Source organism: Varanus komodoensis, unplaced genomic scaffold (assembly GCF_004798865.1).
Source record: "Varanus komodoensis strain SLA01 unplaced genomic scaffold, ASM479886v1 scaffold4, whole genome shotgun sequence".
NCBI classification, from domain to species: domain Eukaryota; kingdom Metazoa; phylum Chordata; class Lepidosauria; order Squamata; family Varanidae; genus Varanus; species Varanus komodoensis.
In genome coordinates, this window is record NW_025335941.1 from 31,798,391 (window position 1) to 31,870,479 (window position 72,089).

Sequence of the window (72,089 nt, forward strand, 5' to 3'; positions counted from 1 at the left end):
CAATTGGTCCTGATAGTAAGTTGTAGAAAATTAAGAATTCACCCAGAGGGCAAATAAAATCAGGGAAATAATCAGCGGGGGTAAGGGTAAATGGACCATCGCTTAGTTACTTCTGTTTCTCAGTTATTTCTCAAAGTGTTGATAGGCTACTAATACTTGTTTTAGGGTGGCCATTTGATTGCACTGAAAGAGGATGTGCATAACCAAAAAGAAAGACAAAATACTTGCTCAGAAAAAGAGACAAATAAAAGGAGACATTGCAGAGAAGTACAAATCATGTAGAAAGCAGAGAAAGTAGAAAGGAAAAGAATTCTCTCCCTCACTTCTTCTCTTTAAATATTGGAAACCAGGTCATCTCATGCACATGAATTGGACTTCTGCCAAGAAGGAAGATCTTGAATGGTTCCAAGTCTACTGACAGAGATTGACATTTCCTGTTTTGGAAGGGGCTGCACTCCCTTGAAAGGTCAAGTCTGTAATCTGTGGGTACTCCTGGGTCCATTACTGTTGCTGGATGTTCAAATGACCATGGTGCCTTCACCAGCTTCATCTGATTCTCCTGATATGGCCTCTTCTGGACAGGGATAGCTTGGCCACAGAGATGCAGGATTATTGCAGTATGCTCTGTGTTGGGTTGCCCTTGAGGTTGTACAGAAGCTGGAGCTACTATAGAATGAAGCAACTTGACAGTTGTCAGGAGTTGTCGCTTTGCAACACACAACTCCTTTACTGAGGGAACTGCACTGGCTCCCTGCGTACTACTGGGGCAGGCTTAAGATCTTGGTACTAGTGTAAAAGTCCTAAACCACTTGGGACCAGGATACCTGAGAAAGCACCTTCTCCCTTATCAACCTACCTGGAGACTGAGGTCATCAGATGATATGCTCCTAGTGGTCCCGAATAATCCTATAGTCTGATTGTTTTCAGCAGCTCCCTCCAGACGACAAGCAGACACCAACACTGTGCTGCTTGCAATGCCTTCTGAGAACACCATTATTTCAAGATGCCTTCCTTAAATGACCAGCCATGTCTTGTATTGGTATTCTGTTGTTATGTTGCCATTTTTAATTAATATGCTATTCTACTCTTTTTATCTGTTCATTTTTTATTGTTCACCACTCCAAAATGTGTTCAAATGTGGTGAGGTGTATGTATGTGTATACGTATTAATGAATATGATTGGTATGAGATTCAGGACAGATAGAGGGAAGTGCTTTTTCACACAGGACAAAGCTAAAGTGCAGAATTCATTTCCATGAGATGTAGTGATAGCCTCTGATTTGGATGGCTTTAAAATGGGCTTGGACAAATTTATGTAAGAGAAGGCTATGAATGACTCCTAATCCTGGTGGCCATAAGCTACCTCCAGTATCAAAGGCAAAACATCTGGGTATATCAGTTGCAGCTGGTGGGCCACTGTGTGAACAGAATGCTGGATTAGATGGATTTGTAGCCTGAACCAGCATGACTCTTCTTATGTTTTATTTGCATTTAAGCAACACTTACCATACTTTAACAGAACCACAATACACAACACATCACATAGTAGAGAAGACTGTGACCAGGTGACTGCCTGTGCCTCTTCATTCAGTTGTTGTCCAGTCACTAACTGCTGACGGGCAAGTTCAGGACCACCACTGTGCTGCATCCCTTCTTGTGGGTCTTTATCTTTGAAACAGACTTGGACTGGGCATCTTTTCAAGTAAAGAATGTTTTCTGATAGAGGACTGTCCTTCAACAGTCCTTGAAACAGAGCACCATCCCCTGCAAAGTAGGACACATGACCACCCTAAACGTATATGCGATGTGCAGTTTAGGCTTTAGCCACGATTAACTGTAGCTAAATTGGCACCATTAGTCTTAGTGAAATAGTTGTACAGGTTCTTTCAGCATGACACATTCACATAAATGGATGGAACGTTCAGGCAAGGGAGAGATATACATTTTTTACACTTAACACTCACCCCTGTTGCGACCCTAAATACACTGCACCGTGAAATACAACAAATGCTTACATACAACTTTGCCACTAGAATCTGTGGAACCACAAGAGTGCGGGTCAGCCCTATTTACTGGCTATGCTTCTCCTCTGTGACACTTTGGTTTTAGCGCCACTGAGGTCAATCAGAGGACAGCCGAGATGCCTGGAGCAGGAGCAGCAGGTGCCTGGATCCATTAATCCCACAGCCAATCCATAACTATGCAGTTTGAAAATCAGGGCTTCTGCACAACGCATTTTGCAAAACCCAAAGAAGAAATGTTGGTCAGAATGCAAGAGGGCTTGGTGAGACATTTAATCCAAGAGAGTTTAACATCTGAGCAGTTTCCCTTCCCAAGTAGCCTTATTTTTTTGATAGGTACTTTGATATGCCCTGCACACAGTGCTTCCAGATGAAGGAAGGGAAGTTGTTCCCATTCAAACACAGGAAGTCAGACTCTTATATATCTTAGCATCTTCTAAAGAGGACTCTATACAACCCAGATTGTATCCATGATGTAAAAGAAGGACTTAATTCCAAGCATTTTGGACTTTTTGGGAGCATTATCAAAGACTTCAACTTCTCCTGAAATGGGAACTTAAGGATCTACTGCAAACATAATATTTCTGCCTGACCTTGAATAGAAGAACACAGAGTAGAAATAAGCTGTACAGCTGATGCTTTTGGTTGAATTGTGTAGAACTGACTGTAGAGTTTCTTAACAAACCCTTTGGGAGCCATGCAAGGAAAGACTAATCTGTATTTAATCATCAGGGGAAAATATACCCCTGTTGAAGATCAAGCTGGTATTTTAATTCTACGGTCCTTCTCTAGTGAGTTTCTGTAATGGAAACATTGAAAATGTTTCATTGTAGTGACAAATGATTTCCAATCCCAGGAGAAAAACAAAAAACACATCCTTTATTTGGAGGGTTGCCCAGGTTTGGTTGAAAGATGAAGAACCATTGAAAGAGAAAGTCAGCATGTACTTGAAGACACCCATCAGGAGTGGACACCTGGGTAGTAGGCTGAGCAGGTAAATACACAGGTCATAGTATTCTACATTATGCTGAGATATACTATTTTTCTGTTGAACTCCTAGTAATGACGTCTAAATTTGGATCTCTCTCCATTTTTATGCAAGTAATTTTTGGTAATGCATTTGTTGTGTTTTTTGCTATGCATAAGTGGACACCATGTGCATCATTTGCACGCTCGATAGGAGGCACAATGTTTTGTATTGTACTACACCCTTAGTTGGATGAGCAGACCTGAGCGACAGTGACCCATATTCTGATAACCTCCTGATTGGACTATTGTAATGCACTTTACGTGGGGCTGCCCTTGAAGATGGTTCAGATACTTCAGTTGGTGCAGAATATTGCTGCCACGATCTTAACAGGAACTGGTAGATATGCACATATAACGCCAGTCCTTTACCACCTGGGTTGGCTACCAATTAAAATTCGGGCCCAATGTATGGTGTTGATGATGACGTATAATGCCCTAAATGGCTTAGGACCTGGGCATCTGAAGGAGTGTCTCCTTCCATATATACCTGCCTGTCCCCTAAGATCTGGGTCAGAGGTCCTTCTTCAGGAGCCCTCTTTGAAGGAGATCTGGAGAGTGGCTACCCAGCAAAGAGCCTTCTCTGTGGTGACTCCCCAGTTATGGAGCATGCCCCCCAGCGCAGTGTACCTTTATAAATAAAGTGAACACTTTATTTGTTTTGGTGCCAGGCCAAAACCTGTTCATTTTCCCAATATTTTAAGATCTAATACTGCTTTAAAATGGGTTTTATTTGTTGATGCTGATACTGTGCCTTATTATTGCATTACCATCCTGAGACTAGTGAAAGGACAGGATAGAAAAGCATGTAGTAAATAAACAAACAAAAAACTGTTTGAACATATTAATAATATGAGCTTGATCCTTCATACATACTGCATTATGTAAACATAATGATGTTATATGATGAAATGAATCTGGCAGTTAGCTACACAATTCAGTTTAATTCTATATTTCCTTGAAGATGAATTGCTGAACCTTTTGAGTCATGTTATTTCAAATTTCCCAAAGGAAATCAAATAATCCACCTACCATTTATAGGCCTCCTAACTCAGTTTCTTTTTGCTTTTTAATCTGTATGGAAATGTACATGAACATCTGTTAGGGGTAAGAATAAAACCATTCCCATTTTGTATTCTTTTGTAAAAAAAAAATCACTCTAGATTCAACAACATGAGGTTCATCAATCATATTTGGAAAACATTTGACAATAGTTTTATTTGTATTCTAACTTCAGAAAAGGTGTGGATATTGCTCATGTTTGGTCTAAATACATATGAATATTAAAAAAAACCTTTAAAGAGAATAAGCCCAGTTTGGATACTCAACACACATAGTTCTGTTTACATAGATCATTAAAAATGTATATCAGGAATTTAGCAGTTTATCCTCTGGGTTATGGCTATATATAATATATGAAACAATTTCCTAGCAAGAGAATATTTTAAACTAAAGAGCCACCTTCTGGTGGTAACAGGTCACTACACAACTATATTTTTTTCCTTCTAATATTCTGGACCACCTTTCAAATTATACTCAAGGCAGTTTATAAAAAATGAAGTAGAAGTATAAAATAAATACTATTAAAACAGCACAAGACAATAAATTAAAAGTATATGAAAGAGTAATAAAAATTTCCCAACTAAGAAGAACTTAGCTCATCTAAACTTAAGCCATAATAAACTTCTTAGACTTTAAGGCGCAACAAAACTCTGTATTGTTTTTGCTACAATAGCCAAAGATGCATTCCCTCCAGAAAGTTAAAAGTATCATTTTATATTTTTCACACCATGTGGCAAATAGTGGCTTGAGGAAAATAGACATCCATCATTACCTACTTCGTTTTGTTAAAGTATCATTTCAGCATCCCAAGAAAGCTTAGACATAAGGAGATATGCAAACAATTTGGCAATGTATTCTGATTTCAGGGTTTGTCTAGTATATTGTCACTGTATTTCTGAGCCTTTGGATGAAGTCCTCCTCCACCCCTACTTACTGAATGCAGATAAATTAGAATTGATGAGGATAACATGTGTAGGCCTTGTCTCCCTCTACTTTTTGTTGCACACCAGTCACCATTCCAGGAGTCATTTCACTCTGCTCATGTCTTATTGCACCTTTTTTTCTGGCCAGAGAAGGTTGAATCTATGATGAGATTCTGCATGTGAGGTGGAAGAACCAGATCACGGCTGTGAAAAAATGGACCCAACAGCAGCTGGTGAAACAGGGACCACAAGTACACCCATCTTTTCGTAGAGCTTTGCTGGAATAACATTTATCATCAAACACTTTGATTTAGACATCCTTGAAAATAGAGAAATTGGTCATATAGGAATAATGCTAGGGTTAAGGTAGGAAAATATATTCTTAGAGTAACTGCGAACATCATACACCTCATCATACCATCTAAGAGACAAAGGGTTTCATGTTTATGATAGATGAGCACCGTTCATTCCTTACTGATGACACAACTCAGGCTGAGCACTTGTAACTTACAATTATGTCTAATTTCACAATGACAACTAACTGTGGAGGAAAAATTGTCCTAGGGAAGTTGCCCTTAAGAAGTTCATGCTACTAGCTCAATGCAAGGCTAAAAGTGTAAACTACTGCCTTTGACCTCTTGCAATCCCTTGTAAAAGTCATGCAGTTTCTGTATGGAGCAGAGTCACTGAACACTCCAGGCTCATTACAGGCTTTCTAATTCACTGTAGGATGGTAGAATTCTGTCGGAATCTTGCACAGAGATGTACTTAGCTGGAGGTGGAGGTGGCTTGAAAGAGGGTGGTCTGTTCATGCTAAAATAAAAACAGTATTTTTAAAAAAGCAGGAAATAAAATGGACATTATGATACAGTGAAAAAGATAGACCAAATTAAAAAGCAAGTCATCATTCTACACGATAATTCATTTTATAAATAGGTCCAGATTGCCAGTAACTTATATTACAAGAAAGACAATTTATGGCACACCGCACCCTTTGGTAAAAGGGTAGAAAAAAAAAGAGCTGCTTCTGCACCTATTATTTTGCTAATAATAATTTGCACAATCTTTTTCAGATATTACTCAAGATTTCTACCAATTATGCTTTCTTTCTTCAAAAACCATGTACTTGAATGATAAACAAGAGGCAGTTTCCTCAGTTATGTAAGCACGACTCCATTGACTCCAATAGGTCACCAAAGTTTAGTCATGGGTGCATGAAAGCAGCTAATTGTTTAGCATGTTGCTTGGTGATGGGTGCAATTCTTGGCTGTCAGACAGAGAAGAATGGCAACTGAAGAATCTGCAGCCCTAAGTCTGACCTCAGAAACTTGTTCTGATGTTGGTGCTCAGACTGCCTCCCTGGCTGAAAACCCTGGTAAGGTAACGTCCACAATCATGTGAGCAGTCCTATTCACATTCAGGCAAACATGAGACCTTCCGGCTTCAGCATGGCAAGGTTGAACTGGAGAGAGAAAGCCTGGGGATGCAGAGCCAGCATGCAGAGTCCAACCGTCTACATACTTGAAGGCCTCATGGATTTAGGTGAGCACCCGAACACAACTCAAAACACATTAGCTTCCGGTTGTTCTCGTCCCCTGAGTTGTACTCAGAAGCTGCTGTTTCCACTTGGCACAACATGACTGGTGCTACCAGAGTACTCGCTTTGGCAGCCAGCATGTAAAATGCTGTGAGGGACATGTACTTACATTTCCTTTTGATATTGACACCATTTTCTGACTCCCATAATGATTAATAATGTGCAAAAGAAAAGCAGCGCTGCTACAATCGCTGGCCAAGGGAACTGAATATGTTTTGGATTAGTTTCAGTACCTGAGGAAAACACAAAGATCTCCAGTTATCACGATGCATAGAACAATAAAGCATCTTCAAAACAGTTCTCTTCAAATTGATGGAACAACAGGGGCTTCAGGCACTTCAGACAATATTTTGCATATATGCAAAGTGTCCTGGGTAGGCAGACAGGGAGAAGCAAATTGTGAGAAGTAGGTGATTGGAGCAGACAGCAGTTCCTGTTCACAACAGCTGGAAAAACATTGCAATGATGATGGAATTGGGCGCTTGCCAACAAGATCTCTGCTTGATTGAATCACACAGTGCATTTCTCAGAATAAATCTATACCCAAGGAAAGAGCAGCTCTATTTGCGTGGACAATTAGGGTGTGACCTCATCCTAGTTGCATATCGAGCCATATGCCAATCTATGCTGCATTTGAAAGGACATCAGGAAGCACAAATTCTTATGAGCTGCTGCAGAGGTGTCTGGAGCTTCATACTTCAAAAACAGCCTCTTGCAGCGCACCAACTAGGGAATGGAAAGCAATGCTGAGCTCCCGGCAACTAACCATACTCAGGATATGGGTAGCCACATCCTGAGTAGCTTCAGCCTTCAAGGGCAGACAGCATACAGAGCACAGATCTAATCAGTAGAAGCTTTTCTGGAGGCAGTTTTTCAAGCTCACCTTTCCCTGCTGTTCCCTTTGATGGCTCATCTTGCTCACCTCTGCTTTTGGCTGGAGGTTCACTAATTTCCTTGTATTTCCTAATTTCTGCCCATGTAGGAATCTTCAGATTGGTCCCAGAGAAATATATAATATAGGCAGGTCTATGGCACAATCCTAGGCATGAGTCCAGCTCCCAAAATTCCCAGCCAGCCTGGGTGCCTGGCAAGTGGGTGTGGGAGAACTTCTTCCTGGTTAGGTATGGGATTGTGCCCTTAGTTTCCCATGACTACCCAATGGATATAAAAGTCATCATGGAATACACATAGACATATGCAAACTAGTGATGATTACTAGCTGGTAAAATGCATGCACAGGTGGGTGCATATATAGGTTCACATAAGCATAGTTCCTGACTAGGGACCTTGATTGTGTGTTGGGTCAAGAGCTCAGCATGAGCAGCTATACATAAACAGGCTCTGATTTCTAACCCTGAAGACACAGACACTGGGGCTCATTACAGACAGGCCCAGGCACAATCTATTCCTCCCCACTCCACCTACTGGGAGTATGCATAGAAAGTGTTGTTTGATTCAACAGTGTTAACCATGAAGGTTTTCTGGGGGAACCTAATTATGTGAATCCTGTCCCTCACCCTCACCCCCCTAATGTTGGCTAAATCCAGAAGCATCAGCCATCTTTTCAGAAAGTATATGAAAAAGACTTCTAGGTCAGGACCAAAAATAAAGTAGCTAAATGAAGGAAGAGTCGAAGAAAAGCAATGACTTACCAAGTCCAGTATCATTAAACGAACTCATTCCAGTAGGTGAATTATCATGAACAGTCAGTGTGGTCACTTTAGTCACCCCTTTTGTTGACTGATTTGCTTAATGAGGAAACAAACCACATGATCCGTTATACTCATTTGTTCCAAGTATTCTGTTGTTGTTCTTGTTTACTGATAGCACTGTAATACTTGTTACATTTGCACCATACAGAACCACTTTGAAAAGTCCCCAGCATGGCTAACAATCAAACCAAAAACAACCACATCAGCGCCACTACCAATATAGCCCATCGTTCTCCCTTTTGCAAGAACCAAATGCAGCTTAGCAGATTCTCCTGCCCTCTATTTTACCTTAAAACCCAAAAGTCACTCAATACACTTTATGGCTGAGTTGGAACTAGAAGCTAGATTTCCCAAATACCAGTCCAGCACTCTAACTGCTAGGCCACACTAACTTTTGTCATACTGGATTATATTCTAGGTTTTAAAAACATTTGACTTAAGGCACTCAGGTGCACTGGTGCACCGAAAAACATGGAACTTTGAAGTTAAATGCCCTGCCTGATCTTTCATGCATATCCAATTTGCACATTTGAAGTTACAAATTATGCACACTTATAACTTAACCTCCAGGCACACACAGGTTCCTTGGGCTTTCAGTCCCAGACCTGAAGAAGCCATTTGGCTTAGCTAAACAAGTGTAGTCTAATCTGGGAGCCAAAATTCATTACACCTCGAGTAGGCGGATTGGCTCTCCTTTGGCTTTCCTTTTCTGTTGTTTTTTTGTTTGTTCAGCATCAGTCATCTTTTCATAAAGTATATGGAAGAGATTACATTTATATACCACCCAATAGCTGAAGATTTATGGGCAATTACAATTCAAGCATAAAATACAGCATGCGAATTTTAATTTTTAAAACACAGGATAGAATAGTAGCAAAACCTAAGACCTAGCAGCAGTACAAGGATTTAAAATGTGATTTAAAATTACAGTACGTGATTTAAAACAGACTGAAACAAAAATTTCTGGGAAAGTCAGGTCTTCACCTGGGGTTGGAATGAGTACAAAGGAGTTGCTCTGGGAAGTTAATTCCATAGCTGGGGTACCACAACAGAAAAGGCCTTCTTAGTAGCCCCCCACCTGACTTCTTTGTTAGTTATTCTGAATAGTTTGGGCTTTCTGTGGGTGTTCTGTGACCTGGCTTTACTTGCCAGAATCAAGGGAAATTGAACAGGGGGCCTTGGGTTAATGAACTTCTGAGCTGTGGCACACCTTCTATCATGAAAAGACTCTGCTACAGTAGGAGGAAAATTATTCCTTTCATTTTAGAGGAGAAAAAATGAATGTCTTGTAAGCAGCAGGTAAAACATTATATTATTTTTATTCAGCATACAGATTATAATCCTTCTTATTTTATAAATGAAAAATCCAGGACAAACAGGACTTGAGGGTGGCATAGTTCTTTGTACATCTACCATTTTCCAAATCTTCATTAAGTTACAAAAATAATTCCAATTCTAAAAGTGTCGAGCACTTACAATGTGATGGTGTTGTTCTTTCATAGAGGTGGGTGATACGGATAGAGGTTTCTGGGGTGGCTGTAGAAGAAGCTTGCAGTTCTGTGTAAAGACAAACCAACATTCAGGAGTAAATGTACATGGTAGTACTGTTATGGAAAATATTGGCTCATCTTCTTGCAAGAGAAAAGTAAAATCATTTGTTGTTACATGCCATCAAGTTGTCTTTGACATACAGTGACCCTATGAGTGAAAGCCCTCCAGAATGTCCTATCGTTGAAAGCTCTGCTCTGCTCTTATAAACTCAAGGCTGTGGCTTCATTCATGGAACCAAACCATCTCATAGTTGGTCTTCCCCTTTTCCTTTGGCCTTCAAATTTCCCTACCATTATTGCCTTTTCCAGTGAATCTTGCCTTCTCATGATGTACCAAAGTACAAAAGCCTCAGCTTCATTTTTGCATCTAGGGCAAGTTCAGGCTTGATTTGATCATGTTCATCTTTCTGTTGGTCTAAGGCAGTGATGGTGAACCTTTTAGAGACCGAATGCCCAAACTGCAACCCAAAACCTACTTATTTATTGCAAAGTGCCAACACTGCAATAAAACCTGAATACTGAGGTTTTGGTTTAGAAAAAACAACCCACAGCCAGTCCAAGCAAATATATATACTGTATATATCCTTGGCAGCACACTGACCAGCCATGCGAAAGCTCAGATGAGTCGCAGCTAATGAGTTGTGTCTCGTGATGTCATCACATGGCGCCACTACACCTTTCCAAGCATGCGCATGGCCCCTATGTGCACTGTTATCTGATGCTTGGCTGCTGGGGTGATGCTGGGGTGACTTGGCTCAGTCTAGGGCATTCAACTCTCCTCCAGCACCATCTTTTGAATTCATCAATTTTCTTTCTGTTAGTTTTCATCACTGTCCACTTTCATACCCGTGCAAAATGACTGGAAATACAATAGTCTGGATGAGATTGAACTTGGTCTCCAGTAAAATGTTCTTATACTTGGTGAACTTTCCTAGTTCTTTTATTGCTATCTTCCAAGTCTCAATCTTCTAATGTTTTGGCTACAGTCTTCATTTGAACAGACGATTAAGACAAGGTATGCAAAATCTTTCATAGGCATAGATTTTTCTTAAGTTTGATAGATAATATGATTTAAATGAAACCCACTCATCCATGCTCAGCAAAAATGTGGGAAATACTTTAAACTGCATGAAAAATTACTTTCTGTTACAGTGAAGACTAAGCTCTAGTTCACAAATGCATTTATCAGCTGATAACTGCAACATCAAAATTATTGCATATATAAATAGAGTCGAATGGCTATAATGCCATAGAAAATATTTTTAGATTAACTAAACCAATTTTAGTGTAATAGCTTTCAAAGGAGACAGTGTGACCTTTCAGCTACCAGTCATCAAATCTGCACTAAACAAATGCAGAAAAATGGAGTGATAAGCATGCATGTACATATGAACTGTGTTTAAGGAGTGAATCCCTTCTGCTAAACTCCTGGATGGCAGTCCCATTCTGATAGTTAATGACTGTGTAGCAGGTGTCTAGCTTCATGTATCAGCTGGATCTGGAAAATACTTTTAGGGTGGTCTACTGCTGAATTTTCTGCTAATTCCACTACCCTTCTTGGTGCCTGTACTCTCCACACCATCCCTTAGAGATCCTCATACAGATCTCTCTTCTCTCACTTTTGCTAGCAGCAAGGAAAGTCCAATCTGCAACAGAATCACTGGTGTGTGAGCAAGTGCGGATGCATGAGTGTGATTATATGTATATGTGCATGCATGCCTGACTCCCAAGCCAACATGCAGCCCCTGAGATTAAAATGCTTGTGCACCCTTGCTCTAGAAGCAATCTTTGGTTTCTCCAGTCCAGAAACTGCAACACTAGCACAGACAGTGCAGGACTTACTCTAGTAATGGTGTCAGTATAAGACAGTCAGTGTTCTCATTCTGTAACAGCCTATACAATTGGAACATACATTTGTGCTGCCACAGTCATGGTCATAGCATTTGAATATATACATGGGAGCTTTATGACACACACTTGTTGCATGTGAACTGCATTAAGCTTTTCTGTTAAGGCTGCAACAGAAGCTTGTGATGAACTGAATATATCACATTTTATTGTAGTCCCAAATCTGAAATATTCTTTGTTCTCAGAACAATGTCAGACATTATATCAGGGATATATATTTGGGATATATGCATGCTCTTCCAAGATGTCTGCTGGGATTTTGAAAGCAAAAGTTGTACCTCTTCCCCCAGCCAAACTGTGTAGAGAATTGGGTTCTCTATGACTCTCAAGCTCATGCAGTTCATAGAGGGGCAACTTCCTGATGCCCACGTATGGCTGAAGAAGGTGGACAAGCAGAGTTGTCAGAAAACAGAACATCTGTCTTGTGCTTCCTCCAAAACTTTTCTATCCTTCAGTAACTTGTGTCAGAAGCAGTTTGGAAACAAGCAATCAATAATTGTTTGCTTGATCCTAAATGCGTGTAATGTGGGTGAGCCATTGCGAACAGAATGACTTGCCACAGGGAATAGTTTTTCACAGCTTGTAAATTAAACAAGCATCTACAGCTTGAAGGAACAGCAGCCTGCTAAATAAGTTAGACAAAGGAAAAGATTGTATTAAGAGGAGCATAACTGTGAATAACAGAGTTAACCCTTAGGTCACTGGTTAGAATCTTCCAAGAATAATGAGTGAGAGCCTTTCCAGACAGCAGAATAAATACAATCATCTCAGTCCGGCCACTGTGATAGCACTGCAGCTAGCAAAATCCAGTCCTGGTAGCCCCATCCACTGTTCATGGTAAGGAGTGAAGAAGATGTGTATGTATTAAAAAGAAATAGGGAGTTATGTCACTGTAATCTGAGAGCCAATTTGACTCTTAAAAACCAAATAAAGCAGTTTGTGGAAAGCTGGACTGCATAGTCCAGAAACGAAAACTGGAAAATGAACTTTTAGGAACTTGCTTTGCTGCAGCTCATAACCTTTATGGTAAGCTCTCCTGCTAGAGTGGCACATGGAATTCTCTTCTTTAAAAAAAGTAAACAATTAAAGGCAGCTTTTAGAAAGTTGTCAAGTTGTTGAGAACAAGGGACAACTTGAAGATTGAACATTAGCAATGACAGCATTTCCTCAACAATCACCATTTACCATTTGCAGAGCTTGGAAAATATATTTCCTTCACAATAGAAATGCTTACAACAACTTTGAAACCTTGCCATTCCTTCCCCCATCATTTATTTATTTTTTATTTATTTATACTTTCATGTATATGCCGCCTACTACTGTAGTCTCAAGATGGCTTACAATAAAGATAAAAACACATAAAATACACATATAAAGATAAAACATATATAAAATGAAGAATAAAAACTTCATTATTAAAATTGTAAAGCTAACTATAACGACCAGACAAAATAATGGTGCAGGGGAGGGCAGGATCAATTACTAAAAAAGATATTAAAAGAAATGTTTTTGCCTGGCACTGAAACTGTAATAGAGATGGAGCCAGGCAAATGTTCTGAGGGAGGCTATTGCAGAGACAGGAAGCAGCCACTAAGAAGGCCCTTCATCAATTTGGCATTGCCCTCGCCTCTTTGAGGGATGGCACTTGTAGAAGAGCCTCCTGGCCTGATCTTAAGGGATGGGCAGGTTTGTATAGGAGGAGACGGTCCTCCAGGTAGCCGGGCCCTAAGCAGTTTAGAGCTTTATATGTCATAACAAGCATCTTGAATTGGGCTTGGGCAGCAACTGGTAACCAGTGTAAATCTCTGAGCACTTGGACAATGTGTGCCCTGAGGGACGTACCCATTATCAACCTTGCAGCTTGATTCTGTACCAGTTGTAATTGCTGGACTGCCTTAAGGGCAGTCCCATGTAAGGTCAAACTAATATTCACTACATAGAAGTATTGATGGAACTGTAGCAAGGCAACTATCAATTCCTTCATTAAACTGATGGTAAAAACTCTCCACGTTCCTTCTTTGATAGCCTAAACAAAGGATTTATTTCTGTTTTTCTCCTTTTTGGTACATATAAAGCCAAACACCTTGGTTTGGGGAATTAAAAGATCACATACACACAGAGAGCGCATCCACACAATTTTAAACTTATGTATAACTTACTTTGCTGTACCGTGGAGTAATTCGAAAGTCCAGCCATGGTGTTATCTTGTAGGCTTTTAGTAGAAAGCCTGGGTTCTGTCAAAGAAAAAAGGGTCTTTAAGGTGCTTGTTAAAAGTGTCTTAATTCTTTGCAGAGCAGATATCCTTAGGAGAGGTCCCAGTTCCCAGCTTCCTTTTCCTTTGACTTTTCCCCCCTAAATATTTCCTACCTATTGGTGTAGTGCAGCTAAAGCTTGCAGTGATGCAGCACAATGGCCCCTTTGCTTCTGCTTTGCAATGATGTAGACATTGTTTGCAACCACCCTCAAAATTCCCTGTACCCTCTAGCTCAGGGGTCTCAAACTCGCGGCCCGCGGGCCAATTGCCAGGATGGGCGGGGCATGGGGGAGGGGCCCTGCGGCCTTCAAAGCGCCAGCGGCACCCGGGCCAGCCTCCGGGAGCGACGCGGGATGAGCGGCCCACCCCCACCGCGGTGGTGGAATACTTGATGCGGCCCAGCCTCACCCAGACTGCCCCCAGGTAAGTTGAGTTTGAGACCCCTGCTCTAGCTGCAATCCTGAGAGTAACCGGAGGAAAGTGAATTTTCTCAGCAACTTTGACCTGGTTTGCATGTAATGACAAGTCCAAATCGGTAAATTTTCCCAGAGGCATGCCATGGTGTATTATTTGTATGAACTCAACCAAAGTGAGATGTTGGGTTGATAAACAAATGAACCATATCCCATGATCTATTTTAGGATTGTGGGTATTTTGTTAACCACCTCAGCTAACCATCCTGGCTGGGTTCAGATGTAATGACAAACTGCAGCCAGCACACGTACGGGAAATTAATTCACAGTGACTTGGCACCTTCCCTGCTGTAATTGAAAATACTTTTTGGTGGCTTATTCTTGAATGGACAATTAAGAACCATTTGCTTTATGGAAGAGCTGCTCCTGCTGGAGATGAAAACTACATTATATTATCTGATATGTTTCAACACAGATTGCCTGTATTTTTGGCCTCTCTGTGGGGCTGTAGCTGGGAGACCACACATGGACATTTACCAAGACACCACTGCATGGAGCCCAACTTTGCCAAGTCCACATTTTGAAGGAATTGAGACAGCACATTCCCTTCATGCAATCTTTTCCCATTTCTTCAGTTAGTGTACAACTATAAAAACAAATGAAGGAAAATCTGAATATTTCAAAACATTATCAGATGTTCAAGTCCAGGCAAATTATACTGAAAAGCACTTCCTTTATTGTTTCAAATATCTTCCTGGGAACAGGTAAATCATTATTGGCATCTATCTGGGTCAGAAATCAACTCTTTCTCATTAGTTGTAGGTTTTTGAAGAGGAAACATAGGGTAATTAACACTTAGCATCAATTAACACTTAGCATCGAACAGCTGTCTCTTGAATTACCACTCAGCAAAGTTAAATGGAAAACATTTACTGTGAAAGGAAAAAGGCAAAGGGAAATTCTTCCCGCATTTTTGCTTTGGCAGGAATGCAAAGCCATTGACAACCAATATGCCATTTTATGAATCTTGATTGTGATCCAGAGTTTCATTAGTGTGAATACAGAGCACCTGAGAAAGTTGGATGCACTCTACCCCAGAACTGACCATATCCTACAAACACTGCAGACATTCAAATTGAGCTTTGCCAGCCATTGAGGTGACAAGAAAGGAGTTGCACATGTGCATCTAACATTTCTGCTAATCTGCGTGGAGATTGGATGAGAGGGCACACTAAGAGTCCAACTACATATTACACTGATCACATTGCTGAGGCTTCTCTCTCTCTTTTACTCTAGGGTAAGCACACACAACCATGATTTGAATCAAGACTTTCCTCTCCATTTTCTCCTGAAATTGCATTCCTTTATGTGTTTTTTTGAGTGTGCTCCTGCAGGGGGTGTTAAAAATACATATTTTTTTTAAAATTGTCATTGATGAGCATTGAGAAGATATCTTTTTTGCAATGGGTTTGTTTCCAGGTTCATTTTTTTAAATGTACACCCAGAGACCATTTCTGAGATCTCCCTGGTACTAATGGTCACATTCTGAGAGACATTAATGAAGGAGCTTTAGAAAGGCTGCTAAAATTTTAACATGAAAAGGAAAACACACAGAGAGATATAGCTGAACCGGGCACAAAGAAACAAGCTTAGAGTAGCTAAACCTGAACTAAAAGAAGATCAAATCAGTCTTCTTTGTCAGGCATTAAATCCCATCATTATGATATGTTGTCTCTGTCTTACAAGGACATCTGAGCTAGTTTAAGACAAATGTTCAGGAAACAGCTGACTGTGTACTCCATCTGGACCACAGCAGCAACTAATGTAATTTCACTTGTGTGCAATGACTCCCAGAGGGAATGGATTTGAGGAATATTTTAAGAATCTTCTCAAATTGCATTCCATTTCAGCTACAGCACTTCAATCATGAACTCATGTCCTTTCCAGGATGTTTGTGTCTTTTGTCTGTTTATGTTGTGGACTTAAATGTGTATATTAGAGGACTGGTGGCACAGGCAACAGTTGCTGCTAACAGAAGGCAACAAAGCTTTTCCCAAGGGAAACAAAGAGAAAATGAAAGAAGAAAAATGAATTAACCTCTTCTTTTGAAAGCGAGAATCAGAAAGAGAGCCTTAAAATGCAATCAACCATTACTGCAGCCATTCTCATTGCTTATTATCTGACTCAGACAAAAACCTCTAAGATGACGTGAAACCCTTACAGAGTATCATGCATTTGTGTGGGTGGGTGGGATAAGCAAAGGGACTGGAAAAACTCCTATGCTGCTCTTTGTTCCCTCCCTTCTCTCCTTTCTGGAACAGTCGTTTTTCCTAAGTGGTTTTTTCATCCTTGTCTTTGTCTTCATTGTCATCATTTTCTTCCTTGCACTGTTAACTGTATCGGCCACCAGGTTTCCTTTCTGTATCCTCCACCTTGTAGATGTGAAAAGTGCTGTGTCCACGTCCAGCTCCAGGAAAAGAGTGGGACACTATGCCAAAACTGTCGTTTATGTTCCCCAAAGTTCTTTTCCCCCACAGAAAATACCTCCATTCTTCTGCTTCATTCTTGGGGCACTGAATTTAGTTCTGCAGTGTTTTTTAGCACACCCAAGCACTGTGAGAGGGCCGAGGGCTCTGTGCACATGTGTTTCCTTTCAGTTATACATTTCCTCCTTGTTCTGCAGCTTCCCAGTGCTCTCTGATGTGAAGAGCCCTATGGGAAGAATTACCTCATTATATTTCACCACGGACTCGCACTGAAGGGATGGAAGCCAAGAATGCTCTGGAAAGATGATTGCACCATGAAAGATGGGGCATTTGTACACATACCTCAGTCACCTCATTAATAAGGTAACCATAAGGAACCTGACCTTTCCCACGAGAATGTCTTCATTTTTTTCATTAATTTATTTTCAAAGCATTTCCCTTTTTTGAATTGAATGAGAATGGCTGAAAAAAATGAGAAATAATTTTTTGAGACAGCACTAATGTGAAGAAGTGGAAGGTGGAAGAGTGAGGCAGTGTCAGTAGTGATGATGACAGCAGTGGACTGTATCAGCCCTCTTTCCTTATATACACAGGCTTAGTGGACAGAAGCTGTGACAGAGAGACTCCTTATGTACCTACTCCAAGAATGTAACACAGTGTTAAATACCTCTTCAGTGTCTACCAGTGGGAAGAAGATATTCCTCAAACTGTAACACAGAAAGTTGCTTTAGACCAGGATCAAATCTCGCCCCTGAGGATCCCCAAATGCCCTCATCCCCTTGCCCTACCACCTTTCCCACAAGCACAAGATATTTGATGGCTTTCCAGCTTTTGTGTAATTCCTCCACCATCAGTTCTAAAATGCTGAAATGCTTCTCCTACAGGAGAAAATGCCCTAAGCTAAATATTGGTTGAAAAATTCTTAAACTAATATATGCTGGGTTTTTTTATTTTTTATTTTGGTATTTTGACCCCTAGCCCTTTTGTCTTTGGTTCTAACACACCACTAGAATTTGGCCCCAGATAGCTTATCCTAAACTGAATTCGGACTTCAGATTGAAAAAAGGTTCCCACTCCTGGCTTAGACTGAGTCAGACCAATGGTTCATCTAGCTCAGTACTGCTTAACTAACTGGGTTTCATGCTGTGGTCTTTTCCTCCCATCTAGACATGCTGGGGACTGGGCTGGGCTGGGAGCGTCTGATTATAATGCATGTGTTGTAACACTGCATGCTGACCCTTTCCTCCTTAAATGTGAAGAGAGAGCTTGATTCTACTCGGAGTGCATACCAAGAGACAACAAATTGCCCATTTGGAAGCTCTTCCATAAATAGCATGCTTAGTCTGATTCTTACCATTTAAACCATTACATTTGTGCTAATGCTCTAACAGCAAGGTAAGCATATAAGCAATATTTTGGTGGATTTTTTTTTATGATGAGCAGATTACCTTCATGATATAAACAAAGAAAATGTTTCATAGGAATAAACAAAACTTACTTTCTCTGGAGGAATCTGAAACTGAAGGAACTTGACTAATGGAGGCTGAAGTTTCTGAAGTCATAGTCTGCAATCCTGTAGAAATTAAAATAACCATTGCCTTAAATACAGTGGATGAATTATACAGTAATTGCTAAAGTAATAGTAGTAACTAGTAATAATAGTAAATAGACAGACTGATCTGAGTCTGATCTAGTAGCTTAGTGCTGCAAAATATTAGCTTTGTTATTATTCAGACTGATTGGCCTTGGCTCTCCATTTTTCATGATCAGAATGGAATAAACTCAGTGTAGAACTTTAGGTTTCTGTTTTTTATTTAGGGAAGAAAAGTGACATGTGGCCATTGGAGTTGACAAAATGCCTTCTCATCACCACATTCTCTTTCCATGGTGGTACCTATATTATTTATTTGGCAGGTTTTGAGAAAAGCACAGAAAAATTAGAAATTGAAATCGTACAATTAACTAAGTAGAAGCTTAACTTACTTTCTTCAGAGGAATCTGAAATGGCAGTTGCTTGTGTTATGAATTCCGAGAATGCCAAAGATGTTGTCTGATACTCTGTTGAAAATAACCATTGCTTGGTGAACTGTCCTGCAATAATTGTTGGATAGCATCATAGTAGCTGACAGTCAAGCAAAGGCACGATGATGCAGCAAGACAAGGAAGGATATATGGCAAGGGTGAAGGCAAGATGCAGGAGCGGAATCACAGCTCACAGGAAAACCTGTATTGCTCAGGCAATGCAGCAAGGCAGGATGTAACAAGGAAGGACAGGAACCACACCACAGCAGGATCTGTGTTGCTCAGGGGAGACAGTGAGGTGCAATCTGGGTCAGACAAGATGGAGGCACTACAACAAAATTGTATTGTTGTGGCAAGTTCTGGGTGAAGAGCTTGCTCTTATATAGCTCTTGTCCAGCAGGGCCTGGGACTGATCCTGCCAATAATGAGTTGTAAGTTCTGGTTCTGACCACCATGCGGAGCCCCATGCCCAGATCTGACAGTCCAATGAATTATTTGTCCCACTTTTTCAGCACCTGCAAAATTCCATGAGTGAAGTATCACAAGTGCAGACTAAAATCCTCTTGTAGAGAAGCCTACACTGTACTTTGGAAACATCTGCTTTTCTTTCTGGAATGAAGTAGGTTTTTTAAATTCTTTTAAAGACTTCATATTATCAGTGTGTTGAATTAGACCAAGTTGGCAGGCATGATATATCCTTTAGATTTCAGATAACTGACTTACCACCATAAGGGAGAACTATTTCTTCAGATGAAATATTCTGTGTTTCACTTCTAGGGACTGGATAGACAGACATGCATTTGAAAGCCAGATGAATGGTTGCATTCTGCACTGTCAACAGTGATCTCATCTCATAAAAACCTCCTGAAAGTTTTGCATCTTCATTAACAATGAATATTCCTTTGGGGAGAAAAGTGAAAGGACATCTGTCTTTTTGCCATATCCTGTCCTATATACATAACCATGCAAACAAGCTTTCCTGAAAATGAGAGCCATATAAAACGTCCTACGCTCTTGGTACAATAATAAAATAATCAAATGCATTATTTATAAAGTAGTTGCATTAAACAGCTACAGTAGTTGCATTAAAAGGACATGAGTGCTTTATATCTATTTTGCAAATAAATAAATAAATTTAAAACCCAAAAAAAGTTGCCTGCAGGTTTATTATGTGAAAGAAACAAGACAGTGGCATAAGGACCAAAAAAGGGGGGATGGTCGATGGAACATGGCTTTATTCTAAAAGAATTGTGCTGTTGGATGCTGTTGGACTACAAATCCTGCCATTGTGACCATTGGCCATTCTGGGTGGGGACAATGGGAGTTCTGCATCTGTGTCAAACCCCCCTTTTCTGATTTAGATCCACTGGGACCCATAGTGCATCTGGTTAAAGCACACAACTGGGCTGAGCAACCTGAATGGTTTAATTTAGCCTTCTCTCATTTCTTTTCTCCAAAATGCAGAGAAAACCTTCATCTGTTTTCTGAACCCCAGGCCTGCCCTCCCCTTCTGCCCAGCCTGTGGATGCCCTGCACCCTTCCTGCTGTTGAGAATCTACCCGGCAGGACAAGCCGTGAACCCCATTCTCCCTTCTCTTTCTCTGCTAGGCAGGAAGTTCTTTATCACTTTAGAAATACAAAATAAGATTGGGATGCAACAGATATACGCGTATGTGCTACCCTGGACAGCGTTGGGTTAAAAGCTTGTTACTGGTTTATATTTTCTTGATGAATAAACTTTTCTTTCTAAATGTTGTATGTGTGCGTGAATGCAAAGCTAGGCTTCTTCTCTCTGGCCATGCACATTAAACCCCAGCAAAAGATCCCAAGTCTTTCAAGGTAATCTGGTGGGCATGCACCTCCTTTTGAGGTGTATCACTCCCCAAGATTACCCGGTATAACATGCTGCACTGTTAAATAATCAAACAAATATATATTAAAGGTGCATATTTGAAATGCTATTTTGTATGACATTTATAATACCTTCAGAGCTGTCCTTCAGGATCTCTCCATTTATGAACCATAAAAGGTTTGGCTTGGGAAATGCCTTCCTTACCATGCAGGTAAAATTACCCTATTAGAAAATAAGAGGAAATTGGCTCAGTAGTTGTTTGATTTATTTTTAATATTTAATTGTGCTTTAACTCTAAGGCTGTAATCTTTGAATTCTGTAAAACATCTGGATGCAAATATATTTAGGACTGGGCTTGTGGAAGAAATTTTCTGAATCAAGTTAAATCTTTTATTGCTTGTGTTTTATCATTAGGTTGGGTACTGCTTGTGGGGTCAATAAAACTTAGAAAGGAGGTCAGTTGCTCGAAAAAGTGATAATGTTTACTGTTAGAATTTAGAAGTCTCTCAGCATAGGGTACAATAAAAAGCCACCTGTGTGATACCTGTTTCTTTTATTCCTGCTTCTTTTTTTGTTCCAGAAGAAACAAGAGGCAACCTATAAAAAGCTGTGGTTGTGATAGGAGGGTGAGTTGCTCCTTGCTCACCAGGTTGGCTAAGGACCTTTCTCTGCAATATTGTAATTTTAATAAATATCTGTTTGGATTGCAGTCTTTTAATTGGACTGGAATTTACATTTACATTTTGTCTTTCCACACACTGTAACCTTGAGAATAATAATAATAAAAAAAAACTAATTACACAGAATTAGCACAAAACTGATCACAAGATTTAGGGTGGTTGTGTGTCCTTTCTACAGAAGATGGTCTTCTCTTTGTCCAGTTCATGTACAGTTTAAAGATAAATCATCTTGATAAGGAAAAATCAGGGACTGGCATTTCCCCATTAGCACCTGGATGCACAGGTCACCTGGTGATAACTTTTCTCCCTGTGATAAAGTATACTTTATGATGTAGATTTTAGTAATTATTTTAAAATGCCTATCTATGCATTACTATTAGAAAGTGCCAATCTGTTCTCTTCTTGGGAAGGCTACCCTGTTTAGAATACTTACTTTATCAATGATAATGATATCCGTGCATGAAATTCTAGGTTTATGCTTGATTCATTCAGTCCTTTAGGCCCTTAGGTAGAAACTGTTTCAAAAAGTAGATTGTTGAGGCCCCAACCCCACATTCCTTTAAATTCTGCTTCCTTTCATATAAGTGCTCATGTTCCTATCTGGAATTGGGATCATGGCCCTTGTAGGGAGAGGGTTCAAGCATTTTTCCTACTTGTTTCATCCCAAAATTCCACACCCCACCCTGAAAGAAGATACAAACAGAAGAAGGAAATCTCCACTGGAATCAGTGGAGGCATTTTTTCTTTTATTTTTTTAAAACTGTGTCTGGATTCAGGTAAAATGTGGGCAATGCACAAGAAAGTCTGCAGTAAAAAGTGATGATGTCCATGCCCTGGCTGGTCTTGTATTGTTGATGCCCAAACAAGAGCATTTTCCATGCTGGCTGGTGAATATTGAACGATGTAGGATATATTTCAGTTTAAATCTGCATAGGATTGCACCCTAAATGAGCCAAATGTTTAATTAATTTACATTAAACATGTTATAGGTATAACTAGAAGCCCTCTCTTCCGGTACTTATACCTTTATTTAAAGTCGGGTTTCCTATTTTTATTATTGCCCTTACATGGGGAAAAGCAGTTTAATTCTATTCCCAACTGCGATTATTTTCCTGATATTGCCTCTCTCACACATATGCAATTATGAAATATAGGGACTCCTCCCACACCACAGAAACCAAGCTCAATAGTTCCAAGTAAAAGGAAGGAAATATTCATACAATTGTGGTTGAGGAGGTAAGGATTAAAATTTCCCTCTTCCTATACTTGGGTAGGTGTCTCAACAAAGCCAGGAACCATCCAACTCTGAAGGAAATATCATGCAGCTGCGCCCTACAAGTTTAATGCAACCCCTTCCCACCACTCATAATTATTAATATATTTATTATCCAAACTTCTGCCTATTTCTGTTGTTTCTCTGTGTCAACTTTTACACTGAAGGCTTCTTAGGACAAATTTTTCTGTCATACTGGTAAATGTCAGAAATACTGATGGTGCATGCATAAATTCATGCATGCATACAAAAAAGACATTTCAATGCTTCAGAGTGAGTATTTTTCCCAGAAATGTTAAGGTTTTTACCTTCCCTATAATTATCTTAAATTATTTCTATATGTGTGATGAAGGCACACAAATATCAGCACTGAAATATTGCATGGAATGGAGGAAATTATGTGTGTCTGTCTGTCATATGGTTTGTCTAGCAGCACAGAGGATGTGGTCGGGTTCCCTGCTGACGTTATTAAAGGTGAGAACTCAGTAGCTCTACTATTGTTGCACGCAGGGCAAAATGCTAGACCAATCCGACAGCTTTTTAAGCCTGTGGAATATTTGGTTAATTTGGTGTCTGGGGTACAAAAACACGCTGTGGACTGGCAGCTGAATGGCTGGCAGCTTGGGTCAGCTCAGACAAACAATGCTATTTGTGGCTTCCTGTTGACCATATACATCATTATTTCCTTTTTCTTTATGAGTCAAAAAACTCAGGAAGAGAAGGGAAGAAAAAAAGAGAAAGAAGAGAGATAAATTCCCTTTTCCTTAAGCTATCAAGGTAGGCATTTAAAATACTGGCTCCCTTTTCCAAGGGCAACTACTTAGAAGAAAGCTTCCATCAGATACTCTGATGAGAATTTGGTCAATAATTTGTGTGAAGATTTTGTTTTAGTATAGAGAAATATTCACTTTAGAGGCCTAATTACAGCTCCTGAGAATAGCACATTTCTATCAGGAACAGAGCACAAATTCATACAATTCTTGCAGGAATGCTTCTGATTTTTTTTTGTCGCATCCCAAGGTTTCCCTGGTCAGAAACAATACCATCCTCTAAACATTTTTTTAATTGCACTGCTGTATCTCAAAGTGATGGGATATTGTGTTGCATATTCTACCTACATGTTCAGGGTATGCCTGGCTCCTGACTGCCCCCCTTTACACTAAAGCAACACAAAGACAATGATATCTGTGATCAGAGAATTTTCAGGGTAAATGCTCTGTGCCTATGAACTAAGTGTAGTTGTGAGTTAACAGTGACGAATGGTAAAATGTATAATTTAATTTTCTGTTTCTAATTTTCTACTATTCTGTTATTTGTTCTTGTATAACTTCATTCATTCAGTTTATGAGTCAGCCCACAGCTGAAGCTCTCAGGGCAACATGCAAGGAAATAGTGTTTTAAAAAATAATAAGGGTTTGTCATTTTGGATCTTCTCCTACAAAAAAATGTCTGTTGAATGCCATATATTGATCAAGAGAAAATTCTGGTTGGGCAATTTGAAACTTGTAAAAAGGAAAACAAAACAGATGTCAAATTCAGTTGTTATAGTGTATCCCTGAATAAACAACATTTTTCCTTTTTGATTGGCTGATTGGATAGAGATAACTGCACATAACCATAAATTTATATATGTAAATTCACTTACTTCTCCTTGGACACTGGTGATGAGAGCAATTGAAATTTCTGGTTTTGCTTGAATACCAAAAGAAAACATACATGTCAATTAATTGGCTTGCGCTACAAGTTTTTGCACTGTAAGTTATTGCACAATGATCATTAGCCTGTTTTACAAAATACATGTAACTATACGGCTGTAGTTCTAATGGCAGTGCATGGATAATGTTCATTTCTCAAAAGAAATCTTGGTGTTAACAGGATTCGTTCAGTAGCTCAGCATTCTCTGCCTACCATAAGCCACCCAGCAATCTTTGGCTATTGGGCCGTATAGAAGCTAAATAAATAAAGAAGGAACTTTAATGGCAAACTCTTAGCACATTTTGTACCTCTCAGTCATGACAATATTTTTAAATTCCTACAGAGTACAACTGCCTTGGAAGGCTAGATGAACTTTCCCCAACTAGGTGTCCTTGAAAGTCTTAGGACTACATTCCCAGAATTCCTGATCACTGGACATGTTAGCCAGGGTTGCTGTATGTTGGAGTCCAAAATAACTGGAGGGCACCAGGTTGGGAAAAACTGGGATAGGTACTATTTCACTAGTGCCAAATGTGGGGTCTAGGTCAAAAAGGGTGTGTGGTTTTCTCTCTGTTTTGACTTTCTGTGTCATTCGATATGAAGTTCTTGAAGCTCTCAGAGTACCCTATGTAAGCTGCAAATGCTGATAAAGCAAGATAATTCCCAAGCATTCATGGGATATACTGAAACTATTAAAACAATCTGGATATCATAAAGCAATGTTCATGTCACTGAGGACAATCAGAAAAATCCCTGCTACATGCAAAGGTCATCAGATTCTTCACAGGATTTTGGTTTATGTCCAATATGGCCAGGATTATGATGTGACAAAGCTGAGTGAAGGGAGAGCAGAATTTTTAAGAGCTTTAAAAAGCAGGCAATGCTTCACTCATAACATTGGTCTGACTTTGTTCACTCTTCTTTCCCTTCTCCCCTGCAGAAAATCTATTTATACAATTAAGACACAGCAGATTACAGTGCAGCCGCTCTGTCAGTTGATTGACAGCAATGGTAAAGTGAACCCTTTGCTCACATATAAGCTCAAAAACCATTTCCATGTTAGTTATAGAAATAAATAAATTGCTACTTCATGTTGCATCACCCATTTCTTTTTTAAATTTCTGACTGCATGACAAATATCTGCTTCCTCCATTGAAAAAAACTCTCACTGCATTTTATGGACAGGGATCACAAGTAAGTCATTGGCTGCTTAAGTTGAAAGCCGTTTAATAGGAATTCTCTGCTTGACTTCCATTCATTTTAACAGCATTAAAATGGCAGCTTTAAAGATAGTTTTTCCAGCAGTCTCAGGCCTCTAGAAATGCTGTTGTCCCCATCCCCAGGGAATTATATCCAGAAAGGTTTGTCATTGTACTTTTTACATGCTCTCAAGGAAGATCCTCTCCTGTGTTTTTGGATAAAACACTATTCTGGAGATGGTTTACTGGAAAGATAGTAATACAGAGCAGTAACTTATGTAGAGCTAAAATGGGCAACATCATTGAAGATAAGTTATCTGCTGGCTTTGAAAAAGGGGACTTGATACATTTAGGGGGGGGAAAGTGGCACTTTCACAAGTATCATAAGCTCAGTGGTTTGGATCCAGACTTACTCACGCCTGGTTGGACCTGCTATGAGTTTGATGATACCAGGATGCAATCAACATCTGCAGCATCAGTCAGAATGGTTCTTTGCCAATATTTTATGTACATTTGAGTGTCAGACACCCTTGCTACCTTGTCATAATTTTTCAGTCAAAGCAGCTGACCTGTTCCAACCAGGAATGCTGAAAGCAATACGGTTAATTCTAAGGAGTCAGTACAAGGCCATTGTGTTTCAATTCATATGCATCATAAATTATTAAGTTTAGACAGGAAAAAAGGCTTACAACTACCAGCAGGCTACTAGTAATGTAAAATGTCAACATGGTCTGGAATACTAAAGATGTGCTCATTGGAGATTAACAGTGCAGCCTGAGACATGCCTATTCAGAAGGAGACCTGCTGCATTTAGTGGAACCAGCTTCTAGACAAATGTGTATAGGCTGCAGACTAAAATGGTAAGTTTCTCTTGCTAGAGCTTATGTTTGTGTCAGTAATGCAAGCCCAAAATCGACTGAAGTTTGGAGGAATCAGTTCACTGTTCTCAGTGTTTAAACCACTAATGAAGACCGTAGGGGGCAGACATACCTGCCAATTTAAATTCATAGTGTTTACCATACAGTCAGATATGTAAAGTTCCTGATTAGCAACAGGTTTAGAAAAGGGTTTAAAACCTTGGCTCTTTGATAGACAGATTAAAAAGAGCAACTCACAATTAGTCTTATTGTCTTGTTTATACTAATCTTGTAGCATCCATTGATTTAAACATATCTTTTGCATATTTAAACATATCTTCTTCCTCAGCCTGCTTCCAATGTCCACACTTTGAGCATGGACATCTCCTTATGGGAATCCCACATATAAATGTCTTAAGAGCACTTAAAACACTCAAGTTGATCTTAAAACCGTTTTTAAGTCTACTAATCCAAAACTTATTCCCTGTTTACTAATAATATAAAGATTAGTCCTTCTCACCAAATACTTTGATTTCAGTGGTGTTCTTCAGGATTCTTCCAGTGTGATGGGCAGCAGAGCAGACAAACATCTTGCCATCATCAAGAACTGATACAGGTGAAATAATTAAGGAATTTTCTGAATTCAGATGAATTCTTTCCCTGTCTATTGTGACACTGGGTGTAGACCCACGATGGTGGTAGGGCTGTTCATTTTTGAGCATCTCTTCATTTCCATTTTGTTTCTGCCAAAAATGAGAGTTATGGTGGTGAAAAGTTTAGATTAACAGCCAAAAGATTTTTCATGCTTTTGCTCTTTTTGAATCAACATAGCAGAAGATAGTAGTGTCGTAACACTGCCAGCATAAAAGCAGCTATATTTATGGGTCAATATCAACCACTGAACTTTTCAACTGCCCCCTGTCCACAGCTGGCCTTCTGCCATGAGAATGGGGATACAGCAAGTCAATTGTGAAGCAGGTCCTCCATTTTTTATATTTAATTGGTTGTAGGGGATTACGGTTTAGTATTGTGTGCATGTGTATAGTCACATGTGTGTCCTGTATTCAGATTCAGCCAAAAGGCTAATAGTTTAGAAGTAAAAAAATAGTTTAGATTATAGAAATTAGGAAATTAGCTTAAACATTGGGAAGTACAACTGGAGATCAAAGGAACAAAAAAGTTTTAACTTGAGAAACGGGAATTCAGTGTGCTGAAATGAACAAGGACCTCTCATCTTGACTGCTTGGAGATAGTGGAGAAAAAAAGAAGATAAAATCCAGAGCAGACAGATGGAGAAAAAAGTCTAGAGCCCTTGGAAAAAAGAAATAGTTGGAACTCTACTTGATACTGGAGAATTGATTGAGAAAAGTGGGCCAATGGCAGCAAGTCATTGCTTGGACAAGGAATCAGGATAATATATGGATGTAGCTTAGTTAGGTCACCTGTATGTTTATCCCTGATTGCTTTATTACTTCATTGATCATGTGGTGTGTGTATGTTCCAGATTTTCAAACTTCTATCTATCGTCATTTTCTTTGGTAAAAATCTATATTTTCTTATTTGAGACTTTATGATATCTTTTGTGAGCTGCATTACCTCTTGCCTAATAGACAACCCCCATGCTATGCAAAGAAGATACCTGAAACCCTCAGGTATTAATGCTGATTTGGTGGAGACAACCGGGGGAGTATTTCCATCTGCTGGCAGTAGAAAAGGATACCAGAAGGGAAGAACAAAAGGAGTTTGGATACATTATTTGGACTATTTTCCTATTCACTCATCGAATAAGACATTGCTGGTCTGTGACTCCAAATTTTCTCCACTTCCTTGGAGCCAAGCAACACACTTGTCTCTTTTACATTCTGTTTTAAGATCTGTGTCCTGTAGCTGTGGCAGTCATAGAACCAAACGGTGCACTGCGCTGAATGTGATCACCTTTTCTTTAAGAGGTGTGTCTTAGCCTTTAAACAAAAAATAACTTCCTTTGCGTTATATGATTCTAGTGAAAATCTGATGAATCTAAAGGAGTTATTTATGCCATTATGCCAATAAAGCTATTTATTTAGCTTTTCTCCTGCAGAAAGAGCAACTTAGGAGATTTCTGTTCATACTATCACATATAGGGACAGAGTTAATTCCTCTCTACACTTTCCTGATACCTCCTGCAGCAACTATTTAAGAAAAATGCGAGATATATTAACTGTACCATCCTATGCATGTCCATTCAGGAGCGAGCCTCATATATTTTGCTCCCTGGCAAGTGAGTATAGCATGCCAGTCTCATTAGAATCTTATAAGAAGTCCAAAAGCCAACAGAAACAATAAAATCTGAGGTTTAACAAAATAGGTGGGAAATAATGAATTCATTTGCAATGATCTAATAACCCCAAGGATGTGCTCACTGAGTATCTTCACGTAGCATGTAAGGCTAAGAAAAACAAAACACACTGATTGCCGGAACACTAAACATCGTTGTCATGGGTATGGCTGTCCATGTAATCCCATGTCCCAAAAAGCCATCTGTTTTCCAAGATGCTAATGTAGCTGCTTCTATAGTTTGCTTTTCTTCTCCTGCAGACTAACTCCATGCACAGAGTCCAGGCAGGTCTGTGATAAGAATGCAGAGTTCTCCTAGTCAAGTGAACATATATGCTGAAGCACACATAACCTTGGTAGTACTCAGTTATCTTTATTTGAATGTACTCCTCTCCAATGATCTGGCATGTGTAGTGTTCCTTTGTTACTGCAGTGTCTTTACTATAAACTCTGGAAGAAATTTGCGTCCTGAAACTGAAATTAGAGACATTCTCTTTCATAAGGTTATGAGTCTGGATCTTAAGACTCACAGTTCAATCCGAATGTTTCTGTTTGTGTGAAAAAAATAGAACATCACTTTTTCTTAAAAGTGACTGACAAATTGTTACTCACCAGTAGCCATTTCAAAGTGCCATTTACAAAAGGCATATCTTTAAAGCATGGAATTTCCAGTGTCTGGTTTAGTAATGCTTCAACCACAAAACTCTTGCTATCTTCCACTTTGTAGCAAAAGGAAGAAAGGGGAGGGAGGGAGGGAGGGGGGGAGAGAGAGAGAGAGAGAGAGAGAGAGAGAGAGAGAGAGAGAGAGAGAGAGAGTTTAAAATCACAGCATATAGTTCTTTCCAAACAGGATTTCTCTGCATTGCTGGCTTAGACTTGCTGACTATATTCTACAAGTATATTAAGTCTAGAAATTCATTCTAACTCTGAATATAGACAGTGGAATATGTGAGAAATGAGAATTCAGAAGGAACAGAATAGAAAGAAATGACCATGTTTCTCTTCTTTTGTTAACATATCAATATCTGAAAAGTTTATTTAAATAAAAACATACATTTTCTATCCAGTGAGATTTAAAGGACTTGACTTCACTCAACACACCCTGGAAGTAGCTCAGCTGCCAAGTTACTGGGCACGGGATGGGCACGGGGCATGGCAATGGAAGTCAAATACCTGGATCTCTGTCCAAAGGATGAGAGGATATTTGCACATCACTCCCCTCCCCCACCCAATATCAAGGAAATGCATAGGAAAGAGAAGACAGAACAGGGCACTGACTTTAAAAAAATTGCTTGTTCTAATTTCTAGGTGCACATTTAGAAACAACCATAGATATAAATCACATTTTGACATAGCAGGGAATACTTTGATCATTTTTTCCATTTAATTTCATGTGTATGCAGCTTTTCCACAAAATGTGCCTGAAATGGCTCACAATGTAAAAGAAATGTAAAAACAATACATACATTACAATACTACTATAAAAACAATAGTAATGGAAGGTTCCCCATAAAGGTGTTTGCCCAGATTTCTCTGAAATTAACCGACACCGCTAAACATCCCTAATGAAGAATGATTTGTCTTCTTTGGTACTCATCTAGCATTGCATCCCAATCTTAGTGTCAGAATGCTGTGCTAAAACACCATCAAGGTATTTTCCATTGTTGGAGCACATGCTAATCAATGCAGCATAGTTTCCACTGTGCTGAAAATGTGATATTATATCACACAAAAAATACAATTGCAGAATAAATAGTAAGAATTAGACAGGGCATATGTGGTCTTTAAAAAAAAATAGTTGATACCTTTTAAAATCCATTATGGACAAGTGTGAAGGAGGGAAGGAGCTGAGGGGTTATTTATTTATTAATGACAGCTCCCCACCAACAATTGTGGAGAAGAAAAAATTGATGAGAGAAAAGTGGGGAAAGCTATGGTGCCTTCACCTCCCATGGGGTGAAGACAGTGGAATCATTAACCTTAATCCTTTCTACGCAAAAGCAACTCCAGAAGGAAGTACAGTCCCTCTTTCATGCTCTCTTTTCCTAGAGTAAGCACCAATGTGGTTTACTTCTGAGTAAGTGCAACTTCTATGAAATATTGGTGCAGCCCAAAGAGGTAGGACTAAGAAAGAGCCGGGCTGTAGAAATTTGAATAAAAAGGAGTAAGGAAACTGAAGAGGCGAGAGCTGTTGTTGCCACTAAGGCCCTTGCCAGCTTGGTCTAGGTATAATTCCTACATGTTTTTGTTGTGGGTGAATCCACATATTGAATTCATGTAAATACAATTGAATTGGCATTTTATTCCAGGTTTCTGAAGATTCTGCATGTACAGCCGACCCTTCTGTGTCGTGGATATTCAGATCAGTTGAAGAGGACATTCTGGATTCTTATCTATGAGCTGGATCCAAAAGGACACTTGAATTTTGCAGCTCTACAGCCAGTTTTATTTGTATTGGTGCTGTTGCCAGGGACTTGGGTGCACAGGTTGTAGTATTTTGTTATTATAATTATTCCTACTGTTTTGTTATAAAATTGTTGATAAGAAGAGGCTTACTTTGTATGTAAAGTTGTGCTGCAATGTAAGCGATAGAACTTACCCGTGTTACATAAGCACAATTGAAGACAATGTTATTTTCTTCTGACTGAACACCATTAAAGATAATATGATTTCCTTCTGAATATATATGTAGCTGATCCTTATGGACAAATGGAGGAAGCATTGCATTTGCTCTCCAGATTCGGCAAGTCAGAGGGGGGATCATGGTTGGGGGTGGCTAAGGGAGGAGCAAAAGACTGATTGGTTTTGTCTTCTTCTAAGAGTTGCTGCCATTTTGTTTAAGCCTGATAGGACACCTCCTCTTGTAACACCACTCCCTACCAGCCCACTAGCCCACTGAAGGCACTTGTCTTCCACCCAGAGCAGTACTGCAAGTCTAATAAGCACTGGAAGAAACACAACATATAAAGTGGTGTGATGGAACTGATCTGAGGAAGACTGGGGTATAATGGCAGGAGTGGTGTGAAGTGGGTGCTTTGGGATGAGTGTCATGTGACATGTAGTGAGTCAGACATCACAAGACTGGTAAAAATGCCTAGTGTAGATCAGTTTAATTGCTATGGGAATATGCCTGAGTGCACATGTTTTCCGTCTGCTCTTCCTCCACTGGTGTGGCTGCAAGGAGGGCAGAAGTATTGCTTCAGTTTGAAATTAACTGTACTTTGCTGTCATGTCCAAGGTTTGCTAGTTCTGACAGTGCCAAAGAATAGTTCAGCATTAATTCTGGACAACAAGGCCAAAGCCTTGAAAAACAGTAGATTAATAATCTGTAAACAAGTGAACATCCCAAGCAGAGAACAGCTGAGGAATACAGACCAGATGGTTTAAATTAAGGTCAGGAGGAGGTCAGTTAAATAGCGGAATAGTTTAACGTTCTCTCTGCATTCTCCCAATGCTGTGTTAACAATTTTATTTCATCATTCTTTGATTCAGTTTTGTTGTAATACTCATTCCTCTGGTCCTTCATGTCTGCCAGTTATCACTCCCCAGTGATCTGGGGTGGCTCTCTTTCCTGCAGATGGACTGTTTTACTTTGATGTGCAGTTATGTTTTCTTCATGACTAATATCCCTCATCCTCTGACTCAGTTTCAGAGCATGTTCTACTTGAGTCCGTTGAAAAGCTGACTCCTCGGTGTGTGTTTTTGCTAATGGTTTTTGGTACTCAAAGATTTTTTCACTTCAGAAAGAGCAAATCAAATAAACAGACTGTGAACAGTAGTTATTTGACTTTTGTCCTGTTTCAGTGGCAGTGATAAAGCTGGCACTGAGGTCACAGGGCAGCAAGAAGCAAAGAACATAGCTCAAAAGAGAGAAGCAGCAAGGTAGACGTATAAAGGTATATCTTCAACATTCCATCGGTTTTACTACTTGTAGCTCCCATAACCTCTAACCACTGGCCATGCTGTCTGGGTCTGATGGGAGTTGTAGTCCAAAACATCTGGTGATCATTACCCTGCCTTTCCCTTTCCTAGACATTCTTCCCATTTCACCAGCATCCAAATCTTTGGAATCATTACTCTGTCAAGCTCTTTTTTGTTGTTAAATGCTGCCAAGTTGACTTACAGCAACTTCCAAAATGTCCTGTCCTTGACAGCCCTGCTCAGCTCTTGTAAACTCAAGACTGTGGCTCCTTTATGGAGCTCAGCCATCTCATAGTTGGTCTTCCTCTTCTGCCTTTGACTTTACCTAGCATCATTGTCTTCTCCAGCGAGTCTTGACTTCTCATGAAGTGGTATCTCTAGCATGCAAAACCGAAGGAAATCCTGAACTTAAATTTATTAGTTGTGCATATTGCAGTTACAGGGATGCTCATCAACCCAGATTAGTTTTATTCCTGAGTCTAAGGCTGACACACTGGAATAGGGCATGGCCAGGAAACTGTTACGTGGCCTTCTGTGGAGAGCTACATGTTGACTCTGGGGAATTAAGCTGGCCCATGATGTAAGGTTCCTGACCATTGCTTTTGGCTCCAGACTGATATACAAGTATACTCTTTAGTTAGTAGTGTATCTTATTTCACTTATTTCAAAATGTAAGTTCTGCTGCCTTTAGGGGCTTTCCTGTTCATGTTGCCAAGCTGAGTCTGCTCATCTGCTCAAAGGCCTTCTTACAATTGTACTGCTATCTATTTCTACCTACTTTCCCTGCTATTCCTGTTCTGAATAGGATCAGAAGGGGAAACATCTGCAGTTCTTACACAATGAAAGCTGAAGCACATCACTTTCAATGACAAAAGAACAGTTGCAACAGGAGCACTGTCAGCCAATAGCATAATGCAAGTATAAATCTTGCATCATAGTGAATGATGGTGATAAAGTGATCTCACGTTTTAAAAGGAAAATGTCCACTACTACTTACCCCTCTTCTTAATGGTAAGATTGATTTTTGAGCTGCTTGGTCCAGTTGGAAATGCAGTAAAGATGCACTTATAAAAGCCAGATTGCTCAAGGCTAACATTTGTCAAGTGTAAAATCCACTCGTAGCATTTGTTGTCATTTTCTGTAGCAACGCTGTGGATGGCATTCCTGCTGAAGCCCTCCAAGCAATTGTGGGAGCCTTTGCGGTAGCTTACAGAGTAGCCAGAATCCATTTCACCATACTGTGTACCATACTGAGGGTTATAAACAGCTAGCCTTCTTGATGGACCGTCAGCAACTTTCGACCACTGAGTTTGTGTTATATGGATTTTCTTTCCTTTCAGGATACGGCACATAAGAGTCACATCATCACCGGGAAAAGCATGGATGGTTTCCTCATTTTTAATGATGATTCCGGTCTGGGCTGCAAGTCAATAAAGATTAACACATGGTCAGTTTTACATATGCCAGTGATTGGTCTCTCCCACTATCATTTTTCTAACTTGTTCGTGCAGAATGAAGCATTCAAGATACCTTAAACAGTTTGGCTCCATACAGAGAGTAAATTGCGCACAAGCAGTATTGAAATCAAGCCTGTTGGGATTAACTATTCCTCTTGGTGTCAGTAGGAATTAAGAATACCTAACCTTGCTTGGATTTAACTTCCCTTAAAGTTCGTATTCGTGGATGCACACTTTGCACATTGTATCGTTTTATATTGTTTTGGGTATTTATTTGTATTATTATTACCTATTCCTGGGAAACTAGTTATAAAGGAAGGGATTTAAAATAGAAAAGCCTTGATCCTGGGTCACCCTGTCACACATTGGATAGTGAGTGGCCCACAATCTAGGGCCTAAAATGTAGCTATCCTGGTCTCAAGATGTTGCAGTAAAGCAGAGCTGACGCACACATGAAGCATGCTGAGGAGCTGGTATCAGGTAGCAGGGCATGGTAAATGCCAGATTTAGATACTGTCTTCATCCCTGCCAGGAGTCCCCACCACCACTGCTGCCCAGAGCATGTTCTCTAGGAAGTCCTGCCAGCTGTTCTCCCACCATTTGCTAAAGGGAGAAAGCAGCCAGCCAGATTCCCTGGAGTAGCCACCTGCCCTGCACTTCTTTCACCAAGAGATTCTTAGCTGGATAAAGTGGCTGTGAGGCTCTTGTGAGGCCTGGGCAGCTGCTTTTTCCAGTTCCTGCAAAGGTAAGGGAGGTGCATCACTTGGTGGCATGGGATTTAATGTGGCAGTGGCAGAAAGGGTTAAATGTAGTGGCTCTTGTTCTTTCTGGAGCATGCAAATGATCCTGGAAGGAAAAATTACAATGAAGAGCAGTAATATATATTTTTCTATTGAGGAAGAAAGAAGAATATAAATCTCAAAGGATGAGCCTCATTCAGCATCTCACATGCAGGAAACTGTTTCACTTTTGACAGGCTCTACACAGGAAATTCTTCCTGAGAATTATTCTTAAGAGCATGTTTGAAGATCAAAGTGCAACATCAACAGGGAGTCAGGAATAAATATTTTAATGCTTAACTTTTATTAATAGCCCTTTTATCTCCAGACATCTTGCATCTTCGAGTGTCTGTAATCTTTCAAGTTGTTGTGAGAGGTCTGTCATCAGGGCAGAGTTGTTCAGCATGGCTGACAACGTTTTGGCTGTTTGATCTGTATTTAGGTCCATTATCCTGCACAGTGACTCAGCTGCTTACAGGAGTCCTGCTGTGTCAACACATGAGTGCATCGGGAAAATCAGTCGTTGGAACCTCGGCAGCTTCACAAAGATTGATGGGGATGAAACTAACAATGGCTACCAGTCAGGATGGGATGGCTGCTTGCTACCAGTAGGATATTCTCCTGCTCAGGCCCTGCAAAATGCAGCTGAAGGTGGGAAGAAAGCTGTGTAAAATCACTGCAGGATTTCAGTAACAAGATTCTAAAATGTGCCAACTCCAAGGGAAGTATGGAGGGTGCCAACTGAGGGCAGGCTTTCTTTGTGGTGTCATCTATGGAATAACCTCCCCACTACAGCACATCTGGAGCAGAACCTGCCATCTTAGTGCCAGCTTAAGAAGGCCCTCTTTTCTGATGCTTTTAAAGACTTGTCCACCCAGGTCTTTTGCAGAGCCATTCTTTTGTTTTATTATCTGTTTTAAGTTCTTTGAAACTTTTTAATATGTTTCCAATTTTATGATATTTTTATCATACTTTTATCATGTGTTTTTATGGACTGTGTAAACCACCTAGAGAGCTTCAGCCATGAGACTGTAGCTAAATGAAATGAATGATCATATGAAAAAACTGCTCTTATTTATACCATGTTACATTCTGTATTTCAGGGCAGGGTGGAAGTGCCAAACAACCCAGTCTTTTCATTTAAAATGAACTTCAAATGTTATTATTTTATAATTAATAATAAACATTAAGAACCTTTAATTTACTAGTTATTAGAATACTTCTTCTGAAAACAAAAAAAAAAATTGAAAGAAACATAAGAACTGCTGGCTAGAATGGAGCAAAGATTTACGTAGTTCAGACTTACAACTTCTATCACGCTGACTATAGGCCATGATGGCAGGGGCAGATGGAAGTTGTAGTCTAAAACATCTGGAGAGCACAGAGTTGAGGATAGCTGATTTAATCTAGCACTATGTAACCAAGGGAGACCAGTCAGAAATGTGCAAGATAAGTGCTTAACACTTGAAAGAGCGATAACAGCCACAATGCCTTTGGTTTTAACAGTCTGCTCAGTCATACAAGAACTTGAACAACATAATAGGAATATCTGCTGCAAGAAAGTTCACTTACCACTGATGAAGCCTATTAGGATGAAGAAATAATGTAGAAGAAACAGACTTCGTATTGCCATCTTCACATCTGGGAAAAGATTTTAAATAAAATAAAACCCACCACAAAATCTCCACATTGTTTTTTCTCTGCAAGAAATTCTGTCCCTATAGTCAGAAGCGACAGAAGGATTCTTCTCTTCATGTAGTAGGTAATACTTTAAATACTTCCTTTTTCATGTTACTGAAAGGAAGTGCATGCTTACAGGAAACCAGTGAACCAGTATCTGCAGCTGTTACAAACACAGACATTCAGTTTGTACTTGCCCCGTACTGTCAAATTATGGTAGTCAAATTTAGCCTGAATGGTAGTCAAATTTAGCCTGAATGTTCAGTTCTAAGCAAAATGTTTTGCAGCATTGCATGACAAGTAGTGATAGAATATCAGTTGCCTGAGAAAAAGCACACTAATTAGCAATATATGCCTGATCACATGTGGGGTTATAGAACTAATAGGGCTTTTCTTCTTTATAATCAGGCATCTGAATTTGGAGCTAGAAGTACACTGCATTAGTTAATTTCTGAGGAATTCTCTCAGGATTAGTTTAGTTTCAGTCTCTTAAATTCTGTATCATATTTTAATATCTTTGTACTGCTGCTAAGTTTTACTTTTGTTATCACTTTTATTTTACACTGCAGTGTTAACTTTATTTTACACTGAAGTAAAGAATTCAAATTCTATACTCTATTTTATACAGTATTTTTGTTTTAAATTATTAATAGGTTTAAAAATGTAAGAGTACGGCTGCAAAGGAAAGGGCATTTTGGAGAGCATCCATTTGGAGCTCACTGTAAGTCAAAGTGACTTGATGGCATATAACGAAAGCACAAACGTAGCAAATAAATAAATAAGAGCACAAGTTCGAAAACCACTCAGTTCAAATGTTGCCTTAAGATATGAATCCACCAGGCAGTCCTATAGGTCCTCTCTTTCAGGTTGAGGAATACAATGCGGAAACTGGCAATGCCTTGTTAAACAAAGGAATTAAGTGCCATTAGGATCCCAAAATGGATTGTTTTAGAATGGGCTTAGCAAAAGTATGGATGATAAGAGCACAATCCTTTGCCTACTTAGGCAGAAAAAGCCCTACAACTCCCAGGATGTTCCAGCCAACCATGTACCCTGAAGCTATCGGGTTGCTACTAGTTTTGAGGGCTATATTCAGTCCTCAGGATCAGAAGCAACAATCTCTAATATAACTTGTCATTAAGACTGTAAAATGTTTTACCTAGAGTTGAAAGTTCAGGCTAAATGTTGGGGAGATGAGAAGCAAGAGAAGGCAGTTGCCTTTATGTCCTGTTCATGGGCCTCGAATTGACATGCAACTGGTCATGGTGTAAACCTGGACTGGAGAGTTCATCAGTCTGATCTAACAAAGTTCTTCCGATGTCCTTAAGATACAGTCAAAGGCCAAATCCTTACAGAATTGTTTCAAGGCATAGTGATGTATGTGAATGGCTTTGAACAGCACAAATATTCAAATGGTAAGCATGATTGACTTTTGGAAACTATTAAACTATTAAGTGTTCCAAGAAAGGTGCCAATCTGTCAAAATATCTGGATGGAAAATGGCCATACCATAAGAAGGAGTTTCTTGCAGTAGCCAAATTATTCTATTATTCAATATAATATAAATGCTGATTAAGCCTTTTGCTTCGGTGAATCCTAACAATGCTGCAGTGATAAGCCAGAAAACGAAGTTTTGTGGTGATAACTTCATTGAAGCACTCTCATGAAACTTCTGCACAATCAAAGAAAGTAATCCAGAGGGAGTTAGTACAGCCAAAGCCAATAATTATGCATCGTACACCAGGCCTGTAAATTGATGGAAGGAAGATTAGCTTCCAGGCACAACAAAACATTTGGAATGCAATATAGAACAAATAAAAGTCTTAAAAACTTAGACTGAACAGCTTCCACATCTCTGGAGTAGGAATCACCCCATAACTGTACTAAAGTTTTAGATCTACAAACTTCAAGTGTTAAGGGTATGTAATTCTCCCCTTTGGTACAGAAAAAAAGCATGTCAGAATTTTAGAACTTTGAGATACTTTTCCCACCACATATTTCTGATGGGCTATCCAGGATCCTGTTGACTGAAAAAATCCAAGATATTTAAAGACTTTGACTTGCTCAATTAGCCGTTTATCAATAAACCACTTGTGGACCCTATGTTGTCTATAGGATACCGTTACTTTATGCAATTGCAATTCACAGCTAGCTGAATTCTTCATGACGATACTCAGAAAATACCTTCAGTAATCTTCTAAAGCCCACGTTAGTTTGAGAGAGAACAGCATCATCTACACACAAAGGATGGAGACAGGTTTTGAAGGCAGTTTAGAGACATGAAACACTGGAGATCTTAAATTCTTAACCATATCATTTATATTGATACAATATTAGCAATACAGGAGCCAGAATACACTCTTATTTTACTCCCTTTGTGATTAGCACAGGCTCTGTAAGTTGTCCATCTGTAGAACATCAAACCTTCAGTTAGCTAGTATTATATAAAAGCATAATAAAAATGAGTATTTTTTTCTATGGTTAAGAATTAATTTATCTTGCACAGGAAATTGAGACATTGCCTTCAGATCAATGAAAGCTGTATATAACACACCAACTAACTTCCTAGCTTATTTATTGATTAAATGGGCTAGGACAAAGCAATAAAGTACTGTGGATCTCAATTGTCTGAACCCCACAGGATCTTAAGCTAGAATAAATTCATCAGTTATCCAATCAATTAACTTGTTATAATGATGCCTCACATAATTTAATAGTAACACATAAACTAATAAGGCAAACCTCTTTAAAATATGGAAACTACTATTTCTGTGCCCCAGGGTTCAGGCAGTTTCCCTGTTGAATCAGTAAATACAAATAATACCACCAAAGAGGAACCTACCAGTCAATATTAAATTTCAAAGTTTCTGGTAGTAAAAAAATCAATATTTGATGTTTTATTACTTTTTAGTTGAGAAATAAAGTTCTTAACCTCAGTTAATAATACTGGTGGCCACCTAGGTACAGTTCCTAAAGTTTCTGCTATTTGGATGGTATCCCCATAATGATCCGGATATAATAAGTGATAATATTGCATCCATTCATCTGGTCCAATAGTACATACAGGGACTGTACAGATTTCCTAGTACACCTGATATTGTTCACCAGAAAAGGGAGCGATCCCTATCTTTAAAAGTTTGTCAAGCTTGTTTTTCAGCTTGTTGTGTTTTTTCTACTTACCAGAAATGTATACTTTCGTCTAAGGGAAACCTTTTCATTAGACAAAAGGCCTGAATTGGAACAACTGTATTTTCAGTAAAGTCTCACCAGCTGTCTTTTAGTCTGTTTACACTGTCTATCAAATCACCTAAAAGATGACTAAATTCTTCTCGGTCTGTTATTCTCCATCTATTCTCAATTGGTCTTGCAATCTATCAGCTGGACTGTTAAATGGTTTCTTGGTCACAGAAGTGGTAGAGAAAATCACAGCATGGATTGCCATTAAATCATCCTTATAAAGAAAATGAGATACAGCTAAATTAACTGCTGGTGTCCACTTAATTTTCCTACCAGTAGTTCACTTATACCTGGTTCCACATTAGAGACATAATCGAGTGTTCAGACAAGAATTGTTATATGCAGACCTTGCTAATGTTATAGTTAAAGGGAACAGATCACTTTCTCTGTTGAAGCCCAGCTTAAACCCAGTAACCCTGGGTTACAATTCTCATGTGTTTCCTTCCTCAGTACTGCAATGGTCTCAAGTTTTTCTGGTATGGTCTGCATACCTCCTGTAGAGATACTGAAGATGATTCAACGTACTGGACACTGCCTTCTTTAACAGTAGAGGAAAGATTAGCTTTAATTGGAGAGACCTGACTCCTCATACTCTCCCTTTTGGAACCAAGTAGAAAACATATGATCTGGCCAGGGCAACTTCTTCCTTCTCTTTCTCCTCCTATATTTTTATTTACTTATTTTATACTGATAATTTTAATTTTATATTTGTAACTCAGTGTATTTTTTGTATTTTTGTATTTAATGGTCATTTATTATGTTCTATTGTATTTCAATGTATTTTATTGTGTTGTAAGCCGCCCCAAGGTTTCGGCAAGGGGCGGCATAGAAATGTTATAATAATAATAATAATAATAATAATAATAACAATAATAATAATAATAATAATGGGACTGCCCCTTTCTGGGCTAAATGGGTCTTCTTTTTTTATAATTGCAGCTGGGGTTTTGCAGCTGATAAGTTAAGAGAATTCATTTATGCCTAGGTAAAATGAAAAAAATAATAATAGTAATTAAAGTTCAAATAGAAATACAGGACACATTACTGCAGCATGGAAGGGCATGACTAGGAGACTTGCATGTCTGTATGTTCAATTTGTCATCTGAGTACAAGCTGTTGATGGACAACATGTCTTACGGTTCTTCATTTTAAACAGCCCCTCAAATAGAAGTTGTCCTCAAACAGAAGATCCTCTGTAAAGGAAGACATGTGAGCAGACTGTGAAACTATCAGTGTTCCCTTTGGGGCATTCTCTGTAAATTCTTGGCAACTCCCTGCCTTTGGTAGCAGTGCGCAGGCTTTGGCACCTCCTGAAAACATCTGTATTCTAAGATGCTTGCCTTGCTTGACCAGTCAAGGGTTTTTTTCGATATTCTGTTTTTAAGATAGCATTGAATTCTTTTACTTTTTTATTTTCTAATTGTTCACTGTTCTAGAATCTGTTTAGAGCATTTACAACAGTAGCGGTGTGTAATTAAATAAATAAATGTTAGTCAATGGGTTGAGGGTCGAGGATTCCAATAAGAAAGGAGATTACTCTAATCATCATTAAATGGCAGACAGACTGTATGTAAACAAAATAGGATGATGCTGTTGTTCTGGGCCATATCCAGCTGCTACTTTCCAGATTCCAAAGATGACTTTTCAAATATGTTTTATCTTTGTGTGGAAGCAACCCTTGTTTACATGCTCAGGTTCAGCTTATTCTCACATATATTTTCTTCCATGCTATGTATACATTCCATGTAGATACAGTGCCAGGAGCAATACCATTTTTGGAGTCTTCCCTGCATAATTTATGTTTCTTACCCAATGTGTATTAATCCTGAGGTGCCTAGTCCAGCCAAGGTACCTCATTTTAGAATTAAGGATACCTAGGAAGAAATGAAACCACCTTTGCCAAAGACGATATATAGGTTATTGAATACAATAATGAAATATGGATACAGAATGCAAACAAGCAAAAGAAAATTTACATTCACCTTGGTTCTGTTGGTCCCTGAAGAGGCCAAGGGACACTCAGTGAGCCTCCAAAGTTTTCTGGGTGAGTGATGCATTAATTCCTCTCAAGCTGAGAGCATAACACCTCTTGCCATGGATTTTATAAAGTTCCTTTTCCCCATTGTTTTAAAGGCTGTCCGTATACACAGGGAATAATCCTCTTTCCTGGCAACCAGAGGAGGCCAAGCTGCTTCAGCAAAGCAAAGCCACCTAGGAAGGCCTCTGGCAATTACAGCAGCCTATGAATATGTGAATAAAACAAACAATCAGTGTTAGTTCTCAGGGCCAAAAGCAACTCTTATCTAAGGCAGTCTTCCCCAACCTTCTGCCTTCCAGACACGTTTGGATTACAACACCCAGAATTCCCAGTCAATGCCCCTGCTGGATGGGAATTCTGGGAGTTGTGGTCCAAATGCCTCTGAAAGCCATTTGGTTGGGGAAGGCTGATCTAAGGGATATACCCAGGGAAAGCAACTTCAAGGCAGTTATCCCTGGTGCTCTTCCTAAAAGGCTGATGGCCAGCCAGACAAGCAAAGCCTTATTTTGATCTTTGGATACTGCAAAGTCCACTACATTAGTTGTTGAACCTAAATAGTCTACTTGCCATTGTTCTAATGCAACCAATCCAATACACCATGTGACCTATGCAGCAGAAACCTCTGTATCTTACCCACCTTGCTTTACCAAGGGAACAGACCCTTTGCTGGGAAGGGTGTGTGTGCAAAGTCATGGCTGATATTGCTGCAGTTCATCTTTTGACGTTTGAAAAATGGGACTCATGAAATATTTTGTCAGCACATTCTAGTCTACCTCCATCTGACTTTGAATGTATTCAGGTCTGGGCCACTTGTCATCTGGACTTTATTGGTTCTTGCCCCGCCCTACAAAAATCTGAAACAGCACCTCTGCGTGTGAATGAGCTGAAAAGGAAGAAACATGAGGAAGAGGCTTCAAGTAAAACTTTTCAGTGCAAGTGTTTTAAGTAACTGCTTCAATTTTGCTACCTGGGATTTCATTGGCATGATGCCTTCTTTTAAGCATTGTTTCCATCAGATCCCCCCCCCCCCAACTCTCTCTTTCTCCCCCTTTCCTTTAAGTGGAAAAGAAGAAAAAGGAGCAAGAGGTCAGCATATACAGCTATCTGCACGACATGCTAAAAAAATTACACGGTCGCAGTTTCATTGATCTTATAGCTATTCATCACAATTGGACATGACAGCACAAGCACAACATGATATATGTGATGTGCACAAGAGGTCACTTTCTAGTCCTCAGTAGTTCCTAGGTCATGAGGTCCTAGCCTCAGGGAGGCATGGTAACAGTCATTATTCTTCTGTGTCAGGTTTTGGTGGAGCATGTTTGCTGACACTTGTCATGCCAGTGGGAATGCACAAGCCAGTGAAGGTAAGATGAGAGATTCCTACTTGTCTCTGCAATAATTTATCCTTCTCGTGCTCCATTGTACAAGATTAGTAGTTATTTACTTCTGAGATACTAGCAGGGAGAAAAATAAATAGTGAAATCTTCAATGGAGACCTTTCCCTGCCAAGTCTGGGCAAGAATGCCTAAATGATCTTGCAGAACAAAAGAACTAGCTATTTAAATCCAATGTTTGAAAGTCTCTCCCCCCACTCCTCACCCTACTACAGGTGCCAATTTCAGAATATTCGCTAAATGGGTTGCACAAAGGGACAAACTGCATAAAAGTCTGCTAGGCCACACCAGTAGCCAGACTCCTAAGGACAAGGGTTCCTGATTGCTCAGGGCTCCAGAACCTAGGAAAGCTTATAGGCATAGAGGCCATGCCCAGACACTCTCCTGCCCCAGACTTCCATGCAAATATGTGGACAGTTGCGCAGAGCAATCAGAAGTCATGTTTTCCTGGGGACCCAGTAACAAGCCCAGTTCTACAAAGCCTTTCAAAACACCTTGACTCCTCATGAAAGTAATGTGTAAAGGGGGCAAGTGTTGTTCTGGGCTTTTGGCATCAGATTGAGTAAAACTCCATAAGAGAAGCAGGACTGTTTATCAAATAAAAGGCATCTCCTCCCTTCAGTACATCAGTCTGATCAAATGCATATCTATGATATTGTGCAGGGAAAGGATGGCCATTGAATCAAACCACTGGATTCCAATAGAACAGCAAGAGTAGGGAATGTCACTTAAGTCTCTAATATCACTTTGGAAGGAATTTCCTCTGGGCTGACTCTTACCGGTTTATGCATTGTTCATCTGCCTTTTGACCTTTTGCTTCACAGGAGCTTGCACTGATAGTTTCAAAATGATCAATGTAAACAGGAAAATTAGAAGATTAGATAACTGGCATTGAACATTTGACCCATGAGCTGTTTATTGAACCATTACTTGGTTCTGTGAAGGTATTGGTAACATAACTGGTGTATCCAGCAGGATTATATTCAACTCCATCTTTTAAACACAGGCCTGCAGAAAGGTGCTTCCAATCTAAAAGAGATGGCAGAGGGCTGAGAAGAGAGACTGAGTTGTTCCTTAAGTGACAAGTCCCAATGAATTAATTATACCTCAACAGAATGCAACAGCCAGTACAAGAATCCTATTGTGAAGGCATGTGAGAGACTGGGCTCTGAGTTACTCAGTTATTAAAAGATTTTTAGATTTATAAAAAATATGCTAGTACACAGCCAGATGACAAGATTGTCACACCATGCAACTGCTGGAAAACTTCTTAAAATTGCAAGTGCAATGTAAAGGGATACATTAAAGATGGTTATATGTAGATAAAGAGCAGATCCTGCTGCAACTTTTGTACTCCCATCAATGTGGGAGGTACTTGTACGTTGTGTTTGGAAAGCTCAGGAATCCAGAGCTACACATTTCTTACATAAGGAGTATCCAGTACTTATATTCCAGAAGGCATTTGACTTCTGTACACCCTTCCATTTTCCATATGAAGACCTTATTAGCTGTTGCAGTAATGTTTATTTTTCACATTATTAGCACTTTGGTGCTAATAATTATTTATTAGTAGAAGTAGTAGAATTTGGAATACAGTTTTATAGGTTTTATAGCAAATAAATCACAGCAGCAAAATTCTTGGCTGAGGGGATGGGAGAAGATGCTGCAGTAACGAAGTTTCGTGCGTGCGCTTTACTGATTACAGCGGTGGAATATACAGCATTTGCTACCGTTCCCCAGGGAGCAGTTTTGAGGAACTGCCGGTAGGTGGCGCTACGATATCATCAGCAAGTCTCAAATGTATCAAGAAGGAAAACACATTTCGGAGCTCACATTAACTTTGTCCACGCTCGGAGGATAACAACGGGGCGCCTCCCATTACCTTCTGTTGACGCTTTGACTTCCAGAGAGAGCACTCTGAATGATAAATAAAATAAAATAAAATAAAATAAACCTCCCTTCTTCTCCATTATCCTTCCTGCTCAATGGACATTTAAAAGCACATAAATTGTGTTTCTTCATTCACAATTACAGTTAAGCCACATCTGAGAAGAACAGAAGAGCACAGATGGTTCCACTCTAAAAAGAGTTTTTGAACTCTAGGGGCAGTTTCTATTATTCACAAAGGGGGCTTTCCAGAGAATGTGGAAGGGGAGTCGTTCCTGCTAATCCCTTGCAAGCAGGTGTCCTCTAAGCATGTTGTAAAGAAGGAAGAGCTCCTTCCTGCAGGATGAAGGTGCTTAGGTGCAGGGAGAAACAGGGAAACTCTGAAGAAGAAATGTCTTTAAAAGATAAAATTAATTTTAGTATAATGATTAATGGGGTTGAAGTTAAGACCCCACATATTCCTACTCTTTTTGGAGGAACAGCAGTAGCTCTAATGAGTCAGTTCCAACTCAGGTCTTTTCCTCACGAGGCATTCATTGTGCACTTGTGAACCTTTGTTCATGGAAGCCTTGGGGCTTTTCCACAATGTTTTTTATCCTCCAGGGCCTCCCTTGTGATTCAAGCAAAGCCTGGTATTTTCTAGATGGCACCATGATTTTGTACAGAAGCTTCATCTGTGTTTCTAATTCTGCTCTAGACCACAGTGCCACCTTGTGTCATATAATGGGATGTATAGGGACACCTAGAAACCCCCTGAAACAAAACCTTGAAGAATGCTCTAATCCACTCACAAAGAAAATGGAAGAAACCACCATAAAGTGCTAGGTTGTAGATCTCATGTAGAGAAGACCATGGGGTATTTTACTGTTTACATTTGTATTAAATTCCTTCAAAACATACAACAGAAACAACCCCTTGACTCTCCCTCCTAGCACATATCCCTGTATATATTATATAATTCTTCATCTCGGTGCATAGTAAACACATGACTGCTTTTAGCACTGGGCACACAAAAGAGCAGATCCCATCTCCCTCTGCCCACCCCAAGTGAATCATTGTGCACACTTACCTGGGAGTAGCTCCGCTGAACTATATCCCTGATGAATATACAGTAGAGCTGACAAATAGATTTAAGAAATTAGATCTGATAGACAGAGTGCCTGAAGAACTATGGAGGGAGGTTCACAGCATTGTACAAGAGCAGGGGTCTCAGACTCGTGGCCCGCGGGCCAATTGCCAGGATGGGTGGGGCACAGGGGAGGGGACCTGCGGCCTTCAAAGCACCGGTGGCGGGTGAGCGGCCCACAACCACCGCGGTGGTGCAATAGTTGATGCAGCCCAGCCTCACCCAGACTCTACTTCCAGCAGCCCCCAGGTAAGTTGAGTTTGAAACCCCTGTACAAGAGGTAGCAACTAAAGCCATCCCAAAGAAAAAGAGATGCAAGAAAGCAAAATGACTGTCAGAGAAAACTTTACAAATAGCTGAGGAAAGAAGGGAAGCAAAAGGCAAGGGAGAAAGAGAAAGATACACCCAACTGAATGCAGAATTTCAGAGAATAGCTAGAAGAGATAAGAATGCCTTCTTAAATTAACAGTGCAAAGAAATAGAAGAAAACAATAGAATAGGGAGGACCAGAGATCTCTTCAAGAAAATTGGAGATATGAAGGGAATGTTTCATCCAAAGATGGGCATGATAAAGGATCAAAATGGCAGGGACCTAACAGAGGCAGAAGAGATTAAGAAGAGGTGGCAAGATTACACAGAGGAACTATACAAGAAAGAGTTAACATCCCTGATAACCACAGTGGGGTGGTCACTGACCTCGAGCCAGACATCCTGGAATGTGAAATCAAATGGGCCTTTGGAAGTCTGAGCAACAACAAAGCTAGTGGAGGAGACCATATTCCAGCTGAGCTATTCAAAATCTTAAAAGATGATGCAGTAAGAGTGCTACACTCAATATGCCAGCAAATTTGGACAACTCAACAGTGGCCACAGAATTGGAAAAGGTCAGTTTACATTCCAATCCCAAAGAAGGGCAATGCCAAAGAATGTTCAAACTACCACACCATTGCACTCATTTCACATGCTAGCAAAGTGATGCTCAAAATCCTACAAGCTAGGCTCCAGCAGTATGTGGACCAAGGGCTTCCAGAAGTACAGTCAGGATTTCAAAGAGGCAGAGGAACTAGAGATCAAATTGCCAACATACGCTGGATCATGGAGAAAGCTAGGGAGTTCCAGAAAAACATCTACTTCTGCTTCATTGACTATGCTAAAGCCTTTGATTGTGTGGATCACAACAAATTGTGGCAAGTTCTTAAAGAGATGGGAGTACCTGACCATCTTATTTGTTTCTTGAGAAACCTATATACTGGTCAAGAAGCAACAGTGAGAACTGGACACGGAACCACTGATTGGTTCAAAATCGAGAAAGGAGTTCGGCAAGGCTGTATACTGTCGCCCTGTCTATTTAACTTCTATGCAGAGAACATCATGAGAAAGGTGGGACTAGATGAATCACCAGCTGGAATTAAGATTGCTAGGAGAAATATCAACAACCTCAGATACGCAGATGATACCATTCTAATAGCAGAAAGTGAAGAGGAACTAAAGAGCCTCTTGATGTGGGTGAAGGAGGAGAGTGCAAAAGTTGGCTTGAAACTCAACATTAAGAAAACTAAGATCATGGCATCTGATCCTCTCACTTCCTGGCAAATAGATGACGAAGAAATGGAGGTAGTGACAGATTCTATTTTCCTGGGCTCCAACATCACTGCCGATGGGGACTGCAACCAAGAAATTAAAAGACACTTGCTCCTGGGGAGAAAAGCTTTGGCAAATCCAGACAGCATACTAAAAAGCAGAGACATCACCCTGCCAACAAAAGTGTGTATAGTCAAGGCTATGGTTTTCCCAATTACAATGTATGACTGTGAAAGCTGGATCAAAAGGAAGGCTGAGCGCCGAAGGACTTAGGCCTTTGAATTGTGGTGCTGGCAGAGACTCCTGCGAGTCCCTTGTACGGCAAGGCGATCAAACTGGTCAGTCCTAGAGGAGATCAACCCTGACTGCTCTTTAGAAGGCCAGATACTGAAGATTAAACTCAAGTACTTTGGCCACCTAATGAGAAGGAAGGACTCCCTGGAGAAGAGTCTAATGCTGGGAACAATAGATGGCAAAAGAAGAAGGGGACGGCAGAGAATGAGGTGGCTGGATGGAGTCACTGAAGCAGTTGGCATGAACCTAAGTGGACTCCAGGGGATGGTGGAGGACAGGAAGGCCTGGAGGAATGTTGTCCATGGGGTCACGATGGGTCAGACACGACTTTGCAACTAACAACAACATAGGGATTTGGTGTTAGGATGCTTTCAGATGGAGGATACTTAATGGTATTAGTTAAGCACACTGTGGAGCTATTCTGTCTTTTTCTCCTTAATTGATTTTCTGTGGAAAGGGGGAAAAAAGATTGAAGGGTTGAAGAAGCTGTGGGAAAACATGGGGGGTTACAAGTGGAAGATGACATCATCATCTTGATCAATTTAACTTCCATGAATGAAGCTAGGTGATTACACACAAAAAACAGCCTAGCATGGAAAGCTCCCTAGATCTCTAAAATATTTTCGAAATTTAGCTTAACAACTTTTCTACATAAAGAACATATTGTGTGTGCATGATTTGTTACAACAGTTTGTTTAAAGCATGGATCTCAGTTCTGCCACAAAGCAAAAGTAGATGCAACTTTTGTGGTAGGTACAACCTTGTGTAGAAAGTCCCTCAATGCTCCTGGACTGAGAGTTCCTAATGTGATACAAAAAGAGGTCAACCAGGAGGCAACACCCATCTATTCCACCTTTCTCTGCTTACTGGATCTTTTTCTGAGAAGATGGAAGACAAATTGGGAAGACATAGGAGGAGCAACATCTAAGATTACATGGTCTGCCAACCTCCCCCCCCCCCCCCCCCAACATAACGAATAAGACAATAACACAATAAAAGCCTTATCTGGAAATACCTCCATTGCCTACATTCTGTCTTGTGGCCTACAATCTAAGATGTTTTTCAATGTAGTCCTCTGCATGGTAAACAGATACTAGATTCCAAGGAGAATGTGCTTCGCTATGGCTATATATGCAGCTGGACATCAGTTGAAGAGGCAGCATGGCCTAGTGGGAAACAGCTGATTTAAACTCGGCAGGGATTTCTTTCCTGCATATTTTAGAATGGTTCTGTAGCTTTATAAGGCAAACTGTTACAGTACCAATATCTTTCATGGGTAAACATTTGCCTTGGTAGATTAAAGTTGTCTCAGGACTGAAATTATTGTCCACTGTAGATATCTAGTATCATAATGGCCCCATTCTGCAACCCATGTAAAATAAACCATAAAGTAATATTTATACAGGCACATAGCCTGTTCAGACATTATTCTCCCTCCTTCCAAAAGGTTCCAATAAAGACATTGGTGTAAGCGAGAAGGTGCTTCCAGATGAACCTTTTATGGCATCATCACCTGTTCTCATAAACAGATTTCACAGGGATGCAGACAGCATTGGCTTCCACTCAGAATTCACCCATATCTTCCCACTGCTTATTAGATGGATGATTGTTAAGGACATGATACGTGATTGAAAGCATGCCTGATTGAAAGAACTGGGTATGTTTAGCCTGGAGAAGAGAAGACTGTGGGGAGTTATGATAGCACTTTTCAAATACGTGAAAGGTTGTCACACAGAGGATCTCTTCTTGATCATCCCAAAGCGCAGGACACAGAATCATGGGCTCAAGTTACAGGAAGCCAGATTCTGGTTGGGGATTAGGAAAGACTTCGCTGTTAGAGCAGTATGGCGATGGGAACAATTGCCTGGGGAGGCTGTGAGTTCTCTTGCACTAGGGGCATTCAAGAGGCAGCTGGACAGCCATCTGTCAGGGATGCTTTAACCTGGAGCCCTGCACTGAGTAAGGGGTTGTACCTGATTGCCTTCCTGGCACCTTCCAACTCTAGTATTCTATGATCCTATTACTCACTGGGGCTGGGAAGCAATTTTATCCAAGAACCCTTGCAGTCTAGAGTTTTGCTGTCTTCATAACAATCCTTATTGACCATGCATAGTGGTTATATTGCCCCTGGAGACTATATCTACCACTTTTTTACAGCTGTGAAGAATCAATACATGGTGACAGGTCAAGAAAGAACACACAGGGGAAGGTCCTCTTAAATGCCTTTGCAAATACAAGCATGGACCAGTTCCCCTGAAGGAACTGCTTTATTTATCTACAGTATTTGAATGCTTCTCCATGTTCAAGAAGATTCTTTACTTTTGTACAGGAAGACCAGGAGCATAAGGTCCAAAAGCTTCAGTAATCAGGCAGGTTGGTAGAGGAGAAAGCATGTTGGAAGGTATCTTGGTTTCAGTGGTTCAGAACATATCACGGTTTGAAAAGCAGGCAGTGGGCTATTCTTGGTTCTGAAGGTATCCTCTCTTTTATGGTTGTCCAGCCCAAGTCCAAGTTTGGTATAAAGAACTATCAGAAGGAAGAGCTGGAACCTGAAGCTGTACAGGAACAAGACCCAAACAGCAGACTGAGCAAGGCACTTGGTCAGTCATCCACACTATAGTAAATATACTGCATTTGTATTTGAATTATATTAATTTATATATTTAAACCTATGCATATGCATTGTGTATGCAAATAAGTATCTTTTTCATTCATGCATCTGGCTATGCATGTCCCAGGAGGCTTGGGTGGTTCCATGTCTACTTCTTATTTGGCCATGTATTCAAATACTGGCACAACCTTAAGGGTATCCAATGTTGTTGGCAGGGGGCAGGGGCATAGGTTTATTTGGCCCTCAGCTCTGAGGTTCTGCACCCTTGGGGCTAGGACTCTGCAGGCTGATCCTCCAGGCTCTCCTCAGTGCTTCCAGTGCATAGAGGCAGAGGCCAATGGATTGTACCCTAAATAGATTGCAGCCTAAATTTGCACCCTAAATGGCCTGCTAATATTTCTCAGCCTCAGTTGTGATCTGTTGTATGGAAAGAGCAGCAGTTTGCTTCAGAGCGTAATAACAGATGCAGTTTTCTTATGAGAAGCCTTGCCTATCTATAACTGCAAAAAGAGAAGGGAGAAATTGTACATTAAAAATCAGAAGTATTGTACCCATCAGCAGCATATGCTGCTGCATCTGAAAAGACAGCACTGAGGATTAAAAGCCAAATGCAAATTCTACAGTGTCCCATCACCCACCACCCCTGGATATTACAGACACAGGCTTTGAAGTAAAGCCGAAGAAAGAATGAATACATAAAACAAGCAAACTTACTTCCTCCTAATCAAAGATTCTTAGTGTCTTTTTAATCACAACCACCACAAAGCAGAGAACAATTGGCAGAATCCGCCTTTCCCACAGGAAGGAAATAAACCCCCACTCCATTCAGCAAGATCGGCACAGAAGTTATATGACTCATAGATGCAAACAGTTAGAACCACTCACAGACTGCAGAAGCTTGCTTGCATTTCTAAAGATCTGGAACACATATAGGCACTTCTGAATGTTATGCGCTGTAGTTTAGACTAGTGTCTGTGTCCTACCTGGGTAATGATTTCCTTTTCTGATTGCACTGAAAGCATCAAACAACTCAACCACTTCACTTGAAAGTGAGCTGCTTAACATGGAAAGTGATAGATAATGGTAGAGTCACTGGCCATGATCTAAAAGTAGACGTACTGCTTGTTAATATTGGTTCAGCAAAGAGCTCTGTTGCACTCACAAGATCTGTACAGATATTGTTTTGCACAATAACCCTTTTAATTGGCCCTTTAATGATCAGAGAAAACAAAAGATTGACATTGTGCTTTTAATGCATCCTTCAACACACTGACAACAACTCACCTGTCTTCTCTTCCCTGGACTCAGATTAATCACTTAATCCCACCATTCCTCTGACATCTTGCATTTCAGTCCCTCTATATGGTTTATGAAGAATCCCTGAACATTATCCAATTCATTAATCATCATAAGTTGTCTAGCCCAAACAACCAGTTGACTCCATATTAGGCAGGAAAGGAGGTCTGCCTTCCCTTTTTCTCACTCTTTTCAACCACTTGTTTAGCAGGAAGACTGTGCTATTTTCAAAGTTTGAGATGAAACATTGTTTGACAGCTACTTGTGTTTGGGAAAAGGGTTTTGTTCATCACTGAGCATGTAGATTCCAGCAGGAAGATGCAGGCTTGGGTGAGTTCAGGTGGATGACTGGGACAATTTGGATTTACACTCCTGTGGAGAACAGATACTAATGCACTGTTCAATCAGATAAATATAGTATCTGTTCAGGGTGGGTGTGATCTGAAGGCAATAAATGACCACAGTATAAACAAACACCTATATAGAAACAATTACTTTCCACCTTTCCACATCTTCTAATCTATTGCAACACAAATTCACACCAAAGCGTATTTGTTTCACTGAAATATGGGGACAACATAGACTCTGACCCACATGTGTTTATGTCACGATATATTTGCTAGTTTATCAGGTGGCACAAAACTCTTCCCAGTGTTGTTTTCAGCAATTTACACAGCGCCTTAGAATGCTGCTAGTCCAGTTTGGCTGCCAGAACCCTCCAAACCTGGAAGACTTCAGGCATCCAGCTGAGTGCAAGAGGAGCACAGATTGTCTCCCTGCTTCCCTCACACTCCAAAAGGCATAAACAGCCAATGTCAGCCCTCCGTGTCTTTAACCCCTGCTTGGAAGGAAGAGGAACTGAGGAATAGCTGGGCTTCTTCCTAAGAAGGCTGTGCCTTGCTCCTCCCCTCACTGCCCCCTGCTCCAGTTAGATCCTTTCGTCCTGCAACTTTTGTCATGCTGTAGTTGGCATGGATGGAACCATGCTGGGTGGAGGGCTGGCCCCCAAAGACTAAGTCCTAGCTGCAACCCTGGAGAGCACTTACAAGGTCACAGTGTGGACTCAAGTTTTTCCTGCAGCCAGTCAGACAATATCTACTGGCCATAGGAACTTTCTCTAAGATTGTGATCACATATATCTAGCAAACAAGTGATCCTTCCTGTGCAGCAGATACAATGGTATAATGTCTATTTCAATTGCAGTAACTTGCAAGTCCAGCTGTAGCATTTGCAACCATTTTGCATGAACCCCTGCTTTTCCCTGGATTTGTTCTAATGCTGAAGTCAAATAGAAGTTTGCCCAATGTGAGTTAGTAGATTAGTAATTGATTTTCAGATTTTCACTTGCCCATCACTTCATATATTGTTGTTGTTTAGGCAACATGGAAGATTATAATTATTTAATTGTTCCGAATTGTTGGAGCCACCTCTTGCCCCTTGAAAAATCAATGTTACATTAAATTACTTTCAGTCTGCTCCTGTAATTGGATTTTGAATATAACAACACTGCAAGATCCTTTTATTTTACTTTAAAAAAATGCTGGAGAAATGAAACATTAAGAGCTAAAAAGGTAGGTCTTTAAAATAGCCTATTTTCCCAGTCTAATTGCAAATAATGAAATGGGTCCACAGAGCATTCCAAACCTCCAGCTACTCTGGGTGGGTGAACACCAGATAAGCCTTGCTGGATGAGGCCAGTGATCCATCCAGTCCAAAATTCTGTTCACACAATGGCAAACCAGCTGCCCACAAGATGGACAAGTACAAGAAGTCTGCCTACCCAGACTTCTCAGCAACGGGGGCATGCAGGCATACCAGCTCCAGAGACAGCACTTAGCCGACAAATCTAGCAACCCTCAATACCCTTCTCCATGAATTTATCCAAGACCCCTTTTAAAGCTATCCAAATGGAAATATAATCTATTTCTTGAAATCCATCCAATTCACTACTTCTTGTAGCAGTGAATTTCATAGTTCACCTGTGTGCTGTGTGAAAAAATACTTTTTTATCTCTCAAACCTCCCACCAGTCAGCTTCATGAGAGGACCCTATTTTTAAGGAAGAGAGAGAGAAAAATATCTCCATCTGGCATTCTGTTCATATCATGGGAACCAGGTAGGACCTGAGTGCCATAGCACGGACCTGAGGTGTACATAGGCATGCCACCTCTTATCCTGGAGGTACCATATAGGCATCCACACTAGCGGCTATTGGTAGCCTTACCCTATGTGAGGTCCCCAGCCAATGGCAGCACAGGCTCCCCTGCCACCTGAGACAGGAGAAAATGTGTCACTGCAACCCTCTTCCTCTGGCTCACTCTGACTAAGCCAAAGGACAAGCTGTCTGAAGAGCTGCAGGGGCTGGCAAGAGTGGCCAGTGTTGTTCTTCAAAAAGATACCCAGTCTAAAATAACTGACCCTGAAGTAGTCCTTCGGAAAGGCGTTCAGGAGGGCATTGTCTGGCTGGAGAGCTATCCCAAGATTGCCAGTGCTGCAGGTGGTCTCCTAGAACGCCTCTCCTCTGGAGCAGCTGCCTGCCTTGTTACTCCCTCTGAGGACCCACTCAGAGTAGGGGCCTGCTATGAAGAGACATGCAGCTACTCTCCAGCTCTGGCGCTTGCCAAAGTCGGTGAGCAGAACTGACAGTGGAACTCTCTGGAGCACCTGCTAGTCCTGCTGCCTCCATCCAGCGGTGCCACTCTGGGATGGCATCTTGATGGTCCCTGCGCCATGGGAATATCTCCCTGGGAAGGCTGCTTCTGCCCTCAGTACCGGTGCTTCTACTGCCATTGGCATTTCTGTTAGTTGTAAAACCTGAAATAATGTTTTTGGAGTTGGGAAGGGGCAGAATCCATTGAATCAAAACCCCCTTTGTTCTTCTTAGAGGCTCCAAGATTAGGCCCTTCAGCTGTGGCTGCCTGGAACTGCCTGTCTGTACCTTCAAGTACTTCCCCATCACAGAACCAATGGAGGGGGAAATCGAAGCAGCAAGAACAATGGTAGAAAACTATTCAGACTTCAGAAGTGGCAGATTAAATGCCACTTCACTACTCCCCCCACTCCCCATCGGTGGGAGATTATTTTCCTCATTCCCAAACTGAAACCATGTGCTTTGCTATTAACCACTCTACAAGGAACGTTGCCATGCAAACCAGAGAGCATAGCTTTTAAAAAATCACTGCACAAGAAGGAACAGCAGCCATTAGAGCATATTCTATTTCTTGAAAGGCCAGATGAACCTGTATATGTGATTTCTACAATGGATGGAAACCATTACAAGGAGCTTATTAAGAAAAAAGGAAAAGGAAAGGGAAAGAGAATGGGAAAGGGGGGACTTAAAAAGGTAATATGGAGCATAATAGTCCAATAGGTTTCAGCAAAAGGATCCTTAATCAAAGCATGGTAACTTTACTGATTTCAGTGAAAATATGGTGGATAAATTTGCTTAGGTGCTCAGCTTTGTAGACTAATTTAACCAACCAGTCACTCATCACACAGGTAATGGAATTAGAAACACCATGTTTTTACAGGCACAGCAAAGCTTATGTCAAAACTAAAAATACATATTTTAAGAATTCTTATTAAACCTGAACAATACCCTCACATCCCATTCTGGTATTTGATTATCTGGGACAGCTTCCTGAACTGCTTTTGTATAATGACTTCCTGGAGAGTGAAAGATCTGAAGTAATGGTTCTTCTTTGAACCCTTAAATTCAAAGATGTTACTATTGGCTCATCCAATGCCAAATTCATGAATTGAATTGTGTAGGAACAGCATGTTCAATCCACGTAACTAATGAATAGGAATACCTTGAACAGAGATGGAAACAAATGAATACTGATGCATATTAAATAGCTTCTTCTGATAAATATTTGTTTAGTAACCATGACTAAAGCAACAACAAAAAAGCAGCTGGGAGGTTTGGAATGAAAGCTGTTTAAAAGAAAACCATTGCAGGTATTTGCATGACACTTTTCCTCTGAGTTCCCCTTTTTATAGAACTGCCATGTTGCCAGGCTGGAGGGTTCTGACCAGGTTCTAAGCTAACTCTGCCACCCGTGCTTGTTTGCTTCATTAAATGGCTCAGGTTTCATTTTTTTTCAGAGTAGTTTTCTAGCACTTGTAGAACCACAGATCGTACTCTGCCTGCCCATTGGGGTTTTTGTTTTTGTTCAGAGATAAGCCTACTCCCTCCTTTTGGTGTTTGTACTCAATGACTGGTCAAATTTGTGAGTAAGATTTAGGGAAGCAGACTAGAAAAAAAATCTAAAGAGCCATATCCACTGTCTGAAGAAGTGACTTCCTGGTACATTTTAAGCTTTTTGTGCATGTATAGTGGAAGTGGGAATGTCTTCCTTGATGTGATTTCTGCTCCATAGAAATGGTTTAGAAATCCAAAATGCTAGTGGATCTGTGATTTCTCAGTAGAATATTCAACCCAAAACAAAGCGTAGCAATAAAGGCAGGAGTTCATAATCTTTTTACCATGGGTCTTCTTTTAAAATTTTTAAAAATTCCCCTTGATAATTGCAGGTAGAAACCTTTCTACCTGCCTTGTGTGATGGGTCAGCTGACTGGGCTGTGAGAATTTGGGTTATGTTACCCCAAAGCAGCCCAGTGTTGTTATAGTCATATGACTTCTGAGAGAGCGGGGAGAGAACAGGGCATCACAATCCTGCAGTGCAGTCTGGTGTTCTCTAGCCCCACTCTTTGTTGGATTATTGAAACCAGGAAGTGCAGTTGGGGAGATGCTGAGATGATTGTAGTTGTAGTGCTGGAAAAAGAAATGGGATAATTCACACCTTTCCGACCCTTGGAAAGAAATCAGAAGATTTCCCTGGGGTGGAGGATTTTGATTGCAAACCAGCTTAAAGTACACCTTTCTACATAAAGTTCAACAAGAACAGGCTAAATATCCACACAGTCTTCCATTCAGAAGTGGCGCCTGTTTACTACTATTCAAAATGTTACAAGGAATGTTACATTTCCAGTCCATTGCATTATCCTTCCAGTGCTGTACTATTTGTCTTTTAGCTGTCAAAAGGATGCTGGGAATCCATTTACATCGTCTGTACATCGACTTCCAGGAAGCTGGCAAAGCATTTAAGGGGACATATGCAGCATTAATGATTAAAGAGTGTTCCAATGCAAAGTTTATCCTTATAATAGCTTCCTCTCCCAAAGAGACAACCACTGGGCATTGCCAAAACGTATGATTAAAAGAAGCATTAGCTGTGTCACACCTCTTTCAATTAGTTGGCTTAGACAATGTGGTGTAGTGGTTAAGAGCATGGGACTGGGGCTCAGGCGATCTGGGTTCTAGTCCCCACTCAGCCATGGAGCCAACTGGGTGACTTTGGGCCAGTCACAGACTCTCAGCCCAACCTACCTCACAGGGTTGTTGTTGTGGGGATAAGATGGAGGAGGAGATGTAAGCTGCCTTGAGCCCTGTGTAGGAAAAAGGCAGGATATAAATCAAATCAATAATTCAGCATCCAATGCGTGGCATCCGATCAGTACATAATTAAAGTTATTGCTACTCCTACTGCTACACAAAGTCTAACCTTAGATCATAGATTCCTTTTGTGAGTTTCCCAATCAGTCCAACCAGATTCCTGATCTAAGCCTATTCCGGCCAGTCTTACAGTTCCCAGCTGCCTCTTCTCATCAGGGCTAGCCCTACTATTAGGCAGGGAGATGTGGCTGTCTCAGAAAGCAGCACATTGTCAGGCACTGAATATATTATTGCATTCTTATTGCCAGCCAGGAATGGAGACAGATTTTGAGAGAGTTTTTCTCTCTCAAACTGAGAGTTTTTCTCTCTCAGGGGGCAAAAGGATTGGCAGGGTTTGGGTACCCTGCACCTTGATTTGGGTGGGTGGTACCATTCACTGCTCTGCCTCAGGCAGCAAAATATCATAGGCATCTCCACTTCTGTATCCTGAGATCCCATTCACCTTTGTGAAGCATTTCATGCCTACGCCCCACCATTTCTTACTCTCTTTTAATCTATTACTAAGGTACAGCATACAAGGAATAATATAACACTTTGTTCTAAAAAGGCTAAGGAAGCAGAATGCATAAACCTTAGGAACATACAGTACAATTCCATCCATGTCTAGTTGAATGGAATGGATCAGACCAATGGGAGTAGGAGACAATGCATACATATCAAAATTGCACACCAAAGATACAGAATTAGAGACACATGTGCAGATATACCTATGGTTTCATGTGTATGAAAACTTGAGGTTGCTGATTCACATATTCTTATTTTGGGACTGCTTTGCTCAGTAGGTAGGGTTATTTTGCAACAGGTTTCATGAAATAGATTAACACACTGCTGACATTTCTGTCTTCCTCTGCCCTACCCCCATGGTTTTGTCTGTCTGTCCTGAGTGAAAGCATTTTAGAACCCTGCTATTTATTTTAAGTGCAGCCATTTGTAGCAACTTCAACAATACCGTGAACAAGGCATGACGGATGGCCCACGATTTGCTTGGTTTTTGCTAACAAGCTCAAGCTGGCACCATAAATTCAGAGACAAGGAAGGTGTTTTGTCTGGCTTCAGTAGCTGGGCCCCCAAGTGTGATGTACTCTGAGAAGCAGCCAAGATCAGGCCCAGGAGATTGTGATTCCATTCCCGGAGACCAAAATCAATCTTTGCTTGGTGGTTCTGGTATGGAAGATTAGAACTCTCAAGACTGCTTATAAACACAGACCTCTCAATTAACTTCTTCAGGATCAGCTAGAGCCTGTTAGAGCCTCATTAAGTTGATTATTAACACAGATGGTCAATGTGGATATTTTGTATGACAACGCTCATTGCTGTTATTATCAAGGCAATAGAATCAGTGGGGGGGATGTTAAAAAGTCGTAAAGGGATTTGGAGACCTCTCTTTGACCAGTGGAAGGGATGTGTTGCTTGTCCTTTTCTGTTTTGGAGGACTATCTATTCTAGGCATAGAAAGAAGATAATACAAGGGAGGGACTGAAACCAGCTCAAAGCCCTTTATGTTTCCCACAGTGCAACAGTGATGGGAGTCAGACTTCATGCCATTTTCCTTGTAATGCTAAAGCTGAAGGACATTGCACCGAACACTACAAGCCAGGGGTCCTAAGATTTGTTCTCTGCGTTATTGTTACTTCAGTGTGGCCCATATTTAGCTAACCATTATAGAGAATCCTAAATAAATGCAGAAACTGCAAGATGTCTTTAAGTGAAAAGAGAAATGAGTATGTTCCACCTATTAATGGCTTGAACAACTCCATTTCATCTGGTATGGTCTACTTCACACTTACTCTGCTCTCTTGGGATGCCAGGCACTGAAAACTAGGATCCTTTGCAAAACATGAAGTCATAGAGACTTGTTGGGGCATCCTGGAATTTAGATAAAGCATATGAGGGGTGGGGAAGAATTTTGTTCAGTTCTCATTTTGAGACAAATGGATGAAATTCACAGTTCCCAAACTGATATGCCAAATCGAACCAACATACTTGCACTTGCCTTAATTTAGTGCTGCAGTTGTCCAAACCAAAACCAAAACAAAACAACACACCACACACACATTGGTATCAGGGAAATATATATGCACAACTGCATATATTGGTGAAAAAAGTATTCTTCAAGGGCAGCCACTTTTGCAAAGAATGTGTTTTTTGGCAAAAGTGCACCCATGTGCATGAATTCCCTTGCTGACTGTTTGCTTTAAAGGCTCAAACTGATGCAGAAAAAGGATAGAACACCCTGAAGGCTGGGGAAATAAGAAACCAAAATTCCAGATCCATCCATCTCCAAAGTAAGACAGTGCATATGTAACTTGCAGATATTCAACTGGAAAAGAATGTTTGAAGCACTTTCGAAGCAGGGCTAGTGATGAGTACTGAAAGATCTCAGGCTCAGGCCTACAGGCGGGAAAAGTGCATATATTGATTTTTGTTTAAGACTTTAAGTCTTCCTCTTGTGAGGACACCGGCATTTGTAAAAAGGGATGTGTGGGCAGGGGAGAGAAGAGCATTCCAGGGCTTCCACATCTTTATTTCAGCAAATGCCCAGAGACAGCAGCATAGAAGGGTGGGTGACCTCCTACAGATTCAGGGCTCCAGCGTTAGTGGGCTGCTGTAACTTCACCTCTGGCTTGAACAAAGGCTCCTCCTTTTTGCCTAAGAATTCCAGGTAGGAATTGACCTTAATACATGTAGAACTTTATCCTCTGTGAAGTGAGGGCACAACCTACCAAGCAAATGAATAGAATTTGGCTTAACATTGGAAATGGAATGGGCTTGTATTCACATCAGAGCCCTAAAACAATGGGGTCAATTTCATATGCAGTGTATGCATTGTGCCTTCAAGGTCCATGTATTTTCAAGTGACTTATGGAGAAGCTTCTCTGTTTGACAAATGAAGGTTTGGAAAGCCTTGCCAAAGGGAGGGAGGGGGGAGGAAAGAAAAAGCATCATGCTGCATGCAAATTTAATGGCCCTGTGGAACTTTTGTGTAGGAAGTCAGTATAAATACTGTCATACTATTTTTTTATTAAAATTGTTAAGTAAGGCTGGCTAATATATCCTCTATCCAAATTCCACCTGGAAAATAAAACAGGCCCAGGGTTACCCATTTGCAAGGGTCACATGCTACAGATGTTAATCATGTCACAAATAACATACTGGATTATGCCACTGGGCTTCTTAGAGCAAAGCATTTTAAATTGGTCTCGCGATATGGACTAACAGATGGATTGGGTGCCTGCCTTGAATTGCATGGAAATAAACAACTGACAAGTCTGATGAATGGATGAAGAAACCCAGTGGGCAAAAGGAAAAGAGCAGACAAACAGAAAAATAATAATTATGAGGACTTAGCCAAATAGAATGGCAAACCATGGAAGAGGTGAAGAGTGAGACAGCTCTGCCAACAGAAAGGTCTCTGCCTCTTCTCTTATGTACCAGTTCCAAGTGCTGCTAAGGCAGCCAGCAGTTTTTTCAAGGGTGGTTGTTGCTGGGCAAACTGCCAGAGAAGCAGCACTCTGATTTGAGCCAGTTCAGTAGTCAGGACCTCAGGATAAGCCAGAAGCAAAGGGCTAGCTAGGAGGCAGGTTCAAGGAACAAAAGAGAAGTCAGGACCAAAGAGGAAGTCTGGACTGTGTGTGTGGGGGGGGGGGGGGGGAGATTAAATCAGTCAGCAAGTAAATCAGCCATGCTGTTCCATTTTCTCTATCTTCTTGTCATCTCTTATTATTTTGTAGTGTCTTTACAATTTTGTTTTGAATGGGATTTTAATTGTGACTTTAACAGTTATAGGGAAACCATTTGGCTATTTTCTTAATATTTAGTAGTACAGAAATAGTTTGTCTTTGTTATATGCCATCAAGTTGTCTTCAACCTATGGCAACCCTATGAATTAAAGCTCTCCAAAACGGCCGTGACAGCTCCATTCAGCTCTTCCAAGTTCAAGGCTGTGGCTTCCTTTATGGAGTCAATCCAGCTCATATTTAGTCTTCCCTTTTGTCTTATGCCTGCAGCTTTCCCTAACACAATTGTCTTCTTCAGTGAGTCTTGCCTTCTTGTGATGTGTCCGAAGTACAACCCCTTCAGTTTTGTCATTTTCGTGTCTAGAGAAAGATCTGGTTTGATTTGACTTGGCATTTCTTTTAAATTAATTGCAGTATTCATTTTTTCTAAACAGGAGAATTTGGATCATTTTCATTATGGTTTATCCAAATAAACCAGGATCCAAAACCTTGGTCGGATGCTTCCATGTTTAGAAAAAGACATAACTTAAACATCCTATAATGTGTCCCAGCTCAAAGCAACAAACTGGGATGAGTTTAATGTGAAGGCAGATGCTTCTGATCATTTCCTGACTGCTATAAGTGGAACATGGGGGAGAGAAAGGAGTGTGCAAACCAGAGGGTCCTGCATGTTGCGCTAAACAATAGTTTAATGCATCAGGAAAAGAAAAGAAAGCCAAGATGAAAAATATTGAATAGCTGTATTCCAACTTAACAGCTGTTACATGTATTCCAACTCCAAATAATTTTGGAAAGTAACCTACTTAAACCAGAATTCAGGAGCAGCAGCAGAAAAGCAATTGTAAAGTCATTGAACAATAATGGAAGAGAACGGTGGATGTCATCTCTTCTTTAACCTAAACTCTTTGGGTTGTATTTCTGAGTAAGCCTATGTAGGATCAATATAAAAGTGTCTCATCTTACAATCCTCCCCACTACCAACATTCTCTTTGCAATGAACTTCACAGTACAATCCCATGCATTTCTGCTCATTAAGTTCAGCGTAACTTAGTCCCAGGTAAATATGCACAGGTATGAAACCACAGTAACTCATCCCCTTCCTTGCTGAGCAGGCATTGGAGAAGCATTGAAAGCACATAATAAGTCATGACACCCTGCATACTGAAGGCTCTGTAATCGTAAGAAGGTGTCCCTCATAATTCCCAGGGACTTCATTTTGATGTAGTACAGCTGCTGCAGATGCCCTGAAATAGAAATGCTTTTGCCAGAGAGCTCATGGTGAAGACACAACTTACAACTAAACGAATTTTCACAGAATGGAAGAGAAATTGTCTTTTTATTTCAGTCAATTGCCCCAGAAGCCCTGCAGAATGCCATTGGTATTGCATTCTCAGATCAGACCAAACTGAGGAAGGGTATATTTTTATGAAAGCACACCTGATGAAATTACTAATATTATCACCACAGAGAAAACAAGGTCTATAAGTGCCACTGTAAATGGCGCTTTTTGAATACATTTTAAGTGTTTGATAGTGCACTGGAGCCCTTCAGATGTGTTGATGCATTGGAGCACAACACCCATCATTTCCAGCCTGCATGGCCACAGTAGTGGTGTTACTACCTTTCCACACAGACCACAAATGGTGGCTGCTTTTGGGAAAAAAACAAGTGTCTTGGGCAGTGTGCCAAAGTGGAAAGCTCTCAGAAAAATTAGGAATTGTGTTGAGGAAGTTTAGTCTGACCTTAAAGACATGGAAAACTGTGACAGTTTAGGCTGATCAGGAGGGTGCAGATGCTGCTGGGTAGAGTCTCTTTATCTATTTATTTGTATAGTAGATTTCCTGCCCACCTGCTGCTCTGCTTATGGTTTGCAAATCCCACCCTTCCATCTCTTTCTGTATTATCTTTAAGATTGACACTTCCTCTTTCATTCCTTCTTGGCCAACTGCAACAGCCCTGTTTTCATCAAGGTCTTCTCATCTTTGCTCTCAGAGAGGGTTTGGTTCAAGACATTTTCCAGCCGACAGCAAAACAGAAATGGCACTCTTGCCTCCGTCTGTCACCACCCTCCTCAGTCAAGGTGTATAATACTCAATGCTGGCCAAATTATTTTGGCACCTGAGGCAGAAAAACAGAGGAAATACAATAATAAAATAAAATACTATATGCTGGCCTTTTATGACATCAAAAGGCAGCATCCTCATCTGGCTTGCATCAGTCTGTCTCTGAGGCCACTCACAATTTTGAGTATTTTTGACATGTCTTTGCTTCACATTTCCCTGAGAATAGTGACTTTGAGGGCAACATTTTTGAGGAGGGGAGGGGGAAAACATTAACGAGCCATTTTAGTTCAAGTTATGCAAGGAAGGATAGCTGTTTTGTGTCTGTCTTGTTCTCCAGAGAGAGACTGAAATGAGAAATAGGTTCTACACACAGGGTGGATCCAGACCTTACCAGACTAAACTCAGTGCATCAATGTACCTTAAGTTAGTTATGATAACTTAAAGCCCATTGATTTGAATGGCTCTATTTTGTCTGGTGCAGACCCATAAACTGCATGTCTTGTATGATATATACTTAACAAAATACTGATGTGAATATTTGACATGTGGGTTTCAATATTCAGTTTTCAGAACCCTGGGGGACTCAAAGCCAGCCTCATTTTCTCCAGTGCATGCACAGGCAGTCTTCTCCATTTAGGAGACTTTTGTCTGAGAAAAAGAAGAATGTAATACAACACTTTGTAGCAAGGCATTACAACCCTTTAACACAGCTTCTGACACAGTTTTTATTTTGAAAACAAAAAGGATCATCAAAAGTTCAGATGAGAACACACGTAACCTTCACTTCCAAACACAACCTTCTCAAGTAAACTTTCATCTCATCCTTAACCTTCTGACAGTACAGGTTAGCCCCCTGGCATTAAGAGATAATACATTAGATCTTAGAATCTAGCTATATTCATTCCTGGCAGCAAAATGTAACAAGAAAACATACATCTCCAACAGGTATTGCTGTACTGATCGTTGTACTGATCTTGTCTTTCATCTGTTCAGCCCTTTGCACTGAGGGAGACGATCTGTTTATGTTCCGTTACTATAAATTCAATTGTTTGCAAAATTCTTGCTCGATTTTATGCCCTCTGGCTATCAAAGCTACATTTAGAGTGACTTGTCTTTAGCAATTGCCTTTTCGCCTTTTATTGATGGCTTTCCCAGCCTTTTCACTGCATGTTTTATTCTATTATCCTCTTAATGGCTCCTCTTTTCCTCAGCACAGCCAGCCACAGACTTGTCACAGTAACAGGTGGAAGCACAGTTGCTCACTGTCTTGAGATGCAGGTGACTTAGCATTACAGAGAAGATGTGAACTTTATCAAGTAATGCTGGACATGAGTTCACTTTCCAAGGGTGCAATCCTATGTAACTCTCCTTTTTTCTGTCAAAACTTGCATAGGATTGTGCTTTAAGTGGAATTTAGCTTTTGTTTGCTGCTCAGATCCAAATACTAAAGAATGCACACCTCATGTTGATGCATTTTTAAAAAGTTTTAATGGACTCTTTTGTTCTAAGATTTGATTTTGAAATCTAAGATTTTTGAAATCTGTGCAGACTCAAAACAGATTAGGGATTCTGTTGGTGTACTGTGCCCCCTTCCGCCCATCAGACTCCCTGCCTGAGCTGATGCAAATTGAAGACCTGGGAATCCTGGGGGACTTCAGTCTCCACGCCAAGACTGTTCTGACTGGGACGGATCCTGACTTCATGGCTTCCATAATGGCCATGGGGCTGACTCAACATGTCATTGGCCAACCCACGAATGAGGTCACACTCTGGACTTGGTTTTCTTGACAGGGCAGGAAGAGGGTGATCTGGAAGTGAGGAACTTGTGTCTGACTCCCTTGTCATGGTCAGATCATTTCCTCGTGAGGTTTGAGCTCGGAGCTGGCCTTTCCCTCTGTAAGGGTGCAGACCCCATTATGCTGGTCTGCCCTTGGAGCCGGATGGATGTGGATGGATTCCTGAGGACTCTGGGGGATTTTCTGGTTGATAAAGCTGGTGCTCCTGTTGATGCTCTGGTTGAGCTGTGGAATGGGGAAATGACCAGAACTATTGACACAATCACTTCTAAGTGTCCTCTCCTGCCAGGCAGAGCCCGTTCATCTCCATGGTATACATCTGAATTACAGGCGATGAAGCGGGTTGGGAGACGACTAGAGCGCAGGTAGAGGAAATCACAGGATGAATCTGACCATGCTTACGCGTACACTATCGAACCTATGCTGTGGTAGTGAGGGCGGCGAAGAAGAATTTTTTCTCCACTTCCATTGCTTCCTCACAGTGCCATCCAGCAGAGCTTTTCTGAGTGGTACATGGGCTAATACATCCAGGCCCTAAAAAGATCCTTTGCCACCATCAATTGCCCACTGTGATGACTTTGCCTGGCACTTAAAGGAGAAAATTGCTCAGATTCGTCACGAGCTGGACTCTACAGTTGATACAGTTCCTCTAGGGGAGGTGTCCAGAATTCTATCTGGTCCAGCTTTTGAGGCCTGATGATGTGGACAAGGTGCTTGGACAAGTACATCCAACCACTTGCTTACTTGACTCTTGCCCTTCATGGTGACTTAACAAAGCCAAATATGGGATTGGTTCCTGGATCCAGGAGGTTATTAACACCTCATTGAGGGAGGGCCGGGTCCCCGCTTCTTTAAAGGAGACGGTGATCAGGCCTGTCCTAAAGAAGGCATCCCTGGATCCAGAGATGGCTGCCAATTATACACCGGTGGCCATCATCCAGTTTCTGGGCCAGGTGTTGGAGCAGGTGGTGGTGGGACAACTCCAGGCACTCTTGGATGAAATGGATTATCTGGACCCATTTCAGTCCGGTTTCAGATCTGGTTACAGTACTGAATCTGCCTTGGTTGCCCTGAATGATGACCTCTGCAGGGAGAGGGACAGGGGGAGTGTGTCCCTGTTGGTTCTCCTGGACCACTCAGTGGCTTTCGATACCATCGACCATGGTATCCTTCTGGATAGGCTGTTGGGACTGGGAGTAGAAGGCACTGCTTGGCAGTGGTTCCGCTCCTACCTTGCAATCCGATTCCAGAAGGTGGTGTTGGGGGACTTGGGTTCTGTGCCATGGCAACTCTGCCATGGAGTACTGCAGGGCTCCATTTTGTTCCCCTTGCTATTTAACATCTACATGAAACTGCTGGGAGAGGTCATCCGGAGGTGTGGGCTGCGGAATCATCAGTACGCTGATGACACCCAGCTCTACCTCTCCTTTTCAACTAATCCAGGTGAGGCAGTGGCTGTACTGAACTGGTCCTGGCCGAGGTAATGGGCTTGATGAGGGCTAATAAACTGAAGCTCAATCCAGATAAGACAGAGATCCTGTTGGTAGGTGATTTGAGTTTCTGGGTAAGTGACTTGGGCCCTGCCGGGATGGGGTTGCACTCCCTCTAAAGGACAGGGTCCGCAGCTTAGGACTGCTCCTCGACCCAGAACTGTCCCTGGAAGCCCAGGTGACAGTGGTGGCGAGGAGTGTTTTCCTTCCGCTCCGACAGATCTATCAACTGTGTTGTTACCTGGAGGAGAACTGCCTGGCAACAGTGACACATGCACTGGTTACCTCCTGTTTGGACTACTGTAATGCACCCTATGTGGGGCTGCCCTTGAAGACGGTCCAGATACTCCAGATGGTGCAAAATAATGCTGCCAATATGCTGTTGGGGACTGGTCATTATTCTCACATAACTCCAGTCCTCTATCAGCTCCATTGGCTTCCCATGAAGTCCGGGCTCAATTCAAGGTGCTGGTTATTACCTATAAAGCCCTAAACGGGTTGTGACCAGGATACCTAAAGGAACACCTTTTTTCCTTTATGCCCTCCCACACCCTAAGATCAGCAGCAGAGGCTCTCCTCCGGGAACCATCTTTGAAAGAGGTTAGGATACAGAGTACTCAGAGGAAAGCTTTCTCTACGGTGCTGCCCTGACTATGGAATGCGCTCCCTAGAGCCATCATTATATGCTTTTCGGCACCAGGTCAAGACCTTTTTATTTAACCAATATTTTAATGTTAGTTAATTTTAATACTATATTTACAATATACTAAATACTATATTTATTTATTTATTTAATTCATTTTGACTATGTTATTTTGATCCTGTTGTGGTATAGTCAATTTATTTATTTGTTTAGGATTGGTTGGTTTTAATGTTTGTAAACCACTTCCTCTTGTACTTCCTCTTCATTGTAGATTTTCTTGTGGGAAAAGACTGAGGCAAAGTAGGAACTGAGCATCTCTGCCTCTTCCTTGGCACCTCTGCTTTTTCCATAACCCTATCACACTGCCATCCACGTTAAGTAGCAGGACACCTTTCTGTTTCACATGTCTTTTGTTTTGGATGTATCTGAAGAAGATTTTCTTGCTGTTCCTTGCATCCCTTGTTATTCTCAGCTCATTTCCTGCTTTAGTCTTCCTGATTCCATCCCTGCAATTCCTTGCTATTTGTTTATATTCTTTCTTTGTGGCCTCGCCCTGCTTCCATGTCCTCTGCAAGATCTTTTTTTCTTTCAGGTTGTCACTTAGCTCTTTGTGGAGCTACATGGGCTTCCTCTGTCTTTTTTTATTATTATTATTATTATTATTATTATTATTATTATTAATTACATTTCTATGCCGCTCCTTGCCGAAGCCTCGGGGCGGCTTACAACACAATAAAATACATTGAAATACAATAGAACATAATAATTTACCATTAAATACAAAAATACAAAAAATAGACTGAGATACAAACATAATAATATAAAATTAAAATTAACAGTATAAAATAAGTAAATAAAGAATATAGGAGGAGGAAAGAGAAGGAAGAAGAAGTTGCCCAGGCCAGATCATATATTTTAACAATTAAAATGATGTTTAAATAAAAAGGTCTTTACCTGGCGCCGAAAAACCAGTAACGACGGTGCCAGGTGGACCTCTTTGGGGAGTGCATTCCATAGGTTGGGCGCCACCGCAGAGAAAGCCCTCCTCCAAGTACTTACTCTCCTAATTTCTTTCATGGAGGGTTCCTGGAGAAGGGACTCTCCCGCAGATCTCAAGAGGCGGTCGGGTATATATGGACATAAGTGCTCATTCAGGTAGCTGGGACCCAAGCCGTTTAGGGCTTTATAGGTCATAACCAACACCTTGAATTGGGCCCGGGCTTCAATGGGAAGCCAGTGAAGCTGACGGAGGACTGTAGTCATGTGAGCATAACGCCCCGTCCCCGTCAGCAACCTGGCAGCTCTATTTTGCACCAATTGAAGTGTTTGGACCGTCTTCAGGGGAAGCCCCATGTAAAGCGCGTTACAGAAGTCTAGGTGGGAAGTCACCAGCGCGTGTGTCACCGTCGCCAGGGAGTCGTACTCCAGGTAGGGGCACAGCTGATTAATCAGCCGAAGCTGAAGGAAGGCGCTCCTTGCCACCGCTGTCCAAAGAAAGAAAGAAAGCTCCGGGTCGAGGAGTACTCCTAAGCTGCGGACCTTGTTCCTAAGAGGGAGTGTTGCACCATTCAGAACCAGGTCAAATCCACCCTCTCCGAAGCCCGATCCGCCAACCAACAGGACCTCCATCTTGTCTGGATTGAGTTTCAGTTTATTGGCCCTCATCCATTCCATTACCTCAGCCAAGCACCAGTTCAGCACAGCCACTGCCTCACCTGGATTAGTGGAAAACGAGAGGTAGAGCTGGGTATCATCAGCGTATTGATGATTCCGCAGCCCACACCTCCTGATGACCTCTCCCAGCGGTTTCATATAGATGTTAAATAGCAAAGGGGATAGAATGGAGCCCTGTGGTACTCCATGGCATAGCTGCCATGGCGCAGAGACATGGTCCCCCAGCACTACCTTCTGGAATCGACCGTTGAGATAGGAGTGGAACCACTGCAAAGCAGTGCCTCTGACCCCCAATCCCGCTAGCCTATCCAGAAGGATACCATGGTCGATGGTATCGAAAGCCGCCGAAAGGTCTAGAAGAACCAACAGGGATGAACTCCCCCTGTCCTTCTCCCTGCACAGGTCATCGTACAGGGTGACCAAGGCAGATTCAGTACCGTACCCGGGTCTGAAGCCGGACTGAAAAGGATCCAGATAATCAGTTTCATCCAAGAGTGCTTGGAGTTGTCCCGCCACCACTCGCTCCAACACCTTGCCCAGAAACGGGATGTTGGCCACAGGTCTATAATTAGTGGCCATCTCTGGATCCAGTGACGCTTTCTTCAGGACCGGTCGTATTACCGCCTCCTTTAAAGGGGCAGGCACTCGACCCTCCCTCAGAGAAGCGTTAACCACTTCCAAGATCCAGGTCCCAATCCCATGCTTGGAGTTATTTATTAACCAAGACGGGCAAGGATCCAATAGGCAAGTGGTGGGACATACTTGTCCAAGCACCTTGTCCACATCATCGGGCCGCAATAATTGAAATTCCTCCAATAATTTTGGACCAGACGGTAGCATTGGCGTCTCCCCAGAGACCTCTGATTCATTAGTGGAGTCCAGCTCGTGACAAATCTGAGCTATTTTCTCCCTGAAATGCCTGGCAAAGTCGTCACAGCGGGCCTTTGAGGGTGGCATCGGATCTTCCTTAGGACCCAGGCAGACCAGGCCTTGTACGACTCGAAAAAGCTCCGCCGGGCGGCATTGTGAGGAGGCAATGGAAGCGGAAAAAAACTTCTTTTTCGCTGCCTTCACCGCCACAGCATAGGCCCGATAGTGGGCTCTCAAGTGTGTTCGGTCAGATTCATCCCGAATTGTTTGTATTGTGCTTGGAGGATCTTCTTTTTCAAGATTTCCCACCCCTCTTGGGCTCCTTTTCCCTTGAGAGTGAGTTGCCATGGCACCTATCTTTGTTCTGAGTTCATTAAAGTTGGCTTTCTTGAAGTCCAGGGTATGTGTTTGGCTGCAGTTAAGCTTAGCCTCCCTTCTACCTGAGAATTCAAGTAATGCAGGGTCACTTTCCTCCAGAGTTCCTGTGGCTGCTATTTTGTCCACTAGATCATCCCTGTTAGTCTACCTTCTGCTGGACAAAGTTGTCGGCAATGCATGCCAGGAATCTCTTGGAGGGGCCATGTTTGGCAGAAAATGTTTCCCAGCATATATCAGGGAAATTGAAGTCTTCCATGATGACCACATCATTCTTTTTGGAAATGCTGGCAAGTTGCTTTTCAAAAATTGCATCCTTGTCCTGTTTTTGACTGGGTGGTTGGTAATATACAGCAACAACTATGATTTTTCTTATTTTTTGCTCCCTTTAAATTAAGCCAGGTTCTTTCAATGGGGTTAAGTTCCTCTTGTATTTTTGTGCAGATATATGTGTCTCTTCCATATAGAGTGCCTCCACTTCATTTTTTGTCCTTTCTATTTTTCTTGAACAGGTTGTACCCATCAGTTGTAGAGTTCCAGTCATATTGGTTGTCCCACCAAGTTTCAGTTATTCCTATAATTGCATAATTGACCTTGTGTACTATGAGCTCAAGTTCGTGTTGTTCATTTCCCATACTCTGGGCATTGGTGTAGAGACATTGAAGTTTATTCTTGTTGTGCCTTGGTTTTCTTCCTACATTTTTAGGAGACTGATGTTGGACCTTGCTTGAGGGGTTTTTTTTCCTGTTGAAATATATAAGTCTTTGTCAGGTGATGGTATGCCATGCTGCACATCTCCCTCTCCTGTATGTTTCAGTTGAAAGCCTTCCTGATGAACTTTTTCATGTAGTAGCCAAACACACTTTCTGTTCTTTGTGAGGTGCAACCGATCATTTGCCAATAGTCTCTCTTCCAGGAACCTTAGTTTGCAGTCCTAGAATCCAAATCTCTCTTTATGGCACCACCATGATATGGCACCACCATGATTCACTTTGTTTCTAATGCAGTTTGTAGAAATTATTGATATAACTGGCAGTTCTTGGAATCTCTATGCAAACTGATGAACTCCCATGAAATGCCCAAATATGTTTGAACCAAAGAAATTGCAGTGGTTTATAATAGTTCTGGGAAGATTGTGGATCTGTCAAAGATACTGAAAAGTCAAGCAGAAAGAATCTTTTCCATGCAGTCTAGGGTATTCCTCAGAAGCAAAGCAATTACACTGGACAGGTTAAATGTTCCAAAAAGAAATTGTACCAAAAGAGAAAGGCAGAATAGGCAGAAACATTTTCCACTGATCTTTTCCATCCACATCTGTTAACATGATTTTCAGCAACTTCAGAAGTTCCTCTCTTCCTGGGAATAGAATCCCAAAAATCTTAGTGTTTCTGTTTCTGCAGCTTGGCCATTGTTATGTTAATAATCTAAACTTCAGCAATGTTAAGACAATAATTGCATCAAGAAGAGTTAACTCTCAATTACTATTTTCTCCTTTTTATTGCCTTTCTAAAATAAGAGAAAAAGGACTTGCTTTTAAAGAAAACAATATTATGAAGGCTTACTATATAGTCAGAAAACATAAGGTCCTGTTAAGTGCTCCTCATTTTCCTAAACTGAAAGAAATCCAAGGTCAATAGTTCAGGGTTTATTGAAAGGACTGAATGCATTTGAGAGCCGACTCATAGAATTTATTCAAGTGGACCCTGCACCAGAACATTTCAGTACCTTATCAGCCCTAGTAGAAGTGTTCTTGTTCAGAATTCTTTCCTCCTCC

At 40.9% G+C, this 72,089-nt stretch overlaps 1 protein-coding gene across 1 annotated transcript; it reads right to left on the reverse strand.

Moving 5' to 3' along the window:
* Window positions 1–4,211: 4,211 nt before the first annotated feature.
* On the reverse strand, window positions 4,212–36,745 carry CD96 (CD96 molecule). Its single transcript, XM_044442687.1, has 14 exons — window positions 36,576–36,745; window positions 33,765–34,187; window positions 29,459–29,565; window positions 27,051–27,273; window positions 24,425–24,471; window positions 20,958–21,048; window positions 19,698–19,874; window positions 18,936–19,010; window positions 18,451–18,525; window positions 13,959–14,033; window positions 9,818–9,898; window positions 8,282–8,377; window positions 6,739–6,862; window positions 4,212–5,845 (listed from the first exon to the last, which is right to left on the reverse strand). Exons 1-14 carry the CDS (start codon window positions 36,634–36,636, stop codon window positions 5,737–5,739), a joined length of 1,764 nt encoding a protein of 587 aa, XP_044298622.1. The 5' UTR covers window positions 36,637–36,745; the 3' UTR covers window positions 4,212–5,736.
* Between the last annotated feature and the right edge of the window lie 35,344 nt (window positions 36,746–72,089).

Excerpts from the sequence above, each read along its gene's own strand:
- CD96 (XM_044442687.1), bottom strand. The coding sequence starts at position 36,636 with ATGGCAATACGAAGTCTGTTTCTTCTACATTATTTCTTCATCCTAATA. Across the intron at positions 29,566-33,764 it reads TCTTACCATTAAGAAGAGGG|TGGAAGATAGCAAGAGTTTT; the intron begins GTAAGTAGTAGT and ends TTTGCTACAAAG. Across the intron at positions 18,526-18,935 it reads TTCAGATTCCTCTGAAGAAA|GATTGCAGACTATGACTTCA; the intron begins GTAAGTTAAGCT and ends TAATTTCTACAG.